At 42.9% G+C, this 52,852-nt stretch overlaps 1 protein-coding gene across 1 annotated transcript; it reads left to right on the top strand.

Annotated features, from left to right (window-relative positions):
• Positions 1 to 1,351: 1,351 nt before the first annotated feature.
• On the top strand, positions 1,352 to 50,417 carry LOC119490872 (LHFPL tetraspan subfamily member 6 protein). Its single transcript, XM_037774399.1, has 4 exons — positions 1,352 to 1,679; positions 2,609 to 3,126; positions 44,133 to 44,231; positions 49,615 to 50,417. The coding sequence occupies exons 2-4, from the start codon at positions 2,742 to 2,744 to the stop codon at positions 49,731 to 49,733; spliced, it is 603 nt and encodes a 200-aa protein (XP_037630327.1). The 5' UTR covers positions 1,352 to 1,679; positions 2,609 to 2,741; the 3' UTR covers positions 49,734 to 50,417.
• Positions 50,418 to 52,852: the final 2,435 nt, after the last annotated feature.

Below are 52,852 nucleotides of genomic sequence, written 5' to 3'. Positions count from 1 at the left end.
AAAATAAATAAACTAGGGCTGTTAAAGTTAACGCAATAATAACGCGTTAACGCAAATTCATTTTAATGCCACTAATTTCTTTAACACATTAACATAACTTTACGATTGTTGCGGGCTTAATTTTAAAGCTAGAGTGAAGATACTAGCATCATATGGAACTAGAAAACCTATGGAATCCATTGGTACCAAGTATGTCATGCTAGCATGGTTACGGTTAAAATTACACAAAATTCTTAGCGAGGAAAAACTGGCATTGCCATTTTCAAAGGGGTCCCTTGACCTCTGACCTCAAGATATGTGAATGAAAATGGGTTCTATGGGTACCCACGAGTCTCCCCTTTACAGACATGCCCACTTTATGATAATCACATGCAGTTTGGGGCAAGTCATAGTCAAGTCAGCACACTGACACACTGACAGCTGTTGTTGCCTGTTGGGCTGCAGTTTGCCATGTTATGATTGGAGCATATTGTTTTTATGCTAAATGCAGTACCTGTGAGGGTTTCTGGACAATATTTGTCATTGTTTTGGGTTGTTAATTGATTTCCAATAATAAATCTCTACATACATTTGCAAAAGCAAACATATTTGCCCACTCCCATGTTGATAAGAGTATTAAATACTTGACAAATCTCCCTTTAAGGTACATTTTGAACAGATAAAAAAATGTGCAATTAATCGCGATTAACTATATGAACATTATGCGATTAATTGCGATTAAATATTTTAATTAATTAACAACCCTAAAATAAAAGAAATAGTAAATTAGCGTTATTATAACGTCATAATTATATATAAAAATGTATGCAATGTATAAGCTCTGATTTGATCTCTTAAAGTCCCTGCTTTGTTTCAAAATGACATGAAAGTACCCCCATCAATGTGAATTTGAGTCAATTTAATAACTTGTACTAAAGTATTTACTATACCAATATTTGCCATATGCTAAAACTATACTACACTAATACGTTTATAGCTTAGTGCCCCTCACTTCCCCAACTATCATCGCTACAGAAACTCAATTGAGGTTTACTAGATTCAAGATCGTTATTTCCGAATCGAAGCAGTTAACGAGGCGTCCCTGAATGCATCAGGAGCATGTAGAGGATGATAGTAGCGGTGAGTCCAGCCCTCATGGTCCAGCCTCTGGGTGGGGATCTGTGTGATTGATGGTCACCTCCCGAGAGGGTGTTTCACGGACCCGCCTCCTTCTCTCTCTCTCTCCCTCTCTCTCTCGCTCTCTCTCTCTCTCCCTCTCTCTCTCTCTCTCTCTCACTCTCTCTCTCTCTCTCCCTCTCTCTCTCCCTCTCTCTCTCTCTCTCTCTCCCTCTCTCTCTCTCTCTCCCTCTCTCTCTCTCTCTCAGAGCAGGAATGTGTTGAACGGAGTCCAGCAGTCATTCAGTCAGTCAGTCAGCGCCGCCGCACGTTTCTGCACCGCACAGGAGTGAATAATTGATCTTTGCCTCGGTTAAATATATTGATGAGGAGGAAGTGATTCGTGAACGGATTCTGCTCTCACTTTTTTGGATTTACATTCTCAGCTCGATCGCATTTCTTTTCTCTTTTTCCTCGACTGAAGAAAAGTTTGCTCGGAGAGCCAGCACACAGCTGGAGTCAGCAGATGGAAAGAAGCTCTCCGTGTCCACCGAGCGCACCTTATTCCGGAGCTCTCACAACATGTAAGCTTTCTTCTTCTTCTTCTTTTGCCTCTTCTTTGCCTTGTTTTCTTGATTCACATTCCGACAGTGTGAGCACTGCCATAATACAGCGTGTTCAGCGAGGTCACCCCTAAAGACAAATCACTATTCCTGTAGTAGCTGCTCCTGCAGGGACTTCTAGTGCGTTTCATCAACTAAATGTCCAGTTCTCCACTGTTTTTTTGTGGTATTTCTATGGTATTAAAGTCCCATAACATGCTGCATTGTTTGTGGCTCTGCTGTGATGTGTGTATAATACCATTATGAAGTTTATTATAGGGATCATATTGTTGTTTTATAGAAGAGTTAACATTGTTTTCAAAATAAAACTGAATTCTCAGTAGCCATACATACTAAATAATACCATTAATAATAACCTGTTGGGATATACTAGTTGTTATAATGCATATACACTGCTGTGAACTAAAAACTAGTATTTTTTTCTTTTTAACATATATGATGATAAAGGAAAAAGCTTTAAATAAATAAGTATGATGGTAATAACAGTTGCCCTCAGCTTATCACATTTGAGTTGATTATTTATTGGCCTGAGTTTGATAATTGGTGAATTGTTTTTGCTATTATATATGAATCAAATCAGAATTGTATTGAATAACTGAGCCTCTTATTAAACTATGTCAAGTTTTGTACTTATATGCATACTTCATCATTTAATAAAAGTCTCAAAGTACTTTTCAGAAGAAAAAAAAGAATAAGATGTAACAATCTAATGAGTAATAATACTCTCTTACTGGATTCCTTCATATCTGTGTTCCTATCTCCACTTATAATAACTGGGTGGGACTGATTCTCAACTTATGGAGCTGTGGCTTTTCAGGTTATTCTAAAAGCCAACAACTTGTTCCCACGGTTGACTCTCCTGTCCTGTCTGTTCCTCTTCCTCCTGACAGGGACCGGGAGTCTCTGAGAAGGTGAAGGCTGCTGGTGTTAAATGCTCACTGCAAGGCTTCCCACGACACAGCGACTGCTCATATAACTGCTGTTAGTTCAGTGACTGTGTGAACCATTCGCAGACTGTTTACCATGGCGTCTAGTCTGACATGTACGGGTGTTATCTGGGCCCTGCTGTCCCTGCTGTGTGCCGCTGCCTCCTGCGTTGGCTTCTTCATGCCCTACTGGCTGCTGGGGACACAGATGGACAAGCCAGTGTCCTTTGGCACGTTCCGCCGCTGCTCCTACCCGGTGAGGGACGAGGAGAAGCAGGCCACGGTGATGCTGGAGCAGTGTGGGCGCTATGCCTCCTTCAACGGCATCCCGAGCCTGGAGTGGAGGATCTGCACGATTGTGACGGGCGTGGGATGCGGCCTCCTCCTGCTGGTGGCACTCACAGCTCTCATGGGCTGCTGCATCTCTGACCTCATCTCGCGTACCATCGGTCGCGTGGCCGGCGGCCTCCAGTTTGTTGGAGGTGAGTTTACATTTCTGTGTTTGTGTTTGTCCCCGCAATGAGTAGCTGTGTTCTACCTGAGGCTCTGACTGCTGTTATGAAGAGATCTGGGGCTATCAAGTTGGTTTGAACTCTCTGACAGAAGTGTTGTTCATGAAACTAGATGACGTTGGTGAGGGAACAAGGAGGCACAGAAATCTTGATAACCATGAACATTTCACCCCAGGCTCAAGTTTTCTTGGCCAACAAACCGGCTGTTGGTTCAGAAAAGCTGTTGTTTCCTCAGATAAACGGCTCCACAGGAAATGAGAAGTGTCCCAGTGAGATGCTGGTCATGTTATCCGCCGTCGGGTCGGTTTCCATTTCTTAACTCATGACTGCAGTTTAAAAACAGCACACACAATATTTCTGCACATTGCTGTATTGGATTGAGTGCATATTTGAAAGAATGTTTAACCACATTTACAAACTGGATTGTTGATTTCACATCTAGTGGGGTTGGTGCCAAAGATGTGGCTTTGGTCCCATTTAAGAAAAACTTTGGTTTTAGGCTCACATATTGTAAATAAGGTGGAACATATAATTTGATGAAGAAAGAAAACTTTTCATTTTCATAATACTTTCCTATATTTTACTATTGGCATCAATTCATATCTTTTTTTTTTAGTTTGACTGATGAAACGATGGAAAACTGAGCCCAAAATATGTCAGTGTGATTTTCGGCTCTGGTTTCGATCCCAAAAAAATTTAAAAAGAAACCCACGCCCTTTCTCTTTCTCTTTGCAAAAATAGAGCCCTGTCCACCACACTGCTGCTCTGGCCATGGAAATGACTTTTTGTTTGTTTGTTTGATTACAATAAGTGGACACGGCTCCTCCGCACGGCACCGGCTTTGTTTATGTGCGCTGTTGGTTTTGCACGTGTCCTCCCGGGACGTGAGGTCTGAGGGAAGGCTACCACTGAAGCTGCAAGTTTCTCTGGCCTAGTTTGAGAAGTTGCGGCGCTCCGGCCCTCTCATTGACTCCAAAACGTTTGCTCGCAGTCTGTGGCTCACCACTCTGCTATTTTACAATCCCCATCACTTCAGTTTGGCTTTAAAAAGTGATGTGACAGGGAAGCAGGTTGCAGGCAGATTTGACGGAGCTGCCAGGTTTTTCAGAAGGATAAATCTGCCTGTGGACCACCACGACGTGCCATGTCCTACTTCTTAGCTACTTAGGAACATCAGTATTAATGATGTATAATATGGAGGATGATTAAGGTGAAGGCTGGCTGGCTTATTCAGAAATGTGCACTTTTATGTAAGGAGAGCTCCTTTTAAGCTCACAGCGACCCCATACATAGAGTATTACAGCAAGCTGCTATTTTTGGTGATAGGATTAAAAAATCCCTGTCTGTCTTTCTTGCGATTTCTCTCTTTCGTAGACTCACAAATCCAGACACGCATGAATTTCGATGGAGGGGGAGCGAAGGAAGGCGGGGTACAATACAAGGGGCGCCGCTCAGTTCTTCTTTTTAACTTGAATGCTGGGGAGCCAAAGGGCAGAGATGTCTCAGAGGGGCTAATTGGAAGTGACACAATTTGGAAGCTCAGTGGGCCGCTCCGTGTATTGTCTTCTGTCACTTACTGAGAGTGTGGAAATGTGGGGGAAGAAGAAAAAACACCTGACGATTGAAACGTTCAATGTTCACTTCTTATTAACCAAGAACCCCTATGAAATGAAGACCCGCGGGGGGGGAACCAAAATGTGTGCCGAGAGATATGATCAAATCTCAGCGATTAGCGGAAAAAGAGAGAGGGAGTAAATGAGGCAAACAGTTGGTGAGACATTTGAATTCACCAGATGCAAAGGAGCCTCATGGTTCACTGTCTGATGCTGGTGTCTTCCTCCTTTTGTGTTTCCTCTGCTCCTATTGTAGGCCACTAATGAAGAGTGTCTTACCAGAGAGGCCGGGGCCTCTGGGCTGCCACAATAAAACACCCACTTTATACATCGCCATGTAATTTATCTCAATCCCATGAAACAGATTAGAGCTGAAAGGATTTATCAGAGCTTTATCTCATTAGCTGCAACCCCCGACTGAAAGAATACCTTTTAACAATAACTATTATTGTTGCTCGTGTTGTTGTTCGCCTCTTATAACACTGTGTTCTCCCAGTTCACAAGTTGTTCCAGAGCTGCTTAATTGCTAATGGCAAAGGCCCAGATTCCCTCTACAGGCCAGAGAGTTGGGAGTCTGAGTATGAGACTATGAGACTGTTCTGGCTCATAAATCAAAGGCCTGAGCGCTCTGCGCTGCTTACATTAAACAACTGCCTGTGCGGTAGTTTCTCGTCTTAGTTATGCAGCGGTGCGGACTCCAAACGACTGTGGCACAGACGGGAGGTGCACACATTAAAAGATTCTTGACTTGGATTTGGTTGTTAGAGATTTTGATCCCCCCCCTGCGGAGCCGCGCCTTGTCGTTCGGGTTCCTCATGCAGAGCCGTGCACAGCGGGAAGAAAGCTATTTAACATTTGTTTTCCACAGGCATGATATAAGACCTCTGTGTACCTTTTTAAATACTCTGTATTTCCCCTCGGAACAATAACCCGCCTTTAATTTGGGCTTTGGTGTCCTCGTTTATTTCATCTCTTTCATCTCTGCACCTGACGGGGTAGTTTGGTTTTGACATTTTGCTATTTGATTGCCTCATGATGACTGACACTTTGACAGTGACCGTGATTGGAGAACTGCTATGCTCCATCCCCAATGAAATATTAGGGATAATGACGGCAGCGTGGGGCTTTTTGTAATACTGAGATGCTACTTTCACTTTATAATATTTCTGATTGGTTGGGGGAGTATCAAAGTGAAATGCCTGGTCTGCTTGTGGGATGGTTTGGGGTTGTTTCGATATCTTGGAGAAACAAACTTAAAATGTGACTTTCTCAAATGACTGAGTTGCAGTTGGAGTTAAGAGAAAGAATACCAGTACACACAGCAGTCGGAGTTTGTGTGAACAATAAGGGCTGGGTGCTAAATTTGTAAAAGTGATTGGGAAAAGTAGGTTGAAATGGTTGTCTGCTAGAAGTTGAAATAGATTATGCAAAATCTGATGTTATTATATATATATTTTATTATGGAGGTCAATTTATCTTTTTTATTTATTTGTTTGGCTTCTCTGATGTCCATTTAGAATTGCAAATGTAGACCCAGTTTATGTCAGCGACAACTACTCCCTGTTGTCCTTTCAAGACAGTCGATCACATAAAACTGCTGTGATCCAAAAAACAAAGGTTGATTGGCAGCATTTGAAGCCTAAATAACATCACAAGTGATAAAGCAGCATTGTTCCAAACATCCCTGAAATCTCTGAAAAAATATTGCCTTGACCTGCGGAGAATGTCAGATGGATAGAGCTCACTTTAACTCTTGATATAAATGTCAGGAGATAGAGCTGCTCAAGGCTGCAGGATAAAGGCTATATTTTTTTATGGCGAAGGTGTTGAACTGCTGCGTCTTTGAAATTTAAGGCGAAATAACAAGACAACAGCATGATGCATGACAGGCTGTACTTGGCCATTTTCAAGGAGTTTGTTGGGGACAGTATGTATTGTGCAAGCAGAGGACTCCATGTGATATGCTGCTGTTTCAGAGGAGGTGCAGACCTAGGAGGTGTACTGTCCCAAAGGGATGTAAAAAAAAAAAAGTTTAAAACAGCTCAACGCAGCATATTTCACTGCCATACGGGAAGGCTGTGGTCAGCAGGGAATCTATACGGTCTAATTTCGTCTGTCATTGTTGGGAGGAGTACCGAGAGCTCTTTGCTTTTCTTTTTCGGAGGAATTTCCAGTGCCATCACTCTGAGATGGGCTAAAAGCATTTATTATTGATTAGAGACATTTAATGTCTATTACATTAAATATTACCCCTGGGTTCTGACAGTCCTTTGATGAAATGAGATGAGAAAAATGTGTTTTTTTCACATGCATTCCTGCTTTGTAATGCTCCCCTGTGAGGTCTTTCAGAGCGAGATGATAAACTTGTAATTTATTTGACATGCATTTATGTTTTGACCAGCTGCAAAACTTTTGGTTTGGATTTTTGTTTTTTGTTTTTTATTAGTTCTTCAAAGCAGAATTGCAGAAATGTCTAAAACTTCAATGAGAGTGAAAGTAGAAACAGTAGATGAAAGCGTATTAGGCAGGTTTGTCTGAACAAAAGGGCATGTTTGTGTTGGGGAAACAATGCGATGCACTGGGTCTAGCCTCCACATTGTGCACGGGCTCGTTGGCCGCGCTGGTTGAATACTTCCCCCCACCTGCCTCCAACGAAGCTGCAGTTGATCTGAACTATCAAATAATTGCCAGCGTTGCCTTCTGGGAAAGCTTCTCCATTTTGTTTTCTGGTTGATTGGCTGTGTTTACACCTCTGTGCCAGCATCTCGTTTGCCCACACTGGTGTGCAGAGTCAGGACATGAACAATATGAAGCCGCAGAGAGGATTCACACATGAAATACGTTCAACTCTGGCTCTATATCACTTAAGTTTTGAGTGTATCATTTTCCCGAGTAAGTCTATTATTCCCCCGGAGGTGACCTGTAACATGTAATACAGTATCCTGGTCATGTACTGTTAAAATTGAATTTATCACATCTGTCTGCACCACCTCTGGGGCTCAAAGTGTATGTCAAGGGCATGAGCGTGAGCGATAAATTTAAAGACATGTAAATAAATTACAGATGGGCTGCCATTTTGGCTCCCGTAATGTTGCCAAGGGCTATTTGGCACAGGAGTGTGTTGTCCTGTTTGATAGCCATACCAACACAGCCAGGAGCTTTGTCCTTGTGTCGGCTTTGTGAGCTCCTGCCAGCTGGATCCCGCCCAGTCCCAGAATGTGTGCTTCCACTCCCCTCTCACCATCAGCACTCATTTTCAAGAGGTACAACAAAGCGAAAATCGCATCCATATGAGGAAGGCTTTGGGATGAAGAGCTCACGTTTCCGGAGGAATGTTCTGTCTCTTGACAGTCATTGTTTAATGGTGTCGGATCACCAGACATTTCCGGGGCGATGGGTAAATATTCCCTAACGCGCCGTGTGTTATCCTTTTACTTCCAAAAACCTATCAGTATTCCTTCCTCCTCAAAGGCCTGCCAGTTTGATGTGATGATGATGGACTACACTGTCTCATCTGCCATGTAGGCATTGCATAAAACTAATGAGATAGCACCGGCCCATATGTTTGAGAGGAGAAAGCCAGGTCTTCTCTCGACAGACAAGAGTCTTGTGTAATGGTTTTTAGAGCGCTATCTTGCTCTTCATTGCTTACGTTTCCGGCCACTGATGGTTATAAAGTGGACGTCTCTTCCTCTGGGTTGATTGATCACCTAAAGTGCAAAGCCCTCTTGTAACACTGTAATGCGCTCATTGAGCCCGGCAGCTTTTTTTTGCTCAACAAACCCCACCAACATCACCACAAGGGTGTTTGGAGTCAGAGCAGTGAAACGTAGCCTTTGCACCATAGGCAATATATTCTCTCCAACACTATCTTTCTCCTTCACCCTTCACTCTTTCTCAGGATCAACTCACACCTCCTTCTCTGCCCCCCCTTTTCTGACCTTTTGGGTAACAGTATTATTTCCAGTGATCTCAGGCTTGTTTCACCTTTCCCCTAATTCTACTTTCTGTCCACCCCTCTGTGTCCTTCCTCTCTCCTTCTCCATCTCCTTCCCTCACTCTCCTCCTCCTCCTCCTCCTTGCAGTCCACATTGCTGCAAGCAGGAGAAAAAAAAATAGATTGAGCGAATACCCAGTGACCCGAAGAGTGGACCTGGGCTCAGCCAGAAAGACAGAAAGAGAGAACGGATGAAAAAAAAATAGAGTGAGACAGAAACAGAGAGAAACAGGGCGGAAAGCCCAGCATCAACAGGGATTTAGTTTTGTCAAACAGGAAGTCTGGGCAACCAAAGGACAGACAGAAGGGTTATTTCAGTCTGCTCCTCTGTTAAGTCATTGTTTTCACTGCCATAGTAGCAGGCGTGCTGCATATCGGGTTGTTTTTGTCACTCGGAACAGAACTGTTCCAGAAAACGTGTCTGGTGTGTCTGCATTCGTGTCTGGCATTAATGCGGCTATAAAAAAGCAGAGAGCAAGGGAGCCTGAAAGTTGTGGGGAATGAATGACTTTGGGATATAAATTTGATAGTGCTAATTGTTAATTTGTAAGTAATTACCAAGCAACAATGTCAAACATTTGCCGGTTCCAGGCCAGCTACTGAAATGTGAGGATTCTCAGTTGTTTTATATCGTTGTGAGTAAAAGATCTTTTGGTTTTGGGGATGTTGGTTTGACAGAATAAGCGCTTTGACTGAGGCCTCTGGGAAATCGGAATGATTATTACAATTAGTTTTATGATCCATCAACGAGACTAAGAGTCAGCCATGCTATAGAGAGCCCCATGGGACCTTTATATATAATTTTTTTTTTATCTTGTTTGAATTGTGCCATGAATCACACGTATGATGTATTTGTCAACTTTAAACATCATTTTGCAAGTCAAGAAAGTCTCCGTTTGTCGCAGGTTTGTCGTAGTATCATTTAGTTTTGTGTGAAACCGCTCTGAGCTACATATCTCGTCTCTCGTCTGGGCGGCTGTGGCTCAGAGGGTAGAGCAGGTTGTCCACCAATCGGAAGGTCAGTGGTTCGATCGTCACATGTCGATGTGTCCTTGAGCAAGACACTTAACCCCAAATTGCTCCCGAAGGCATAGCCATCGGAATGTCGGTGATGTGTTTTATCCAGCGACTCCTGATCTTTATATCAGTCGGGAAGAGAAAGAATGAACAAGACCCGTCGCTGGTGTGAGAACATCACAGTACGAAACACACAGGCATCGTAGCTTCATCGAGAGAGATATCACTTACACGACTTTTGGGTGTGTAGTCTTTCTAATTACATATTTTCAGTCTTTCAGTTTTACCTACTCTGCCTCTGATTGGCTAGTACTCACTGCCTTCGTTGGTTGGGTTGGTTAGGTTTAGGCATGAGGAGATTGGTTAGGGCTCGGGTAAGAATATGGTAAGACAATCAGAGGCATAGTAGGGCGGGTCATGCCTTTGCTATAGTAGGATTTGTAATATTGCGCCCTGGAACTCAGGAACTTAATTCATTTCCTTGTGAAGAGTTTTGTTCCTGAGATGATTACCCGGCCGGGATGTTCTTCTCTGCTTTAACAGAAAGGGCGAAGCAGACAGAGAGGTGATTGTTAACACACATCACGTCTTTGCCGCTGACACCTAAAGCAGTGAATATATGTGAATAGATGAATCACTGCTCAGACAGATGCTTGCCAGATGGTGGAGGCTCTGCTTCTCTGTATCACCGGTGACACACATAGTGGAGGGCATGTTTGGTGTCAGGGCCTTAGCCGGTACTTACAGTGAGCAATACTTTAGTCACAGGTAGGGATACAAGAATAAACCCTGTTTCAGGCAGTTTGAGCCATCTTAGTCCCTGTTTCTGTGGCAGATAAGCCCTACAGTGTGAACAGAAACACAAAGAGAGAACAAGGGAAAGGAAAAGAACTGTTTTCTTGAACTTCGCCACATGTTATGTCTAATTAGAGATGAAGAAGATGGAAAGCCCACATTTGACCCGTTAGACATCTCAGAGGGAGTCTGAGGCCATGAGTCGGCTGAATAAATGAATAAGTATGGATTGGATGGATTGGGTCTGACTCCTTTGGGATAAAGTAGTTTGCTCAGTATTCATACCCTGTTTTACAGTCTCGGAGGCACCGTGCCTTTAACACTACAGTTAATTATACCCTGTTCTTCCTAGTGAGGGGGAATGTGAGGTCAATACTTCTTTTGTGCTTCGCCTTAGCAGGTCAGCGAGGAAACAGGATATGGGCTGGATGTATGGAGACAGATCTGCGAATAAAATGGCAGCATATAATAGCCGAGAGAAGAGTCTATTTTTGGTAAAAAGAATCCAACAGTAATTGCCCGTCTTTAGTTCCTTTACCCTCAAACCATAGATACATTATATTGTAAACTCCCATGTCCCAAAGAGGCACTGAGCAAGAATGAGCAATTTTTCTCCTTTTCGCCACTTTGACTCGTGGATGTCTTATTTAATTTGACTCAGCGTGTCTCTGAGTGTCTCCTGCATCTTATCCCTGAAAGGCCAAGGATAGCATTAAGAGCTGCACGGAGAGCTCTCATGGTTGGTAATGTGTGGAAAAGAGTCGCCTCTGTCTCCAGGGGAATTAGATCAGGGTCAGCGTGCAGCCCTGGGGGACAAACTCTGTCCCCTCAGTGAGTCACTTAAACACATGTGGCTGCTCCGCTCAGACGGCGAGGACAGGTGAAGGTGGCGTAAACGGCAGCTGAAGAGCAGATCAGAGGAGGATGGGGGTCACCTGTGCACATGCGTTTGTCTGTCACAAGTGGCCCGCGGTGATGGTATTTGCATGTGTGAGCAACACATTCGTTTGGTCAGTGCAGACCGACACATGGGGTAGCCCTCTTGTGTTACTTTTTGACGGACCATGGACCAATATACGCTCATTACATGCATACTGTCCTTTCAAAATAAAGGACTAGAAAAAGGGAATAAAGGGGTGGATTTAGGCACCATTACCCAAAGAACGTACTCTCACACTATTAATACTGCGTCACTTGCTCTGACTGTTGAATAACACCGTGGGTGGGTTTACATTGGAGTTAGTTGAAAGTCTGGTTCGTCCTAAACCATCAGTAAAGGGTGTCTCCGTGCGTCATTTTCCAATGCCGAGGGGCACTGACCAACCGGCGGTATATTTGAGGAGTTGGGAGTGAGAACGGGTTGGTGCTAAAGGGACATGTACTCCTGTAAAGTGTGAATTTGTCGCTTCTTGTATCTCTGTGTGTTTGTGTGAGAGTGCCTGTAGTTTAGCTTGCATGTGGCTGAGTTTATTAATGTCCCGTGTGCTGAGACCAGGACTTGCCTTTGCTGTCTGCCTCGAGTAATGCTGGGAATTTAGGGTAAATATATTCCATTGCCCCCCTCCCCACCGCTCCTAACTTCCCCATCCACAGAACCACTACCAGTTTAATTTCAGCCTTCTAATGAGTGCGCTCGCATGTGTTGCACAAGAGAAAGTGTTAGAAATGAATAAATTCCACAGCTTTTCCTTTTGTTGTCTTTTATAGCAGCAGAGTAAAATCTATATTTAGCTTGTGATTGTGCTAACAGAGTCAAGGATTTTGCCATTATGAATTCATCTTATATATACCATAAATTAGAGGCGGCGAGACCCTTGAGAGAACGAGCGTCCGTGTGTTTAGTGATCAATACAAATAAGGATTCGTTTGAAGGGATGGAATGTGCATTGTGGGCTTTTTTGAAGCTTCGCACAAACACACCATCAAAGGCACCTTGGCGTAGTAATAAGCAAAATGTCACTCCTGTCATTATCATGAAATGACAAACCTGTAATTGTGCCGCATGGAATTATGTCTCGGGAGAAGAAAAGTGTGCATGCCTCAGTTTTTTAGAGGGCTGACACAAGCTGAAGAATAATCTCCATTTTGTGGCCCACGGCCGTACTTGTGGAGGCTGGGGAGGATTTAGTGTTTGGGTGGAAGGCGACGCAGTGTGATTCCAGTTCTGCTTCGCTTCCCAGACTCTCATTCCAGCTGGTCGGCAGCAGTTGGGTGGGCTCTCCCCTTAAAGGATCTGGTTTCCACCGCAGCAGGGGGTGCAGACCCAAAGCAGAGAGAGAGGGAGGGTCAACATTTGGAGAAATCCCCTGAGTGTTGTAGCAGCCAGTCTTCTGTTGCTCAAGATAAACAAGTTAAGCTACAAGTTGCCTTTAGATTCAAGAAACAACACACCACCACCATCCTGCTGATAGTCAGTTCAGCTGCTAAAGTCTATTTTTACCCTCTGCGAGCAGATCGAGCATCAACAGTTAAACAGCACCTTGTTGACTGGCCTTCCTGTGAACCCAAACCAGAGGAAAATTCAGCAAAGACATAAACAAAACCTTGAAAGAAAGAAGACCTTGAAGTCAGCCATTATTTAGCCAGCAGACAAAGGTGGTGAAAGTGCTCTGGAATAAGTGGCCCCCGAGATGGGACGCCTGAAAGACAGAGTGACTGGATGTATTTTGAGCCACTCTGTCCAAAATGCAGCCCTGTGAAAGCATAACACAAGGTCTCCGGAATGCTCAAAGAGAGCTCCATCTCTTAGAGACGAGGCTATAAACAGGACAGAAGACCCAAGGCTCTACCCATATTTGTAAATGTTTATGAAGATCAGCAAGAGCTGATGACCATATATAGGATTGTTGTGAAAAACTGCTCCATGGAAGAGCTGTCTGAGGTCTGGAAACTATTATTGAATGCCATGCAGCGACAAATGTTATAATAAATATTTGAAATAAAATAATGTAAAGTCAACACAATAGTAACGCAAATTTGTTTAACACCATTAATTTCTTTAACAAATTAATTCAACTTGCGATTTTTAGGTTGTAGCGGGCTCAGTTTTAAAGCTAGAGTGAAGATATTGGTACCAACCATGTCATATAGCTTGTCGGGAAGGAGGCTAAATAACGCTCCAAATTTACGCTAAATTTTGGAAAAACTGTCATGGCCATTTTCAAAGGGGTCCCTTGACCTCTGACCTCAAAATATGTGAATGAAAATGGGTTCTATGGGTACCCACGAGTCTCCCCTTTACAGACATGCCTTCTTTATGATAATCACATGCAGTTTGGGGGCAAGTCATAGTCAAGTCAGCACACTGGCATACGATAAGCATATTTGTCCACTCCCATGTTGATAAGAGTATTAAATACGTATACAAATCTCCCTTTAAGATACATTTTGAACAGATAAAGAAATGTGTGATTAATCCCGATTAACTATGGACAATCATGCGATTAATCGCGATTAAATATTTGAATCGATCGACAGCCCTAAAAACAATCTTGGAGTTTAAATCTGAGGAACTTGCTTTGACAAGTTGTGTCAGTTTACAAATAGCTGTAAGATAGGCAGGGATAATGCTATCAGCAGTGATACCTTATCTCTTTCCTCACCCGCTATAAGAGCCGAGAACATTGGAAAGACAATCTGCCCTCCGTGCCTCTCCACCTCTTCCTCTGCCGCTTTCATGCACTTTATTACCATTAGTCACATATTCTCTTTTTCTGGTTTCACTTATGTCTTGACTCATGTGTATGAATGTTCTCTTTGCTCGAACAGAAACAAAATGTCACAGAAAACTGAAATGAAAAGTGAAAGCTGAGAGTTCTGCTGCCTTCCCAAAGGGAGCACGGGAACAAAGGTACTCTTTGATCCAGCGGAGTGACTTTGCTCTCTGCACTAATTCTGGGTCTGGACCAGTCTGAGCCCCCCGGTGTTGTGCTCCCAGGCCTGACAAGCTAACTACACCCAGTTCCTGGCCCATGGGCTCACCAGGGGTCCCCATGGCAACGGGGACCCGGCTCTGGTTACAGTTACATCAGAATATACCAGAAAGATTTCATGGGAGTGATTTAGAGTCGTACCGTGACTGAACCCAGGGATTTTTAATCACGTATTCCAGCTATTGCTTGAGCTGGCTCACGAGTCGCTGTCTCTAGCGGGAGATGGTGCGGATGAATCGAAATGATTAAATATGACTTATTCTCTGGCTTTATAGACTCAACAAAAACATAATGAAAACACCAATCTTCAGTGTACAGCTCCAAGATAATACACTGACCACCATCATTTGTATGCCTCGTGTTGTGGCTCTCATTTTAAATAAATTGTAGCAAGACAAAGTAATCTAAATCCATTCAAAAGCGAAAATGGGATCACATTATTTCCTGGCAGTGATTGTGCTGTTCTAGTATCCAACATCTGAAAAAAGTATTGATTTTTTTTCTTATGAAACCTCATTATAGTCTCCACACCCAAGTGTTATAGTATATAAGCATCATTACATGGGAAAATTGGAAGGAAACCTGAAGGCTTTTAACAGACACAACTGAAGACAGGGGTGTCACCTGTTAAGGTGAAGCAGAGAGGAGGATTTGTAATTACAGAGTGATTATATGTGGAGCCAAGCCCTTGGGAGGTGAAGCACACTGCTGCGCTGCCAATGATATCACTCACATCTACTTATCTGCCGCACCGCCAGCTAAGACTTGATCATTAGTGAATGTGTCGCTATCATGACCGTCCTGATAGTGCTACTCTAATGCTGGTCCTTTGTTGGCATTCCCCTCAGGCCGACTCCCCTTCCTTCCTTCTCCTGCCTCCTGTCTGCCTCCTGTCTGTCTCTCTGCTAGAGCACATAAATACACGAAAACTGAAGATATGGCTTTCATTAGAAAATTGTCTTTTCAAATTGAATTTGGCTCTTTCACGAGACACGCACTTCATGTGATTACTTCAGGGCGAAATTACACAAATAAAAGGAGATTCAGCAGATAGCTTGTCATAACACAGTTTCAGTGGCCGACTGAGCCCTTCTGACATTGTGATGGCGGGTTAGAGGTCGATGTTATTTTTCCCCAACATCGCTGAATCTCTGTGAGAGCTGCTGGATCAGGAAGTGAAGTCCTTCAAAGCTGTTCTGCTCAACACGTTTCAGCCTGACCGTGATGTGCTCCACCATCTGACGTTTGAAGATAACCACAGAGTAAGTGGCTGGCCGGAGTGGGCTTCTTTTTTTTTTTTTTTTTTAAACAGAGAGCACTCAGCCTCGCTCATGACGGATGCCGTACGGCTCGTCATGTGCAAAGAGAGAGATAATAGAAGCCGAGAAGTCAGGCACTCGGGCCTGCTGATAACACGGCGCAGACTGCCAGTCACGCAGCAGAGTGGACAAAGCGTAGGTTGTACTGTTTTGATTGCCTGCTTGATATCTGGTTTTTGATTTGATGTTTTATATCAACGTCTTTCTCTCACACTTGACTGGCCCAGAAATGAAATGTTGCCCAATATTGTTTTTTCCGCCTCCGTGACTGCATCAGCTCTCTGGTGTGAGGTGGCTATTATAGAGGGAGGCGACATTGACATCCGTCACTCAGTAGTTACGCTGCCCATCACCCATGAACAGCAGTGACATCAAGGTTAGTCTGTAAGCCATCCGGTAAACTGACCCAGGCTGCACGCACAAAACGTCAATAAAAGCAGAGACAACTGCGTGGTGTGCTGAGACCCTGCAATACCCTTCTGGGTTTTGGCAACTAAATGTCCATTATTATCTCAGCATCTTCCCTTCCAGCCTCCACTGTGTCTGCAGCTCTGAGATCATTTAGCTCTCGCTTCCTCAGGCCGTGCAGTTGAAGATGAGTTATCCATTATTTTGCCTGTCAAAAAAGATGAGAAACAGCTGAGAAGCATGTGGCCTCGCTGGCTGTTGATCCGCGGTTGGAAATGTCCTCTAGGACACGAGCAGGATTTTATTATGTATCTTGGCGGACTCATCCCATGTGATCAACTTTTGGATCAGACTGCAAAGCAAGAGCTGCAGCTCTTAATGGAAATCAAGTGGCTGCTCTGCAGTCTGCTCTGCTGGAGGAACTGGCATATCTGTCTATTCTGCAGTGGATTTCAGTCAAAATGATTGTTGCATGTTGGTGCATAATGTCCAGAAAGAAGCTCTTGATCTTACATGTTTTGGCCTGGAGACAAAACCTGATGTTTACTGTGGATGTTTACATTACTGAAGACTGTTCTACTATTAGCATAACTATAATATATATATACTGAATATATCAGGACATCAGGGGTGAAAGTAGATTCGTTAGTTATTGCCGGTACTGCTAGGCTACCCCAACCTTCATCGCTTGACATTGTTCTCCTCCCAACCCCCCAGCTTCATGCATCCCTGAACACATGATTCAATGTCTTTATGGTGTAGAAAGGAATTAGAAACACTTGACATCATGTATAGCAAATTATTTACTTAAATGTGAAAGTGCCGCAGAATAATTTGTAAATGTTGGCAAAACTTTTCAAGTTTTGAGTTGTTGTTCGGGCTTAAGGGGGGCATTCAGGTGAGTTTTACCAGACGGGAACTTGTATTTCCGGAAACAGAACCTCCTTGGCGAAGGTAACTAACTCTATGTTGAGCTGATGTTAGCAGATGTGTTTTCATGTTGGAAATGCGATCGTGATTGATGGGTTGTATGTGGGCTTTGGCAGGCAGCTGCTGTCACTGAATCTTTTAGAGGTACCAGACCGTACCAGCCTACTTTCACTCCTGCTTGACATGTTGTTAACCTCTTATTATTACACGGCTGTGTTGAGTACTCGATTCTGATTGGTCAATCACGGCGTTCTGCGGTCTGTAATTTCTATATAACAGACCATTGCTATGGGCGCAGCTCTGATGTCGGACTCTGGTGGGCCGTTTTTGTGTCAAAATATTGATTTCTCAGGTATGTAGCCGTGTAATAAGCGGGATAATGTACAGCTAGCGGGTCATTGTTGTGAAAGAATCCCCCTTCGGGCGATGAGAGAGCAGCATCAACAATGACCGGCTCGCTGTACATTATCCCTTACTTATGACACCACATAAACCAAACTGAAAATAGCCAATTTTTAGCAGACATTGTTTGTGGGTGGAGTTTCCCTCTAAAGCTGCCAGCAGTCATATAACTGTAAACCATCAATATGACTATATTCACAGCCCATTTAGGATTGGAAGTATGTAGTTTAACGAGACAGGAAAAACAGCAGAGACAAACAGTCCAAAATGAAATGTCAAAGGTTTCAAAGGAAATCTGACAGCTTATTATTTCAAAGGACTGCATTCCCAGTGGTTTGGAGCTTTTATGTGCTGGTGTGAATCCTTCTCACACTCTCTGCCTCTTCTTCAGGCTCTCAACCCAAAAGGAAAGCGCACGCTGAAGAAAAATGGCAAATATATGGTTGCTGGTCAACCCACAGCTTTGTTCTCTGTCCTCCAGAGACTCTTACAGTGAAAGACTTGAGAGGAGCCGAGCACTTTTTCCTGAGCAGTTGTCGACCGGCTACTGGCAACTGGCGCGTGGAGATTTCCCCGGCGACATGCATTCAGTTTGAAAAGACACATTTCTACCACACATACGCCACTCCAAACGTCAAACAAAAAAGGCACTGGTGTTTTACAATTACTTTCAGCGTAGTCACTGTGAAATAGTTTTCACTGTTGTAACGTGTGATAGAGGGATAGCAGCCCAAAGTGAAAGCCTACATGGTATGATAAGAAAACCAGATACATAAATGAAATGAAGGTGGTTCTTATAGACTTTGGGAAAGAGTTTGTGATTTCCTTTATAGAAAAAAAAAAAGATTTTCCCTACTGAAATCTAGTCAGGAGCTCCCTTGGGTTTTCACAAACATCCTCCTTCTTGGAAAGGCACCTGAACAAAACAACATTTCAAAGCAGACAGCTTGTACAGTGGTATCACAGGGATTTAAAGGTGTGTTGTCGTCGGGCCAAAGTATTCAAACTGTCATCCTTCCCGCTGCTTATTGATGGGCCCTCAGCAGGGTGTCGCTGAGTCAGGAAGACACCTGCCCTGAGCCACAGCCATCTGTAATAATCATGATCAAAGCTCAGATCCGTCAGCTGGGAGCCCGGTAATGTCCTTGCTCGAGGAGGAGGCTTTGTTGTTTTGAGCGTGCTCTTACCCTTGGCAAGCCCTGCGGGCAGTTACACTGGAGGATGGCGGTAGTCGTGGGGGACAGTGAAGGGGTGGAGGCACCAGGCCTCGGGCTTGTGACAGGGGCATCTGCACGACTTATTGATCTGTGAAAAGAGATATACATCCTCTCCGGAGCTACCTACACACCACTGTTTGGCACTTGATGATGAATGACTTTCTGCTGTGTACTCTAGAAGTGTTTCTTCTAACACTTTTTGAAAAGATCGTGATCTACATTCTTCACATGCAGCGCTTTGTTCTTCTCTCTCTGACATAAAGCCTTCTGATTTTGTCTTCTGTCTTAAAAACCCACCAAATGATTGATCCTACGCTGTGCGTCTAGCAATTAAGTAACTCCCCCCCTCGCACTCCGGCTAAACATATCATCCTCTAACATCCTCCTCTATCTCGCCGCTTTGTGGTAATTACCCCCTTGTTAGACCTTGAGCTTGAGAAGTAACACCTAACCAAGGGCAACGTGTCGCGTGCAGAGCAGCATTGTGATTCATTGGCATGTATATGGCCGGCTATATATCTTCAAGAAGCAGTAATAGGTGGGGGCGGTGAGGTGGACATGGGGGAAAATGGGCTGCTGCCGCTTGAGTGGCTGCTAATGTGGTCTTTCCAGTGATAATATGAAACCACTGGAACGGCGATCTGTTATTATTATGTTCTAATGGACTAAACAATACACATGAAATGCTGTACATGGGTTCCCCATGAACAATATTAATATGTATAGGGGTGCAACTCATTTCCTTGAGCCCAAGGGGACGCTTCCAAATTGCTTATTTTGTCCAATCAGCAGTCCAGTACCAAAGGACCTTCAATTTACTATGATATGAAACAGAGAAAGGTGGCAAATTCTCACATCTAAACATCTGGAACCAGTCAATGTTTGGCATTTTTGGCTGGACCGCTGAGGGCCAGCCCTACAAATGCAAAAGTCTGTCACTGAGCGATGAAGTCACACAATTGGTCGGCCGAGTGTTGGAGTTTCCTCATTGGCCGTTGCTCTTTCAAAATGAAAAGGCGAGGAACAGTCCTTTTTAATGCAAATGAGCCCGTCCAGCGCGACGCGTCCGGCTCACGACACTTGGACCGAGCCGTCAAACTAGACGATCTAGTTCTAAAATGAAACTAGATTCAGCAGTGACGTAGCCTATTTCTCACTTTAAATGTTTCCAGAAGGAGATTTTGGTGGACTGTTTTGACAGAATAACAGAAAGTTTACGAGCAGGCCGCCTTGTTGTTTCCTGTTTGAAACGGCGAGCAGAAAACCAGGGACCAATCAGGTCCGTTCCACGTCACCACTCGAACCATAGACATATAGAAATAGACAGCGAATCGACCTCTAGATCGTACGTCAGTGTCGACATATGTATATATGTCTGTGGCTTGAACAACCAGTTGAGTGGAGCGACGTGTCCCCTAGTGTCCTCGCCGGACCTGGTGGACATGTACCGCTGGATTTAACATATTTGTGTAACAATTTAGCCACAAATTCAAAGACTGACCATACCATATTAACCATAACGAGTCTTGTTGCTTGATGAATTACTTTTACTACTAATTTTCTGTTGATTGAATAATTGATTATTTGACTAACTGTTTGAGAAACAGATATCCTTTATATTGCTTTATAGAAAGCTTTTAAACATCTCAAACACCGCATCACATGTTGGCTGCTCTACTTTTGAAGCAGAGAGAAACACCCCACCATCTCTCTCTCTCCACCATCCCATTGCTTTCTGCTGTGGCATGTCAACTGTGATCCAGACCTAATCTACCAGCCCAATAGTGAGGTCCCTGCAGGGAGCCAGGGGGCCCCAGGCCCAGCACCATTGCCTCATCCGTCTTCAAGACAGGCTCCAGGCAGGGGCCGGCCTAGTGCCCGTCCTTGCCATGCTTGCATATGCAGAGCTACGAGGGGAGGCTGAACCCTGAAGCCTTCATCTGGTCACCAGGTGGGCACCGGAGCAGTGGCCCGTCTCTTCCCCCCCGCGCTCTGTCGGTGAGCGTGGAAATTAAAATCAGTGAAGACTGCCCTTTTTTCCCGGCGGGGAGCCTCCAGCCTCCTCGGAGGCAACAAGCAGGCGTGACCGAGCTCACACTCAGAGGTGACGATGAGCAAATAGCCTGGGATGTTATTTCACTGGCTGTATAGTGTGCCGTTTCCTGTTTTCACTTCGGGTTCCATTTTTGTTTCGAAAGCTGCTCACATAAATATTTGCCGAAACAACATTTAATATTTTTGTTTTCTTCCTGCTGTAAATTTCAGTCGAAGCTTTGTCACGCAGCCAGATTAGAGCAAACAATCAGTCTCGCAGTTATGCAAACACACACGCATGGTGCAGAGGCAGCCAAAGACGCTCCCCATCACTGTGTTTGTTCTCTGTTGCGCACAGATTTTAGGAAGACAAACAACTGTTTGCAAGTCATTTGTTTGCCGTTTTTTGCTTGTGTTTTGTCACACAATGCATCCATCTGACTGTAGTTCGAGGGCTCCGCGGTCTGTTTTAGCAGCATTGTGAGAATCTTTAGAAGTCAGTATTTGCTTGGCTCATTGTGCTGGCTTGTATATAGTTCAGCATTCGACATTAAAGCTCCGTCAGACAGACGGCCGGCCTTATGGTGAGTTATTTACTCTGGCACGTACGCTCAGAAAGTCTTGCGATTGTGGCAAAGTGAATGACACGTTGCCCCCGACAAAGCTGCTGCTGGCCCCAGCTCCTTGTTTGTTCCTTTTGGAGAGGAAGTCAAACACAGCTTCAGCAAACTTCAACTTAACACCGCAGTGAAAGAGACAAACAGCCTGTTTCAGCTGGAGCCAGATGCTGATTAATCATCAGATTAGAAATTACCCAATTTTAAAGTTTTGAAGGGTTTTTTTCAGCAGAAAAATAACCCATGAAATGAGGCATTAGAGATAGCAGCTCGTCTTTAAACCGTCCCTTCCCTCATTTCACCCACTTCTCTCTGCACCAGCACACTGAGTAAAGAATACATTAGAGGGTAATGAAATAAGGGCATTTAAAGAAAGATTTGAATGGAGTGTCAGTCATGGGTAGACGATCACATTACCAGTTGTCCGTTGCAATGACTTTCCTTCCCATTAAGAGGTATTATGATCTCCTCTAAAATGTAATTATAGGGGAAATGGGCTCATGTCTGTGCTGCTGAAATGTTCAGGAATATACAGAGAATTTTATTTTGCCATTCTCCTTCCTGTTGTCAGCGCCTGGTTGCCATTTTTTTTTCCGATTTCATTAGATCATAAAATCATCTTTTGGCAGCTCGGCTATCCTGCCCTACATTCCCTGTGCATTTCCATCACATGAAAGGAATTGCCACCTACACTTGCTCCATTTGTTGGTACAAATCCTCGAAAACCCCCCCACATCTTTATGTGGAGGTAAAAGGAGATTCAGACAGGGAAGTCAGAGGGTAAAGATGTTTTTTAATCAGCCTCTTCCTCCTCTGTGCCCTAAACCCCCAGCTCTGTTACCTCCACTCTCTCCCCCTCCCTTTCCGGGGCTGCTGAAGGTTGATGGCAGCCGAGGCTGGGGGAGGGTTGTGGAAAGGAAAGGGGCTCTGGAGGCCGCCCGTGGAATCTTTGCATACCACCAGAGAAAGTGGGAGGGGTTTTTCTACACCTCCGCAGGCTCCAGACCCCCCCCCACCCACCCGCTCTTTCCTCCCAGTGCCTCCCAGCCAGCATCATAAACTGTGCAGCAGCAGCTGGTGTCAGAGAAGAAGACGGAGAGAGGAGAGACGCCCTGCTATCTTACTTACCATCTTCTTTAAATAAAGGCCAGTAAGCAGAGTGGTGGTGGTGGTTGTGGTGGGGAGGGGGGATTACACAGCCAAGATGTGGCACCCATCCCTACAACGAATCACCAGATGGAGCCGATCTAAATCAAGTTCCCTCTGCTATAAATACAATGGAAAACAGGCAGACACAGGGAATAATAAGCGGCAGCATATGCTGTGGTCAACCTCTGTGGTTAGAAAGGAGTGCTATTCCTCCATGCTTTGCATTTCTCCTCTGAATTCATCCATGAAGGCGCTCAGTTTAGCACGCACCACAGCAGAGGAAGCCCGGGCAGCAGGACATGCCAATCACACCAGTGGCCCTATTTTCATGTTTTCTCTGCTGAGGAAGTTGCATCCAATGAAAATTAAGTTATGTGATAAAACGCTGCATTCACCTTTATGGTCCAGCAACTGCTCGATATTACAAGACTTACAATTCTGTAATTGAATGTTGAACAAGGGGCCAGTTGGGTTAAAAGCTGCTGTGGTGGTTTTTTTTCCCCCTCCTATCGGGTATCATAATCTCTGGATGGCTGGAGGAGGGTTTACTTTGTTGGCCCACAAGGATCAATTAAGGCATCAGGAGGGAGAGACAGTAATAAGACGTGTAATGGAAGGCTTCGCTTCCTCAGGGAACAGTGTTAGATTCATCACCGCCTCGTGTTCACACATTTATCACTGGCACATTACAACTTGTAATCAGTCACAGATGTCAGGGGTGGCACTGACTCTCTGTCACTCCTCATGTGTTGACACCGGTATCAGTTACTGCATAATGCATTTAATGTATGTCCCTGCAGAGTTCTGTGTCAGGATCTCGTGATGGAATTAATTTGATAATCAATTATAATATTTTAACCATGGCTGTTATTCGTTTAAATATTTAATCGCGATTAATCGCAGGATTGTCCATAGTTAATCACACATTTTTTATATTTAAATGGAGATTTGTCAAGTATTTAATGCTCTTATCAACATGGGAGTGGGCAAATATTATTGCTTTATGCAAATGTATGTATATATTTATCACTGGAAATCAATTAACAACACAAAACAATGAGAAATATTGTCCAGAAACCCTCACAGGTACTGCATTTAGCATAAAACAATATGCTCAAATCATAACATGTCAAACTGCAGCCCAACAGGCAACAACAGCTGTCAGTGTGTCAGTGTGCTGACTTGACTATGACTTGCCTCCAAACTGCATGTGATTATCATAAAGTGGGCATGTCTGTAAAGAGACTCGTTGGTACCCATAGAACCCATTTTCATTCACATATCTTGAGGTCAGAGGTCAAGGGACCCCTTTGAAAATGGCAATAACTAAGAATTTAGCATATGATATGTATGATACCAATGGATTCCTTACAGTTCCTTGTTTCATGTGTATCTTCACTCTAGCTTTAAACCTGAGCCCGCTACAACCCTGAAAATCGCAAGTTGCGTTAAAGAAATTTGAACGCATTATTATTACGTTAACTTCGACAGCCCTAATTTTAACACAACATTTTACAATACACGTATGTGATTCATAGACGGAAGATTGTCTTCACAAAATGGGTCAAAGTTTAGTTTCCTTACAGCATGATGACTGTGCAGAGGAAATACAGTGGTAACACCATTCCATTTGAAAATGAGCCCACTCAACACCTGAAGTGTGATCCCGGGGTACGAATGCTTCATCTTCACATTATAACACATACTCCACACACAGTTTGATGTATCAATTTGCAGCTTTCTCTACAGATTTGGCTTCACACTTCCTTCCACACATTGGTTTCATTCTAACACTGCTGGTGCCAAAACACTATTTGTCAGAATAAACAAAATGGCTAAAAAAAGGTGCTTGATATTTGTAATCCTCCCAACCAATCACAATACAGCCCAGCTCCCTCGCCGAGGAGCTAATGGGCGAGTTTGTGTTGCCAAGGTGAAGTGCAACAGTTTCAGTCCAGCAGTTCAGTGTGTACCGACCAAAATACTGCCGCACTGCACCTTGTAATTTCTGCGTTTTGGAATAAAATGGTTTGCTCACACAGCCAACCCACAATTGTGGTCTGGCAAGACTTTCAACCACACTGTGACTGACAGTGCTCTCCATAACTGGTGCATTATTATAAAGCCTTCCTGCACCTGACTGGATGAACACACCACACACTTGGCTGTCACCGGCTTTCCATCTGATTGCCAAATTAACTTGGGGAAAAAAATAGTTAGAAACTGTGATTGCCAAGCATTGTTAACTTAATCATGAATTATCCAGCAAAACTGGTCAGAAATGAGCCGTGCAGCTACAGAATCACACTTCATTTTACACCCACGACACCTAGTGAAAGTAGTATTTGCCAGGTTTTGGAGTGCAGAGAGTTTTGACTCATGTCATCATCAGAACTGCTCCCCATAGTTCAGTGATTGGTTTGCCAGCTGTCAGGCTCGGTCCATTCTCACTGGATGTTTTCTGAGTTTACAAGCTGTGTGGTGGAGGGAGTGACGAGGATTTCGGGGGCTATTAGTCTTCCAGGCAAACTTTTACCTCCTGAAGATTTTTAATGATGACCTCATGATGCACAAGTTGGTGCAAGTAAGAACTTTTCTTCCTCCGGCCCTCTTATCAAGTAAAGTAAAGCTGCCTCTCCTTAACTGATATTCTGTTAGTTAGATACAGTTCAGAACTAATGTTGATATGTTATCTCACACTCCAATGTCTTGTTTCAGTAGAAAACAGATATTAAGGACGTTAAGGCTACAGGAATGTATTTTTGTAGGCCAACCAGGAAGTTAGCATCTCACTGGTTCCCTCGACAAAAAGCCGACGGGATTTTTCCATCGGGTTTTGGATTATTGCAGAAAATAAGCTCTGTGGCAAACAAATGTTTATGATACTTACACGTTTTGTTCAGCAAGATCATCTTCACAAATTAACACCACTTTATGGTTTTCGAAGTGTAAAAGCAATGTATACACAACGAGGCTGTAAAGGCGGACGAGTCGGCGTGATGATGTTTAGTAGTCCTATTTAGCCACTTGTACGCAGTCACCTTTTTATAGACATGGAAAAAGCCTCAAAATTCCCAAGTGGGATATTTACAGACATATTTTATGTTGTAGAAACAAAACGTTAAAATCTCTTAAACTTGTGTTAACCACGGACCTTATTTCAAGCATCTATCGAAACGGAAGTGCTGAAATGCTAACTCATTTACGGGTTTTAGGACACGTTCCTGCAGCACTCTATTTCATGAGTCTTACACAAGATACTTGTTTTTATTTTTGATGGCGGTATGTCTATTTTCTATAGCTTACTCCTATCATTTTAGGAGAACGAGGAGTCTAAGTAGACAGACTTATCTCAAAGCAGACGTGTGTTTACTGTACCACCTGTTATCCAGGGAGTCTGTATACATCGAGGTCTGTTCTACTAATTGCTCCGCTGCCTTGATGTGCTCCGATTGTATACGAGTTGGTTTGTATGTGTATTTTATACAGTAATAATAACCCTCTGTGCGTGGTTTATCAGATCCCTCAAATAAAACACGGATAACGGAGGTGCTGTGAGAGTGTTGCGGGGCGCTGCCTGCCTAGTTGGCCTTGCCATATGGTGTTGGTGGAGGAGCCAGCGCCTGGGGAGGATGCAGCCGTATGGTGGCAGGAAATACACAGACACAGCAGTATGGCCAAACAAGACAGAAGAGGAATGCGAGTCTCCTTTGCTGCAATGCAAAAAAAAAACACAACAACAGAGCTAACATGAGTACATGCAGTACGACAGAGATTAATGAATGAGAGGAGAGAAATGGAAAGGGTCAACAATGACCTTCAGACTAAATTACAAGGTGCAAAGCGATTCATTTGTTCCCTGCACGGCCATAAAGTCTAATGTCTTTTAATACATCACTCTGCATCTCTTCCCTCTCGCTTCCTGTCCCCATTAAACATCGTAACAAAAGAGCTGTGATAAAAATCTGTTTTGCTCTAAATCGCCACAAGCTTCTTATTGAATTCAGCCATTGCCGCGATCTTGTCAATGACAGTGTGAGTCGGGCCTGCTGCCGGCTGACATTTTAAAGGCATTTCTGCCCCGCTCTCTGTTACACACTTGAAAAGAAGGATTGTGGCACATTCAGAGGATTGATGAGGGACTAAAAGCCCGGCCCGAAACCAGCCCGAGGAATCTGTTAGCAGCAGTCAATGGGTGGCCCTCCTGTATTTTGTGTGACCTTTTCAGAACGACTCTGAGGATTTCGGTGCCATCTGTGCCCTCCGGGTACCACTAATCCCATTGCTGCTACACTCAGCAGTAATGGGTACCTTAAACCTTTTGCAACATGCCCCCGATCTTAGTCACACACATGCTCCCGTACACAGGAACACACTCTCTTTGTTGCTGTTTTACACTGGAGTACATCTCATATATCTCCCTTTGCATTTTTTACTTCTTCTTGCATTAGTGTCATTGTGTTTTAGTGTGATTTATAGTTAATGCTTACCCTCTGCTTTTCTGTGGACATTTTGTCAAAACAAAACAGTTTTTTTTTATGAGGGGATTTGCTAGAAATAATAAACTGTATATCACTTTGCTATTCTGTAATGTTTCCTCTTCAAATACCCAAACTAATACTAACTTACACATAGATACAAGATTTAGATCATTCAAAAACATCAAATAGGTTTTCCCTTCTTTTCACTTGAACTTGAATGCACTACAGATGTATTTATTGTTGCTGCCGTATCAGTTTCTGTCCATCTCAAAAATGCATTTTCAGCCAGCGCAGATTCCTCTCTATTCGTTTGTATTTTCTCTTAACCCCCGTCGACTGCATTTTGAAGCACTCCCACCTTCCTAAATGAAAGTGCGCTGCCTGGCTGTGTTTATCGACTCACTCGTGCTGTCACGTTCATGCTTATGTGCCTGCCTTGCCTGGGCTCCAAAAGAAAATCTTTTTGAGACAGAATACTTTGGTCCCTGCTGAGAGGAAGCCTATTTTAGCTTTGGCTCCATGACAAAAACTAAACTGGTGCAAAGGATTTCCAATCCTTGTGTTGGGCGAAGGAACCACAACTAACCAAGGATTTATGAATTAATTCTCAGATGTGAATTGATACCTCGTGAGCGCACTCATACACACACACCTCACCACCACCATCACCACCACCACCACCAAAGTCAGCATTCTTCATGATGTTGGTGATCTATCCTTAGCGGCCTCCATCTCAACTTAATATCCACTCTTGTTGTGACAATCCGGAGGCCGCGCTGTGTGTCAGAAAAGGTTTAGCAATTTGTTTTGTTTGACACTTGCTTCAGCGGCTTGGTTTGCTGTCAAGTGTGTTGCAGATGCTGGAGGTTTTCTGCTTTTTCTTTTCATGACGGTTCACCTCATTTTCCTCTGCTCTGCATTCCCCCTCTGTGGAAAACCCAACTCTATTTGCCCCAACTCTGTTTTCCTCTTCTCCTGTTGAGTGAGATCCAGTTTAGTGGATGATCAAAGTCTTTCTTCCTCATTGTGGTGGAGGAAAAACAGAAATAAGCTTCAGGATATGGCACAGATTTCTCTCTGGGATGCAAGCTGTGGACTGCCAGAGCTGCTTTTCGTATTATTCTCCTTTGTTTTGTTTTTTTAATGGTAATTAGTTTTATTGCGAACACCTTAAAACCTGTGCGGGCAAAAGATCTTTCCTCAGCCATCAAGAGACCATTTGAAACGAAACAGGGAAGCCTAAATGGTGATATTAAACCCTGAGGAAGTGTTTTTGCCTCTGTTTGATTCTCTCATAATTTGAAATAATTTTCAGAGGTAAGGAGTGATGACAAAAAGATTTGTATTTGGAGCTGCGGGTCAAGTAACACGCAAGCATGACAGTCCAGTAGCGAGAGGAGAGTTAAGCCAAACTCTATTGGATTTGTGCACCGTGGCCGTATGCAATATTTTCTCCTCGCCAGTGATTTATTATTGTGAAGCTTTCATGCAGGACAGGTTTTTTGGTGTTTTTCATTAAACTGGCTGAAGTGTGTAAGTGCTTCCCTGAGGAATGATTCATCACCGGTTTGCCGGGACGCAACCAAAGCTCGCCTCCCTAACGTATGAACCACTGGAGCAGCCGGAAGAGTTTTCTACCTGGTGTCCCCCCCCTGTTCATTCATCTCAACATTGATTTTAATAGTTGGAGAGGTGGAGGTGGGGGTGGGGTGGCAACCTTTGAGGGATGGATGGTCTGCAGGCTACAAAGTCTGATCTCATTTATAGTTTTTATAGCTTACAAGGAGAAACACTATATTATAACGCAACGCAACAACACTCCCTCCTGGGTGATGAATTGTGGGGGATTGCCTTTGGGGACAATCGAGCCAGAAGTCAGATTCACATTTACCTTTTTTTCTCAGGCACAGTGCAGATCTTTGCAACAACACAGCGTGTGCAAATAAAGAACTTAACACCGAGCCACACAAGCGCTGTTTGCCTGTGATCATCAGATCAGTAGCTGAGTAAGGACATGGTGACCTTCAGGTTTGGGGGGATGGGGCGTTTTTTTTTCTGTAGGGACTTACCCAGTGGGCTGAACTCAACCTCTCCTCCATCAAGAGTTCCCATGTTCCCAGACACCAGCGATTGTGTCTTAATGAATTCACTGAATACTAATCAGGCAGCCTAAGTCCAGGGGGTGGGGCAGGGTTTAACACAGACGAGGTCCTGTATAAATATGCAGAGGAATTTCTTTTTTTTCTCCCGCCGTCATCACATTCCTTTTGATTTAGGGAACAGCAACAATGAAATCGGGGTTCTTGCCTTTAAGATACGTCTGTCTTGTGTTGCTGTCCTGCTTCATCTGTCAGTTTAATACGCTTGTTTGCCTCATTATGGAGTTGTGACAATTCTGTTTTGGTTCAGCTCGTGCCCAAGGGGAGACCCTGTGATTGTTTCGTCCTCGCTGACTTCAAATCGCTCCAGTTCAGCGTGCGTCTATTTCGCCGCCGAGACCCTGTTTATATAAATCTTTCAGCACCACTGGCCAGAGGTTATATCCTATAACATTAATCAAGACTCAAGCGACTCCTAATCTTTTATCCGAGTCCTGTTAGCCCCACGGACAAACTCTTTATGGCTCAATCAATCAGGCTGACTAGCTCTGAAATGTCCAGTGGTACACTCTCACCAGCGCTGGTCAGGCTGTTCAGTCACTGTGAGGCTACAGTAACGCTGCAACAGTAGTCAACAAGAAAAAAAGAGATGCATCCCTGAAAAAAAAAGTGTTTGCACATGCAGTGACCTATGATCTTGGACAATTCAGTTGTAGCAGGAACAAGTCGCTCTCACAGCCCCGCATGCACTCAAACTGATTCAATCAGGAGACGTATTGTGGTGGACGAGCTCTTTTGACATTGAATGGGAGCCTTTGTGGAAACATGACATTACGCGGGTGAACTTTTCTGCCTCATCACTGAGAACTCCGCCACAAAGTTAATTTCGCTGTGAAGTTTCACAGTTTCAAAGTTGATCTCTAATCACCGTCAGTGCAGCAGACCCAAGTTTTATCTCTCCTTTTAAGCTTCTGAAGAGAGTCGCTCATGTTCATGAATACTGATGGCACTTTATAAAGCTCTATTTGCACGAAACTAATATAACCTGAGGATGGGAAGTGATTTGTATAATTGAGGGAGATCGTTGATGATTTTAATCCTGACGCGAGTCTGCCATGTTGTAATTTAAGCGAAAAATCACCTGCCACATCTCGGTGAAGCTAGAGGTCCCCCTGTAATACTTACTAATCCCATGCAAATTGAATTTGTTTTTTGGCATCCAGTGGTTTTCTTTTAGATGCAACATTTTGCACTAATAAAACTGGAGGCAATAGTGGAAACTGTAGAGGAAGCTATAAATTGTTTCACTTTACAGTATCCAATGTACTGGATTTAATTTTCTGGTCCTAATGCTTTGATGTAAGGAGCTAATTGATGAATTACATGAACATACTGTGCTATTAGTCCCATGTGAATTGAGCGTAAGGCTATAAGAGTGAAAATGCACTCTAACCACCCGAGCTGCAGGATGAAACCACTGGTGCTTAAATAGCGTTGTTCCTTTTCTGCAGATTTTTTTTTCCCCCTTTGAAACGTCTCAGTGAGAGGCACTTTTGCAAGGACTCAGAGAATTATTGATTTTCATTCGTCCTTGCTCCCATGCTATAATCTCTGGACTCATGCCATCCACTGACTCTTATGACATGAATGGCTGCAGCCTGATTGAAGCCATGTGTTCGTGGGAGGCAGTAGTGTAATAGAGGTGTTAAGTCTGGAACCGAGTAAAAAGAAACCAGGGCACCGTCCTGTTCTAAAAGTTCTCCTTTTATTAGAAACACATCATGCTGGATAACGACCGCATTGTTCACTCTGCATTACGTCATGGTTTTTCCACATTTTCCTAAGTGGTCACAGGAGTACACAAAGAAAAGACGTGGATTTATTTCAAATAATTATGGGTCTGTATTCTCTGTAATTACACATATAAACTGCTTCATTTTCAGCCCACCTGCTATTGCTCTACCCTTTGGGTTTACATTTGTCTGTGTTCATAATATACCGATCCAGCTGTTTTTATTTCTTTGCCTTGAATGTATTTGATTTAGTTCGCCTCTGGGCTTAACTGACAAAAATACAAACTGCTAATCAAGATGAAGATTTAATGAATGTGCCTGTCAAAACATGTAGCAAGTCATCACATTTAACCAGGGCTCTGACCAAGAAGGAAAAATAATCGCTGGTTTGGGAAAAACCCTCAGGCATTCTGCATATTTCATCATGTTTTACCACACCAGCAGACATTTATAACACCAAGGCAAAATAAACAAGTGTCACTGTCATGTATCCTTTCCACACAATCAGCGTTGAGGAACTGCACTTTTATTCTATTTTATTACCCGTGGGTTCAAAGGACTCCATAGCAGCATTGTTAAGAAGACAAGGTTTCACCATCACTTACATTTATCTCAACATAACAGCATCCAGCTTCAATTTACCTCAGTACTGTTCACTACCCTGTCAAAGACGGCATGGCAAGATAATGGTAAATCTTCATATGAAATGGAATTGGTAGCCTTTTCTTGTTTATTTTCAATCTGTTGAATCGACGGGGCAGAAATAGCTTTTCATCCTTGAGCGGACAGGATAAACCAGATATTATATGATTATGTAGGATCACAATACCAATCCAATATCATACAAAATGTCAAGAGCACACACAGCCCCGCGCAACCTGATCTCTGCCTCTCCATTGTATTGCTCACAGATTACTTGACATGTCACATAATGTGTTCTCATTTGGACCATTCTCCTCTTCCTCACAGGCTCTCAAATGTCACAATAAAAGCTTGTGATGAAAGAGGCGCCACTTGTCTTCTTGAGCTCCACCAAATAATCATTATCTATCTATACAAAAGTAAGAAACACTTTAAAAAGGTAACTTTCCATCGGCTTTGACATTTTTAGAAGCGTCAACGTTGCAGTTAATGAACTCAGAAGTGTCAGAGAATTTCCACTTAAAAGAATAGTTTGACATTTTAGGAAATACTCTTATTCTCTTTCTTGCAGAGAGTTGGATGAAAAGATTTACACCGTCAGGTCTAAATGCTACCGTACAGACATCCAGTTAGCTTAGCTTAGAATAAAGACTGGACACAGGTAGCCTGACTGTGTCCGGAGGTAACAAAATCCATGAGTCGTTACACTTTGGTTTTTGTATGGATTAAAGGTGCAGTGTGTATGATGAGGTGGCATCTAGCGTTGAGGTTGCAGATTGCAACCAACTGAAACTTTACATGTGCCAAAGGTGAATGGCCCTATATAGAGCCAGTGTTTGGTTTATCCCATCTGGGCTACTGGGCCCGCTCCATATGGAGATATAAACGGCTCATTCTAACGATTCTTATTTTCATGTGATTAAACACTAAAGAAAACATACTACTTAATATTATATTCCATTTCTGCCAATATATCCCCCTAAATGCTACACACTGGACCTTTAAATAAACAAGGTATAACATGTTAATTAGTGAGTTTCAGAGGTGCTGGAAGGCGAGTTTTGTTACCTTTGGACCGAGCCAGGCTACCTGTTTAATCCTGTTTTCCAGTCTTTGTGCTACACTAAGCTAACTGGCTGCTGGTGCTAACTTCATATTTACAGTACAGACATGAGACTGGTATTGATTTTCTCATCTAACTCTCAGCATGAAAGCAAAAAAAAAAGCACATTTCCCAAAATGACAGTTCAATCATGAAACTAGAATGAAATAGTATTTTCTCAATGGAGAAAGTTATTTACTTCTAAAATTGGTAAAATCATCAGTTTTGTGTTTTTTTTTCCGTATATAAGTGCGTATCACGTTATATTCTGGTGTTTTTACAACCTTTCCAGGGCTTTAGAATGAAGCCTCTTAGCCTACTGAGATTTCCACTCTTACTGAATGGTTTTCACATCACGCCCACACAACGAAATGCTGGGAGCAAAACAAGAGTGACCTGTTAGTTATAGGGAATGATTGATTCTGGGGAGTTTGGGAAGGCTGCTTAAACTCAATCCCCAAGGGTAATAAGCTCGCCTGGTGTGTGTCCCAGAAGACGGCGTGAATGCATTGGGCCGGCACTTTAAACACATGCTATGGAGTACTTTGTACACTTGGCAGTGGGAGTCAGTTTTTCCTCGATCCCTGAAGCGTTGCATTGTCTTTTGAAAGGAGGCTCTTTGTGTTTGCAGTATGGAGCCGCTCACATGATGAGCCCCAGTACTGTCAGAGAGGCATTTTGATGTCTGCCAGTGCCTGTGTGGAAGATACTGAAACATTCATTGCATATTTGGATGCTATTAAGATGAATATTAGAATGTAGATTGCGGTACCTTTTGATATCTCCTCTCGTCCCAGAAGGCCTTGCGTTAGCATGTTTACTGCTCATTGTAAAGGCTAATTAAGGCAGGGGTGCATTGCTGTAGGTACATGCTGACTTTTGGACGCGTGGCCTACCGTCACGCTTTTCTGTCAGCGGGAGGAGGAGGAGGGTGCTGCTCGACACATCAGACGTGACCCAGTTAGAAGAGCTACACTTGTAGGACCATATAAAGTGGATCCTACCCCCTGAGGAGGATTTCCATACCCTTTGGCTTTGTTCTCCTCATACAGTTTCTTCACTCGACTCGCCTCTCCGTTGGATTGAGCAGCCATCACTTTTTAAATTGAAATCCCAGACTCGCATGCTGATTTGTATAACATATGCTCCTATTTCCTTTTTCGCATGTTTTCCCTACTTACTTTGATTTTTTTAAATTACTGAAATTTCCATTAAATGAGGCTTAAAAAACTGTTGGCCAGAATCTACTGTAAGTTGGCTTTGACTCTATCTTTGTCATGTGCAAGTAAAGTAGCTTATTGCCACCACCCTGCCACCCAGCCTCACAATGATAATAAGTCATTAAAATATTGCAAGATATTGCAAAAGCTAATCTTCCCTTTGACTTGCAGCAAATTAAGACCAGTGCAGCATGGTAGCAGTCAGGTGATCTCGACATGTCAGGTTTTCTCGGACAGCCTACCAACATTCTACTGTTCTTTATGCATACCAACACTAGTTTAGCACAGGAGTGACTCAATTTACAAGAGAAAGGTCAAATTGTGCAACATTTTGGAAAAGCTAGAGGAGGAATTTCTCTCAGTTGCTGCTGAATTCTTTCCCTTGTTTCTTTTTTTTGCCTGCCTCTTATTTGACTTCCCCTCTTAACTGAGAGGAGGGGGAAGAATGTCCAATTTGCAAGATCAGAGGAGACATGGTTGAGGTCGCAGAGAGGCGTGGGTTTGTAGCTGGAAAGAGTGAGACATACAGAAAATATCTGCGCCCTCGTGTGAGAAGTTCATTCTCCCCACACATGCAGAAGACGTCGTCCTCTGAAAGTTATTTGCTACGCATTTAGTTTCAGCTTTATGCACTGTGTTGTGCTCCCGAGCTGCAGCCCTAATGCCAGCCCACTGCTTAATGAACCAGAAGTTCATTTTGCTCTGGTAATTGGTGTGTTTATTAATTACCGGTTGTAGCCAGGAAACTGTGTGACAAATGAACGGTGTGATTAGATAAGACCAGCTCCTGACAGAATGCCTGTTGCCAAAGCACTGAAAGAGATCAATATAACACAAGCTGCTCTTTCCGCCCCGGGGCCGGTGATGGTGACTGATGGGTGGACATGGAATGAAATGAGACAGTGTTACGGTAGAGTGGCACAAGCCAACAAACCAGCACGTACTGTACATCACTTTGGGCTTATTTTGGGCCTGTTCTTTATGAATAATATATAATCAAAGTAACATTTAACATAGTCTCACTTTTGACAGTTTGCAATAACTTTTTCACAACCTGAACTTTTAAGTACTTGTTAGGCTTTGACGCTAGGTTCTTCTTTGCATTTCCATTGTGTTTTGGGATGGTGGCCCAAAACAGCATCCAATGCGTTGCATCAGGTCATTTTTTCTCAGTTTGCGCAGATGCACACGTAACCTTTCTCCTGTACTGTTTTGCTGTGTTGAACACCCCAACCCTTTGGTACACCTTTTTTGCATTCACATTTGCTTGACCAATAACATTCTGAACGCACCTGGATTTAGCATCACCTCAGCTAGTTAGTTCTAGGAAGCAGAGGTAGACTGATTGGCCAACTAATCATCACCAATAGTACGTTTTACAAGCCATTGTTATCGGCGGAACTGAGCTCCGACCGTGGCCGATGGCTGCGCAGCCGCCATTAGTCACGTGGGGACGTACATCACCGTTTTATATGGAGGCTCCATACACAAAGTCAAGGAAGAGGGGGTGAAAAAAAGTAATATCTTGAATATATATAATGCAACACTATCAGCTCTTTGTCCCAGATACAAGACAGGCAAACAGGGAGGAAAATAAATCATTCATTGTTACTTTAACTTGTTTACTGTACCAATTTGGCGTTCTCTCTTCTAAATAATCCAGCCACGTAACCATCCATCCATGAAATGAAATAAATCGCACACTTAAGGATCCTCCTTACCACGGGAATACTTCAGGATATTCTCTTATAGATTATTAAATTTGGAATGATAAAAATATGATTTATTAAAAACTGCGTATGCAAAACTAGCCGACAACGCTGCTAATCAGCTATCTGCTTCAAACTATCGTCATTATATCGGCCTTTAAAAATCCACCATCGGTCGACCTCCACTAGGAAGCTCTCTCCAAAAACATGCACTACTGTTCCTGTAGTGAAAGAGGTAACCAGGCTACCAGAAACGTGTAGTAAGAAAGATGCTTTGCAGAACTGATTTACATTTTAAGATAGGTAAAATATCTTGGGGGTGTTTCAAATTCTTGAATTTAACCCTAAACCTGATTTAGAAAAACTACTGTAAGATCAAGTCATCTTAATCTGAGACCAAGTCAAATTACATGCAAAACCAAGACATGACTGAGATCACAAAAATGTGAAGTGGATGGACCACAACACTACTCCTAGTATGGCTGTGTATTGGCAAGAATCTGGCGATACGATACACATCATGATACAGGGGTTACAATTCAATATATTGTGATATATTGCGATTTTTTTTAAATCTAATTTTCGGACAACTGTCATAGTATAAAGAACACACCACCATATGCATAAAATCTGAGTAAAAAACGTAATTTTTTTATGCAATCAAAACAGTGGGATCTGCATTTGCATTTATCACGGTCCATGTCACATCATATCACTACCCTTTGTGCAATATGAGCCGCTGTCTGCCACAAATCTTTGCATGTAAACTATTCATTCAAACAGTGTTTCTGAGAATCGATACGGTATCACAAAACATGATATGATACCCAAGTGTATCATTATTTTCTTACAACCCAAACTGCTAGTGTGCTGATGGCCGTTTATTATCACTTAGTCCCAGAGGGAAACTGATACACAGCAGATGAAACAAGAAGCAACACATAACAAAACGGCAAGTGAAAGACATAAAAATAACGGCCTGTCTGCTGGGTGACATGAAAATATGACCATGCAGACCTCACATGAACACGACCTAACAATGAGTCTTGTTAAGCCCTTTGATGGCTGCTGGGATAAAGGACTGTTTGTAGCGGTTTGACCTTTACTTGGGCCGGCGGTAGCAGATACCAGAAGGAAGAGGGAGAGATTGGTCATGGAGAGGATGGTCACACTCTGAATGAATGAATAGTCAGAGCCTTGTTTGTCACAGAGCTTTGTTCTTTACTGTGGCCGGTCAGGAATACACTCTCCTGTGTTTGATATTCAGGTTGTAAAGCCACAAAAACATGGAGAAGCATAAAACAGTCTCAGCAGAAGACTGCAGACTGGAAGATTGTATGTGTAGTCAGTCACCCATCACACAGTAGGAAATATGTATTACAGTTGGTAGGAAATATCGTTCAACCAGTTAAAACGTCTTCACCATGAACACACCTTTTGTCCAACTGGATGATTGAGGTGTAATCTTTGGGAACAGTTTAGCAAAGTAATATTAATAAAAAACAAGTAGATGCTTGAATGCCAGCCACTGGCAGCAGCACATATTTATATTCATCGCTTTTACACACACACGCACACTCTTCACATACTCTCTGTAAATCCCTGCCTTCTCTGCATCCCCCTCATCCTTCTTCTCTCACAGCTCCAGAATCTAACGTTTCAACTGAATCTCCAGATCCCCGCCTCGCTCACATAAAAACACCAGCTTCGCCGGCAAAAACGCTCACACAGGAGTAAGCCCTTCTGAAAACGACTGCGTTGATCCAACTTGAATGAAAAGCAGGAATGCGAGCTCCACATGCTGATGTGTGCCTTGTGTTTCAAGTGAAGGAAAAAAAAAACATGCCTCAACATGCAGGGATGGTACTGTCGACAGATCAGTCACATGGGCGCTTTCGGCTCAAGTGGCACTGTGGGACTCAGAACCTGTCGCTTTCTCTGATCAAAGCTCAGAATAACATAAACATGTTTACAATATCATGTTAATTACACCAAATGATCTATTTATTGATTAATTACATGCGAGGAACCATGTAATGTGTGACAATGGTGCATACACTGATCAGCCATAACATTAAGACCACTGAGAGGTGAAGTGAATAACATGGATTATCTTGTTACCATGGCACCTGGCAGTGGAGGGGGGATATATTGGACAGCAAGAGGACATTTTGAACTTTGAACTTTGTGTTGGAAGTAGAAAAAATGGGCCAGCGTAAGTATGTGAGCGACTTTGACAACAAGGACCAAATAGTGCTGGCTAGACGACTGGGTCAGAGCATCTCCAGAACTGCAGCTCTTGTGGGATGTTCCCAGTCTGCAGTGGTCAGGACCTACCAAAAGAGGTCCAAGCAAGGAAAACCGGTGAACCGGCGACAGAGTCAGACCCAAGGGAGCGAAGGCTGGCCCATGTTGTCCGATCCAATAGAAGAGCTACTGGAGCTCAAACTGCTGAAAAAGTTAATGCTGGCTCCAATAGAAAGGTGTCAGAACACACAGTGCATCTCAGTTTGTTGCGTATGGAGCTGCGTAGCCGAAGACTGGTCAGGGTGCCCATGTTGACCTAATGTTATGGCTGATCGGTGTACATTTACCAGCTATCTTAAAGGCAATACTGCACAAAATTTCTTTATTTTGAATTTGCAAAGATTTCAGTCCTGGTTGATTTGGTGACACCCTTGGTAACCACGGTATCATCATGTGTGGTTTAATACTACAGCAAACACTCCTTGAGAGCAGCTACTCTGCCAGAAATACCACAGAAGAGCACCTGGTACACTTGTTTACAGCATAGCACAATAGAAGTCAGTGTGAAATAATTGCAATTAGCCTACAGCAGTGAAGTTGGTTACCTTGCTGAAAAGTTGTAGCCCGTCAGCTGCAGCTCTTAAGGTTCTGACACACCAAACCGACGGTCGGACAGTTTGGGGCTGTCGGTGAGCGTCTGTCGACCTAGTTTTTTTCGGTGTGTCCCACGTCGGCTCTAGTCTGAACGTGTCGGAGGTTTTTCGGCCGATTCAGCATATTGAATTGGCGGCGGAAAGCAAGCCAACGAGTAAAGTCAAGAGGAAAAACACAGAAGGCTCTTCTCATTTTTCATCTTGATCTCATCTGATCATTCCAATACACAGACATTTTCACAACGAAATGGTCATCTGGAACGAAGCTTTGTTTCATGTACGTATCATAATAACGGCGTGTATATCCGCCGTCCTCGCTCTTCAGGTTTCCCTTTTTGAATGACGAATACAGACTACTGCGACCTGCTGGTGTGGAGAGTTATTTCGTCTCATGCAGGCGCAGAACGTACGAGCTAACTGTCCGTCGGCTGTAGTCTTTGCTGTGTGTTCAAATGCAACTTGTCGGGCCAAGACAAAGGAGACGTGAGGCGACGCAACAGTCGGCCTTCATCGCCGCTAGTTCTTTGATGTCGGCTTGGTGTGTCAGGGTCTTTAATCTAACAGCTCACTGTGGCTGCTCCCTCTTCTTCCATTACTCCCTTCCTTGTGATATTTAAAGCTGATTGTTGGCTGAAAATGGCCGTTGTCTTGTTTTTTTAGTTTTTCTTATGAACAATCACTGTCAGCATCAATGTCAGTGATAAAATCTTTGTGTTTCCTGTAGCTGCTTCTCAACAAAAGTCACCTTGTGTTCATTAGCATTTACTTAATCCAGCTGTGGCTGTATAGGTGAGTGAGCATTAAGCAATAAGGCTGATATCAATGAGACGGAATTAAAAACAGTAACGCCGCCTGGATTACCTGCTGCATTACTGAATTCGTCAAAGGCAATTTGTATCCAGCGTGGGGAATGGCGGACTCCACCAATGAAAATGACTGTATAGAGAGATAATTACTGAATGTAAATATGTCGAACGGCTCCTGCTGAAAAATGGGTTTGATTCCACGAAAATTAAAATTAAGGATTATAATTTAAACTACCCATTCAGTGTTCAACCTCTTCCTTGTGCTGTTGTCGTGAGATAGCTGCCCTTTTTCCAACTGGTTTGTTAAACGTATTGAGGCATTTCATTAATCCTATACCGGACGGCCTTATTCTGTCTTCTCTTCATGTATTAACACGTTTCTGCCTGGATAGATGAACAGCACTGAAAATAACTGGAGTTATTATTTTAAAGACCAAAGGACATGTAAAGGTGCATACTATTTTGGCACTGCACACTTCCCAGGTGTGGTTGCTCTTACATTTCCTCCCCTCTTTCGGACGATCCTCCAAGCCCAAAAGGGAATGTCTTACATTAAGCCGGCCCATTCAGGCACATCCCCAATTCCCTGGCCACCAAAATTCTCTCCAGCTTAGCGGCAGCCTTTTCTCCCCCGTCCTCTTTGGCCTTTTGAATGATAACCTTGAATGGTATTGTCTCGGGCCATGGAGGAGGGTAAAGAAATTCCTTGCTTCTTGACAGAGAGCAGGAAAGCTTGACAAAAGGCATCAGCACTCCCTAAATCAGAGAATGTGGGGGATATGAAAAGGGGGCAGTTTTTCATTCAGGTAAAAAGCGTCGACAGAAAAAGGATGAGGAACAATAGAGCGGCTCTGATGGAACAAAGCACTTCTCTGTGTGCTTTTTAAAGCGATTTCAGAAGTGAGCTCAGCTACGATGATGAAATCTGAGGCAACGATATGAAAGTTCACTGTATTAGAGCAGATTTCATGGATTGAACACTGATTTGTGGGACTGATTGTATTTAGTCCATTTATCTGAACTATTTCCCAGTTCATAGAAGAGCCTTTCAGAGAAGCCATTAGGCCGAGATAGTCATTGTGATAACGGCCTCATGGAGATCAATTGAAACTCAATCCGTGAATAAGTTGTTTGGCCTCTTAGATTCTGCGCCGGACGCTCTCTCTCTGACCCTTTCCTCTTCCCCCTCACCTCCTCCGCCAGAGAAGACCATCAGCGTCAGATGGCTGCCATAGCAACCGAAATAAGACTCCCAAAACAGCCTAAGGTTTTACAAACAGTGGTTGTTGGCAAAAAGCAACAGAGTAAACAAACACACCTCCCAGGCGTGTGTCGATAGAGCGCCACTTGAACCTCTCCCAATCTCCCAGAAAGCTCAGGGCATCTTTAATGTTTGACCCGAGGACAGGGTTGATGCTGCCAAAGGGAAACTATAGTCGTAACATCTGTAGGTCTGTGGAGGCAGGGGATGGCAGATTTCTCACATTTATGATCTCGTCTGTTGTGGTTGTCGTGTATTTGCTGTGTACTAGCTGCAGTAACATCCTTGTAGTGACTTCCACTACAACCCTCATGGCAGCTTAGTGGAGTTCTGCAATGATTTCATCATGAGACAGCCATCTGCTCTCGGGAAAAACGAGCCGCTTGTTGAAAGTTGATCATGTTGTCTGAAAGAGAAGAGAGGGACGCAATGAAATTCACAAAAGACATTTTGTTGAAGCCAATGTGGCTGTTTTTAATTTTGGGTGAAGTTTTCTTATTTGACTCACGTTTCTTCTGTCTCTGTTTTGTGCTACAGCGAACCGATTTTTACCGAGGTTATCATTAAGTTTGATCTTATCTTATGAAGTCTAGCATGAGGTTTAGTTTTAGCTTGGATTGTAGCGTGTCCACTAGCTCCGTGGTTATCAAGCCGGGGGCCAGGACACCAGATTCAGGTCAAGAAATGTTGGGGGGAAAAAAACACATGTTATGTTATAGGATGAGGTCGGAAGAAGGCGTTGCCTCAGTTTCAGAGGTCACAAGCCACAAAGGTTGAGAAGCACTGCTGTAGCTGACAACCACATGCTAAATGACGCAAAACCCCAACTGTGTGTTTGTGCAGATCGGGGGTGCATCTGTGTCGGCTTAGGAAATAAGAAGGACAGGAAGTATCAGTCTCCAGCAGCACGCATGGAGAATCAAAGCCTGAGGTTGCTGCCTCTCACAAGTCCACACTTCTCTCTCGAGCAGCTTGCCTCATAAACGCTATGTGAAAGAACATTTTCCATTCTTGGTAATCTGTCTCCCACATCCCAGTCGCCAGCCTCCCCACCTCTGCTTCTCAATAACCCACATAGTGAGTGTGGAGGATGGGATTTGATAGAATTAACTATAGCGGGCAAAATATAAATTAATCAAATAAATAAAAGCCAAAAGAGAAATGTGGGATCACATATGATACGGAATTGAATTACACCTTGGTGATGTGTTTGATCTTCTCCCACAGTGGTTTTGTGTTTTGCAGTATCTGTCTCCATAGTGTCATGGTAACATGTGAGTGCTCACATTGATTTCACCCACTGCAGTGTTGCAGGCTCACTGAGTTTATCCCAAAAAACAACAGAAAACACTGGCGCTTCACCCACAAACCTTTGATTTTGTTGTGGTTACACAATGGAACTGAGCTGTTCTCTTTGTTGTGGTAATAATTTCCCTCCTGCCTGTAGACTTAGATTTCCAGCTTTCCATGTCATCCTCATCATCTGACCTGATGTGGAAACTATGCACTGAAGTCTTTCTTTCCCCATTCTTCTCTCTGAGGTGCCTGCTGCAGAGCAGCGCCTCTTTATGGTTTTCATCATTATAACAAATGCGTTAATCAAAGAATGACTGAGAATCCCCCTGAATCTTGATTTTTCAAATGGAAATATTACAGTTTGCAGGACAGAATGATAATATATTTGGGAAACAAAAGCCACATTCTGCCCCGGCTGTGTTATTTCTTTCCCACCTCCCTTGTGCTGCAAGGAAATTCAATTTGATTGCATGCTGCTGTATCTCTCCGCATAACACTTGAAAGAGAATTTTAGATTTTGTTAAATATTAATCGTGAATACATTATCATGCTTGCATGCTTTACAGTCTTTACTGTTACAAATGTGAATCAAAACACGTTCGATAACATTATATAACCGCGTGCTCACTTGCCCCTGAATGCATTTTTGTACCTTGTAGAATAGTGGGTTTTCATGTTCATCAGAGGTCCACCGTGGCTGCTTGTACAGGGATTTACTTCAAATGGCCCGGCATGTGTTACTTTTGCTGTACTTCTCAGCTAAAGGTAGTAATTTTGGGTCCAAAGCGGAAACTCGTCTGAAGTTTTCTTAAGGGGCTGAAGAAGAAACGGCCGAGTTGTTACGTACTACAATCCCTGGATCCCCTCTGATCCTGAGCTGTAATGACACAGACTTGGTCCGAGCCTTTTTATATCCCTTCATTCTCATCAACATGCCAGAGTTTCGCTGAATTGATTTTCTACCACAGGTGCCATAATCAGCCGGCGTATTTTCTCCCAGAAGCGGGCCGATGACATTCGCCGTCCTTTTGGCCGCTACTGGGAGAAACACAGATGTCTTTTTCACTTTTCCTGCTCCACCGCTGATGTTAGCCGGTTTGCCTATAGCCCATCTGCATTAGCATGTGGATTAATTCCTGCTTGTTATCTGGGCCTAGATGTAATAAGGCAGTCCTGGATGGCAGGGGTAATCAGGTTGGAAGGCAGAGCTTTCTTGCCTTCTCTTCCTCCGCTGCCATCCTCACATCCCAAAACTGATAGCAGGGTAGACACATCGGAGGGGATTAGGCTAATGTGATGGCAGAGCCACCTACAGGGTAATTTCAAGAGACAGGCCTTGGCATCCAGGGAATAACTTGTCAAGACCTGGCTGTAGGCTAATATTGAGGATATTAATCCTTAATGTAAATGGCCTTGACTTGATTTTACTCTTGTCTCTGCGTGCAGCTTTAAGCGCAGTCATAAGTCTCTTTAATCACTGACATAAAGCAGTCCCTCAAGGATTTTCCGGAGTTTTACAGTAATTATTGCGTACCCAAAAAAAATGCTTGGCTTTTTTTTCGCTGTTGCCTCTGTGAGAAATTGCCAAGCTATTTGCATAATGTTCGTTGTTCATTTGCAGCGGTTTTATGAGCTGCTGGCAGAGGAGTGCTTTGTTTTGTCGCTGTAAAAAAAACGTGATGAAGTGTTAAAATCACAATCCGTGTCATTTTACAAAGGGATTTGAGGCTTGTTAGGTAAAACTGTTGGAACAGGTCAGAGCTGCCTCCCCCCATCAGTATCTGCTGGAAACAGGTGATAAGATGGGGAAAAAAACAAAAATCAGAGAGGTGAGGTCACATGCATCACTCTATTGGGGAGCAGCAGCTCATTGTTTTGTTGTTTTTATCATTTTTAATTAAAACATTAAACCATAGAATGAGAGAGAATCCACACAAAACCAGAGTTTTAATTAAAGAACATCCTGCTTTGCATTTTTCTTCCTCATTAATGAAAATAGCCTTAAATTATGAAAACCCACGTAGGCGAGGTCTCGCTATAAACAAAGCAGACCTTCCTCAAGGAGCTGAGTGAGCGAACACCTTGATGGTGAGAGTTAGTCAGTTTTCACCTCACAAACGGTGTCTTGTCAGCCTCCAGTCATGTTTTGTGATGTTTTTTTGAACCCCTAGTGATCAGTCAGGTTTTACTGTGATTCCTTCATCACTGACAGACTATCTTTTTTCTCTTGTTCTCAGGTCTGCTCATAGGATCTGGCTGTGCGCTCTATCCATTGGGATGGGACAGTGAGGAAGTACAACAGACCTGCAACAACAGCTCAGACCAGTTTCAACTAGGTAAGATCCAATACGCACACACACATGCAGCCTACACACAGCGCCTGAACACACACTGATGCTTCAACCATGACTGTGTACATTTGTCTGTCCCATAGCAGATAAATGTATGAAAAAGTTGGAAACTGAGAACCGACTTTTCTATCTGGCCCTTGACATTTTGCCGTTTTTAGAAACCGAGCAGATACAACTCTGTGGTACTGTCATATACTGAGGATACACGATCCCTCGGTATTTAAAATGTACGATAAAAAGTCAACAGAGCCTCCAGTTGAAATGTTTTCTAGCTATAAATATGTGCCGAGAATAAGCAGGAGCCAGCTCTGTATTCAGCTGGCATTCTCTGGACTATCTCATAGACAACAGTATGCTACTGTATGAGACACTGGGCAGGTGGAGGGGCCATTCATTCTGCAGCTGCTCTTTTTATTTGATGCTAATCAAACAGCGTTTTGATCTTCTACTTAATGTACACGGAGAAATTCATTTTGGTGTGATTGTAATATTTTAATTAAATGTCAAAGGTTCATTTTTGATGAAGCTGTTGAGCCCATAACTTATGTAATCATGTACACTTAGATTTGCTCTCGCTTTCAATTTACATCAGTGTCCACCATGCTGGAGTTTCTGCCACTCTCATTTTTTTTCTACTTTCTTCCTCACACATTACGATACGCAGAGCTTCTGTGTGTTCATTGAACCGGATTACTATCATATCTATAACTGCTGAGCCAAAAGGTGCAGCTTGTTACAAGGCAGGTAGTTAACCCTTAGAGACCCACATGGACCTGTTTTTGTCTTTAAGGGGGGATAGCAGGTCAACGGTACACAGTGTGCATCATCTGAAAGCTGGGAACCTGAAGATTAATTTGAGATTATAATGCATTATTATAGGAGTATATGATGCCATTCCCATGCTCACTTATGTCTCATACTTGTTGGAATCTCTGGGTTGATACCATTTGTTGCACAGATTTGGGGCTAAATTTAAGCACTTAACCACTCGAGAATCGATAAAAAAAATAATTAATAATCCCTCCAAAATACCACATTAAGACACCAAGACCTTGAGGACCACCATAGAAAAAGCCATGCTGTGATTTGGTATCAAAAACTTAAGACATTTGGAAATTTCTGCAACAATTGCATTTTTCGGCAACTGGATGGCGAGCACTTCTGTTCTGGAAACTGCACAGAAACCCCCTTTTTGTCAATAGAAAGCCATACATCCTCCCAAAACTGCATGTGATTATCATTAAGTGGGCATGTCTGTAAAGGGGAGACTCGTGGGTACCCATAGACTCCATTTTCATTCACATATCTTGAGGTCAGAGGTCAAGGGACCCCTTTTGAAAATGGCCATGACCGTTTTTCCCTCGCTCAAATTTGGCCTAACTTCGTAGCGTTATTTAGGCTCCTTCCTGACAAGCTAACTCAACACGGTTGGTACCGATGGTATTTAGTGTCATATGATACCAGTATCTTTCCTCTAGCTTTAAGACTGAGCCCACTTCAGCCTCTTAAAGACAATGATGTCAAAGGGTTAAGTCTCACAAGTGTCTCCTGTAGAGTGTGAAATCCAACCATTACATTTTGCCATCAATCAATGTTACTCAAGGGCAAGTTTTTACCTGACAGTGACACTAGAGCACCACTAGTCAATGGATATTTGTTTCCTGACAATCCGGTCAGTAGTTATTGAGATATTACTCTCCCAGATGGACGAACAAACTCACTGAAAGACCAACCAAACATCATCATTCTTCAAAACCATCACCAACAAAGCAAATGTAATGATCAGGTTAGTTATATTATTATTAAGTTAAGAAATACAGATTACAGCAGCCAAAATGTCGGCAGATAGACGTGAGCTGCATTTAAATTGAACCCATGTCAATATAATTCTGACTGATTTAAATTCCTAAACATATCTTCATTAATTACTGAAATTTCAGACCATGTCATCACAAGTAATTATGTTGGATATCAGGTTTTCCTCTGTGAAAGAACAGGCTCTTCTTGGTACATATAAATTATTGTTAACAAGTGTGTTTGCATCAGTGTGCTGTTCAGTTGAAGACGACTGCAGCATCGTTATTTCAGTTTCACCTCTTTCTTGGTAGTTTCATGACAAGGCTGTGATGTTCTCCCACGAGGACAGCAGATTTCACACAAGTGATGCCACAACGAGGACTTTGAATCTCTGACTCATTCATTAATCATGAGAGAGAGCAGGCAGTATTTTAGTAATTCAAAGACAACTTGGGAGTGTCGCTGCTGCAGACAGGACACGTTAACTGCATGCATGTTCAGTATGAAAAAGTTGGGGAAATTATCCCACTTATGTCTACAGAATGATTGCATGAAAAAAAAACATGTCATTGCTTTGACCTGACGTGTTATTCCAAATGGAATATTCCCACGTCGTGTTAACAGATAAACTACAGCCACGTTTTAAATTGAGAGGAAGCTCATTTTCAGTCAGCGTGATGCCGACACGGAGAGAAATCTGCAACAGAAAATGAGACTGGGAGAAATCAGTATTTTCAGTTTTGTCTGTTGAATGAGGTTTCCACTGCAGTGAGAAGACGGCTGATATGATTTGTTAATGAGACGCCTCCTCCTCCTCCCACCCGCCTGCTAATCACATAACTACATCCAATCAGACATTCTCCCAAAACGTGATGTTTATAATGAGAAGCCTTAATGGTCATCACAACAATTTTCCAAATTTAGATTCAGATGTAGGTCACATCCCTGTTTAATAATGCACATAATTTCCTTTGAGGATTATAGAGGATGCGTCTTAAGGAGGCCCTTTATGTTTTAATTTGTGCCTGCTTTTGGCTTTTGGCTCAGTTTCAGCCTTTTGCCTTTGGTGTGCTTTCCAAATGTCTGTATTGTGAGAGCTCATTTGGCACATACCAGACTGGTCTGTTTACAAATGAAGTTTAACTATGTCCAGTGCATTTGTTTCAACAATGCTAACTCTTTTTCACAAGAGGAAGGGAAATGTTGTGGCTCGAAACAAAAATGTTAAGCAGTTCACAACATTTTGGGCAGTTTTTCCTTATCCGAAGCGATGGTGGAAAAGGACAGAGGGTGTCCTACGCTGAACAGATTGTAAAGCAGGCAAATGTGTGATTTGTGATATTGGGCTATTTGAATAAAATTGACTTGACACTAGCACTAGCAATGTTGGATCAAAGACAAGAATAGAGGTATAGTGTAGTATTCTTATGATGCAGTACAAACAAATAACTTACCGGTATGTATTTCAAATGAATCGCCATTGACATATCCGTTATGTTATCAGTAGGCTGTGACCTTCACAATCCTGACTCCATTCCATTCATTCTCACTGATACGTAGTAAACATACAACTAGAAGATAGTGGAAACACCCACGAACACTGAATAGTTCTACAACAGGCTGTTATGTCCAGAAACGTTGTTCCTAGCACAGTTTCCAAATTAAATGGATTCTGTAACTCTGCAAACAAACCACGAACATGGTGGATATTCCACAACTGGCTCATCATTCATTATTCATTCATACACCATTGTCCAGTGAAAGTTGTTAACTCTTTTGGAAGAGCACTATGTGAATATATGACAATAAAAGTAAAGATATTAATAAAACAAAGTAAGAAAAACATAGTTGTAACATAAGTTATAACCTAAATCAGAAACAGCAAAAAGAGTATAGGCCTTGCTAAAACTAAAATGTCTCTAATCCCTTTAGATCAGGGGTCTGCAACCTGCGGCTCCGGAGCCACATGCAGCTCTTTAGCTCCTCTCCAGTGGCTCCCTGTGGATTTATAAAAATGGAAATGAATAACTGTTTTTTTGTTTACATTTTCAATTTTATTTATCATTGTATATGGTATGGTATGACGGTATGACTGAGTATTAGGGCCACATTGAGGGAAAAAAATCAATCTGAGATTTCGAGAATAAAGTTATAATATTACGAGAATAAAGTCATGATATTACGAGAATAAAGTCATGATATTACGAGAATAAAGTCGTAATATTACGAGAATAAAGTCATGATATTACGAGAATAAAGTCATGATATTACGAGAATAAAGTCGTAATATTACGAGAATAAAGTCATAATATTATGAGAATAAAGTCATGATATTACGAGAATAAAGTCATGATATTACGAGAATAAAGTCGTAATATTACGAGAATAAAGTCATAATATTATGAGAATAAAGTCATGATATCACGAGAATAAAGTCATGATATTATGAGAATAAAGTCATAATATTATAAAGTAGTGAATTTTAAGTGTTTTTTTCTTTTTTTCTCGTAAACTTCTGACTTTTTTTTCTCGTAATAGTATAATTTTCTTCTCATAATGACTTTATTCTCATAATATTACGACTTTTTTTCTCGTAATATTATGACTTTATTCTCGAAAGCTCTGATTTTTTTCCCTCAATGTGGCCCTAATACTCCGTAGTATATTTACACTTTGGCCCTCACTGCATTAGACTTATATACTATATACTTAAACTATAAACTGTGTTACCTTCCTCACAATGCTCAAATGTTTTGCGGCTCCAGACAGATTTTTTTTTTTTTTTTTGTTGCCTAAAATGGCTCTTTTGATAGTAAAGTTTGCTGACCCCTGCTTTAGATAGATAGATAGATAGATAGATAGATAGATAGATAGATAGATAGATAGATAGATAGATAGATAGATAGATAGATAGATAGTAACTTTATTGATCCCGAGGGAAATTCAAGAACAGGTGCTTGATACGATATCCAGAGCATTAATATAGCATGAGACAGCTATTTGCTTTTTACATAGCGAATAGCAGGAAACAGCTATTTGCTATGTAAAAATATAGAGTAATTTCTGTCCGGACAGATGGCATCGTTGCTGGAAGCGTAGCACCCATCTGGTTCCCCCTCAGGTAAACACTGCTAGCGCTGTTAACACCGTTGGCTGCGAGCCGGCGGCCTAGCCGTCGCCATGTTGAGAGCCATGTGGAGGCAATAGAAATGCCCAATCCCTCATTAAGCACCTTTAAATTTTATATCCCGCCTGCAGAGCATTTATTTATCTCTATGGAGTATACAGTTTTAAACTTTTTTTTCCCATTTTTTTGTAAAAGTGATGTGAGATTTATGAGCAGTGTTCCCCAAAGAGGCTGTAGAGTGATGTAGAGTAAACAGTGCAGAACTCTTCCAACATTCTGGTTAAACCAAAATGGAATCAGTTGTTCCCTGGCCAAACACTTATCTGTCCAAAAGTCATTGAAATCCAGTCATGGGTTTTTGGAGATATCCAGCTGGCAGACAGACAGATAAAATAAACAGTGAAAAGATATCACCCTGAATCCTCTGCTTTTCCTCCGCTGCAGGTTCCTGCCAGATCGGCTGGGCGTATTACTGCACGGGGGCCGGGGCGGCAGCCGCCATGCTGCTGTGCACCTGGCTGTCTTGCTTCGCGGGAAAGAAGCAGAAGCAGTACCCGTACTGAAGGGAGCGCCAGAGAGATGGGGACAGGCGGAGACCTCAGGCGGTACCACGAAAGGGAGGGGACTCTGACTATGTGTGCTCGCACCAGTACACAGCACATCGGGCACCAAAGACGCCAAGTCGTTGGGGTGCTCTGGACATCATGGGACACAACTCATCTGACAACTGCAGGGACTGTTTCATAATGCAACACACACACACATGGCTTTGAAAGCTCGTTCTTCTCTTAAAAGCTGTTCTTAAATGAAAAATGTATGGACCAATCCTATTTGTAAAATTGTTACATTTCTTTAACGAAGAGAGTATTCTCTTTCTTTTTTTGTCCTCCTCCTCTTCAGCCATTGATGTTTATGTGATAGTGTGCCCTGTGACGAAGAGAAAAGTAATATTGCTTCATTGTTACGTGAAGTGTTTTCTGTCTCCTCTTCATGCCTCATCCTTGCCTTAAACTCAAACTGAAATGCAATAATCCCTATAATGTAAAGCAATCCAACACTGGCTGCCTGCTTCCTCAACTCAACCTTTTCAGATCCCAAAAATCTAAAGCATAGTTTATTTAACACATTCATAAGATATATACGTTGTGTATGATAATGTATTTTATCATATTAGCACATGTTTTGTATTCACTCTTCAAATTATTCTTTGTCATTATTTTCGTTTTGTAAATAAATGTTTATTGAAATGTTGTATTTAAAGTTATTTCAGTGACACGATACGCCCCGAGGTAAACTGAATAGGCCTCCTCTCACATTCCTAAAAAGCTTTTCCCATGACCTCTTGATCTCCGTAGTGTTCACTACATGTGGGAGTCCTTTTTTTCTCCCCCCAATCGATAAAGAGGATAAGGATGGGCAGTGCTGTGAATTTACTTTTCCCTATTATTGATGAGGTAAATCCTGTGACCTCCAGACAGATTATTTGCCTTTTGATCGGGTTACTTGACTTCAAAGCGTCCGAGTCTCCCAGACAAAGCCTGAGGTGCGATCATACCCTGGGACGTAAAGTAGCCGTGCATCCATCAGCTTAATGTCAAGGGGTGTCTCATAGTCCCTGAACCTGCCTTCACACTGTGAATAACAATAATGGTAACCTTTTCATAGCAATTACCACAGCTGCATGTGTGTCACCAGAGGTGTGAGCTGCAGCTTTTCTCTTACTATTTTTAGTCATTTCTTCCTCTCCGTTTTTCCTCCTTTGATTAACAAACAGCACTTCAGCTGTTCATCCGAGCTCCGGTGTACAAAGTCAGCTCATTTAACAATATGTAGCTGTTCTCCGAGTGTTTGGCCCTCATTATTAGCGTGCCCGTTTTCTCACAATGCTCGGCATCCCCCAGATGATATAGCAGCCCTCCCCCTCCTCCTCCTCTCCATGCTCACTTGAGAAATCTCTCCTTCAGCACTTGCTCTGTTTAATATGTTAGCGTGGCTCCTCTGCATTCTGCTCTCTCTCTCTCTGATGTGCCGTGCTGATTGATAACACCAGTGATTGTTACAGAGTGTCAACCAGATGCCTCATCAGCAGAGGCTGACACATTGGGGTTAAACTGGAGCGTTCCCTCCTTTATATCAGTGCCCGTACCTCAGACTGACAGGGTGCACGATGCAATCTGAGGGCTTGTTACTGGTAGGCGGATGATTGTCTTAAAACACGCAAAATGTGTGCTAACTGGGAAGTACAGCTGCTGAGTAAAAGGGATATTACAACTTCTGGAGCTGATTTAAGTTGACCGGAGCTGCTGACCGCTTTTAAAGGAACAGTGTGTGTAACATTTTGGGAGATCTATATAGCAGAAATGGAATCTAATATTCAGAACTATGTTTTTATTAGTGTATGAGCCCTTCATATCTACCTAGGGAGCCGGTCCTCTCTACGGACAGCGCCATGTTGCACCGCCGTGTTTCTACAGTAGCCCAGAACGGACAAACCAAACACTGTTAACTTTTCCATTGCCGCTACTCTCTCTCTCTCTCTCTCTCTCTTGCCTCACCACTCACTTCCAACATATGTTTAGAAGGGAACCCGCAAATTGAGAAGTCTGATCTGAGATCTACAAAATCTTTCAAAAAACTCTCGCGAGAACCTCTGCCCGACGACCTATCCAAACCTTAACTATTCAAGATCAATGCCTAGCCTTAACAATCTCATGAGAGTTTTCCCAGTTTGCCGGTCTGCCTTCTAGACACTACCTTTTCACGGAGTCCGCCATGTTGCTGCGCCATGTTTCTACAGTAGCCCAGAACTGACAAACCAAACGCCGGCTCTAGAAAGAGCCTTTCAAATTTGATGTTACCTGAAGGCCACCGTAGTTCTCCGACACACTTGTGAAACTGCTGTAACGTGAGCTACAGAGTGCTAAACCATGGTACCGCCAGCCGCCATCTGACTTCCGTTGCTCCTAAAGTGGTGTTATGGTAAGGATGGCGTTATCATGGTTTTGCACTCGGTGGCTCACATTATGGCAGTCTTTAGAAAGGGAGGAGCAAGCGGACAGGTACTCAGTTGGTTGGAGTCTGCAACTTCACCACTAGATGCCACCTAATCTTTCACACTGTCCCTTTAAAGGGAAACTACACCCATGTTCAAAACTCATACATGTTATTTATATGGTCTAAGACAGTCCAAAAAATATTAGTAGACATGAACAACTCTCTCCCAAATCCAAAAACTGGAGTGCTAAAACTCAAACTTGTGATGTCATAGGGTATAAAGTCTGGAGATACTCCATAGACAATGAATGGGAGACTGATTTGGTGGACCCACAGAATGTTTGTTTTCTTGTGCTTTATTCTATTGTAGTGCATCCCCCTGGGTGCTTTCAGTGTCATCTATAACATCTCTCCCCATTGAGGACCACACACTGATTTATACTCACCACCTCTGTATTGAGGTAGAGTCAGAAATCTCTGACAGATAACCTGTCAAACCTGGAAAAATAAAACCAAAACTATCTGCGTTTTTTTGTAATTTGGGTGAACTGAACCTTTAAGAGGACCTACAGGATCAACTTAGCCAAAATTTGAAATACATAGTCAGAATAACAATCTATCTAATCTATTTGATAAATGACATGGATTACCCATTTTCATAACATTTATGATTTGGAAAGACCAGCAG

Source organism: Sebastes umbrosus, chromosome 7, assembly GCF_015220745.1.
Source record: "Sebastes umbrosus isolate fSebUmb1 chromosome 7, fSebUmb1.pri, whole genome shotgun sequence".
NCBI classification, from domain to species: domain Eukaryota; kingdom Metazoa; phylum Chordata; class Actinopteri; order Perciformes; family Sebastidae; genus Sebastes; species Sebastes umbrosus.
The sequence above is the reverse complement of the archived record's forward strand: the minus strand, read 5'-3'. Positions and strand labels throughout refer to the sequence as shown.

Coding starts and splice junctions, on each gene's coding strand:
- LOC119490872 (XM_037774399.1), top strand. CDS start 2,742: ATGGCGTCTAGTCTGACATGTACGGGTGTTATCTGGGCCCTGCTGTCC. Junction 3,127..44,132: donor CGGCCTCCAGTTTGTTGGAG/GTGAGTTTACAT, acceptor TCTTGTTCTCAG/GTCTGCTCATAGGATCTGGC. Junction 44,232..49,614: donor CTCAGACCAGTTTCAACTAG/GTAAGATCCAAT, acceptor CCTCCGCTGCAG/GTTCCTGCCAGATCGGCTGG.